The sequence below is a fragment of the Ovis aries genome, chromosome 5 (assembly GCF_016772045.2).
Source record: "Ovis aries strain OAR_USU_Benz2616 breed Rambouillet chromosome 5, ARS-UI_Ramb_v3.0, whole genome shotgun sequence".
Lineage (NCBI taxonomy): Eukaryota > Metazoa > Chordata > Mammalia > Artiodactyla > Bovidae > Ovis > Ovis aries.
This window is the reverse complement of record NC_056058.1, coordinates 38,177,431-38,249,519: the sequence shown is the minus strand read 5'-3', so window position 1 is coordinate 38,249,519 and position 72,089 is coordinate 38,177,431. Positions and strand designations below refer to the sequence as shown.

General features: G+C 42.1%; 1 protein-coding gene across 1 annotated transcript; it reads left to right on the top strand.

The window, feature by feature from the left end:
• Window positions 1-38,419: 38,419 nt before the first annotated feature.
• Window positions 38,420-62,680, top strand: LOC114114866 (interferon-gamma-inducible GTPase 10-like). The gene is given in 4 exon segments (XM_027970049.3): window positions 38,420-38,527; window positions 50,500-51,048; window positions 51,051-51,597; window positions 51,600-62,680. Coding segments are annotated over 3 exon segments (1,257 nt in total). The 5' UTR covers window positions 38,420-38,527; window positions 50,500-50,517; the 3' UTR covers window positions 51,779-62,680.
• Window positions 62,681-72,089: the final 9,409 nt, after the last annotated feature.

Genomic DNA, 72,089 nt, shown 5'->3' with positions numbered 1-72,089 from the left:
AAATGAGCCAAAGAACTAAATAGACATTTCTCCAAAGAAGACATACGGATGGCTAACAGACACATGAAAAGATGCTCAACATCACTCATTATTAGAGAAATGCAAATCAAAACCACAGTGAGGTACCACTTCACACCAGTCAGAATGGCTGTGATCCAAAAATCTGCAAACAATAAATGCTGGAGAGGGTGTGGAGAAAAGGGAACCCTCTTACACTGTTGGTGGGAATGCAAACTAGTACAACCACTATGGAAAACAATGTGGAGATTCCTTAAGAAATTGCAAATAGAACTGCCATATGACCCAGCAATCCCACTTCTGGGCATACACACCGAGGAAATAAGAATTGAAAGAGACACATGTACCCCAATGTTCATTGCAGCACTGTTTATAATAGCCAGGACATGGAAACAACCTAGATGTCCATCAGCAGATGAATGGATAAGAAAGCTGTGGTACATATACACAATGGAGTATTACTCATCCGTTAAAAAGAATACATTTGAATCAGTTCTGATGAAATGGATGAAACTGGAGCCGATTATACAGAGTGAAGTAAGCCAGAAAGAAAAACACCAATACAGTATACTAACACATATATATGGAATTTAGAAAGATGGCAATGACGACCCTGTATGCAAGACAGGAAAAAAGACACAGATGTGTATAGCGGACTTTTGGACTCTGAGGGAGAGGGTGGGATGATTTGGGAGAATGGCATTGAGATATGTATACTATCATGTAAGAATCGAATCGCCAGTCATGTCCGATGCAGGATACAGCATGCTTGGGGCTGGTGCACGGGGATGACCCAGAGGGATGTTGTGGGGAGGGAGGTGGGAGGGGGGTTCATGTTTGGGATCGCATGTACACCCGTGGTGGATTCATGTCAATGTATGGCAAAACCAATACAGTATTGTAAAGTAAAATAAAGTAAAAATTAAAAAAAATTTTTTTAAAGAAGACTTATTCACGTTAGAACTTCACTATTGTAGTAGTGCAGTGACCAGTGTATACTATGATCAGTCATTCTGTGGATTCAATTCAATCTTAGTTAAAACTTCAGAAAGATGAAGGGATTAATGGATGGATGGATGGACTGAAGGAAGGATGGGTGGATGGATGGGCTTGTGTTTTTTTAATATCCCTTCCCTTTTGAACCTCCCTCCCATCTCCCTCTTCATCCCACCCCTGTAGGTTGATACAGAACCCCTGTTTGAGTTTCCTGAGGCATACAGCAAATTCCCACTGATTATCTATTTAACATATGGCAGTGTAAGTTTCCATGTTACTCTTCCCATACATCTCACCCTCTTCTTCCCTCTCCCCATGTCCATAAGTCTATTCTCTATGTCTGTTTCTCCATTGCTGCCCTGTAAATAAATTCTTCAATACTATTTTTCCAAATTCCATATATATGCATTAGAATATGATAGTTACCTTTCTCTTTCTGACTTACTTCACTCTGTATAATAGGTTCTAGGTTTACCCACCTTATTAGAACTGACTCAAATATGTTGCTTTTTATGGCTGAGTAATATTCCATTGTGTTTATGTACCACAACTTCTTTATCCATTCACCTGTCAATGGATATCTAGGTTGCTTCCATGTTCTAGCTATTGTAAATAGCACTTCAATGAACAATGGGATACATGTGTCTCTTTCAATTTTGGTTTCCTCAGGGTATATGCCTAGGAGTGGGATTCCTGGGTCATATGGTGCTTTTATTCTTAGTTTTTTAAGGAATCTCCATACTATCTTCCATAGTGGCTATATCAATTTACATTCCCACTAACAGTGCAATGGATGGGTTTACCAATTTAATATTCAAAACTAGAGACAAAGTCCACATAGCATAAAATTTACCATTCTAAATGACCAACTTCCTGGCTTCAACATTCACAATATTGCACAATATTCATGTAGTTCCAAATCTTTTTATTGGCAATGCAAATTTGGAATATTTTCCAGAACATCTTCAATACCTGAAAAAGAAACTCTCTACCCATTGAGCAGTTACTCTTATTTCCCCTCTTCTGATTCTGCTAGCACCTCTTTAAGTTTCTGATGACTGCTACAACAGAGTAAAACAACCTGGTCAGCATACAGAAATGGAAATGCATCTTCTCAAAGTCCTGAAGGCCAAAAGTCTGAAATCAATATGTTGGCAGAAGCATGATACTTCCAAGGTTCTGGGGGGAATTCCACTGTCTGATTTCTGAGTCTGAAAAAAATGCACAACCTAAAAGTTGAGGGTTGTTTTATTCAGTAGACAAAATTGAGGAAAGCCTGGAATGCAGGCTCTCAAATATCTCTAAGGGACTGCTCTGAAGAGGTAAGGGAGGAGACAGGATATATAGGACGTTCTGCAAAAATGACCAGGTTGTTGGATCAGCAAGAGATTACTGTTGACAGGGTGTCCACTCTCACCACTATCATTCAACATGGTTTTGGAAGTCCTAGCTACAGCAATCAGAGAAGAAAAAGAAATTAAAGGAATCCAGATTGAAAAAGAAGTAAAACTCTCACTGTTTGTAGATGACGTGATACTATACTTAGAAAATGCAAAAGAAACTAGCACAAAATTATTAGAGTTGATCAGCAAATTTAGCAAAGTCTCAGGATACAAGGTCAATACACAGAAATCACTTGCATTTCTATATACTAACAATGAAAAATCAGAAAGAGAAATTAAGAAATCAATCCCATCCACCATTGCAACAAAAAGAATAAAATATCTTGGAATAAGCCTACCTAAGGAGACAAAAGAACTGTATATGGAAAATTATAAGACACTGATGAAAGAAATCAAGGATGACATAAACAGATGGAGAAGTATTCCCTGTTCCTGGGTAAGAAAAATCAATATTGTGAAAATGACTATACTACCAAATGTGATCTACAGATTCAATGTAATCCCTATCAAATTACCAAAGGCATTTTTCACAGAACTAGAACAAAAAATTTCACGATTCATATGAAAGCACAAAAGACCCCAAATAGCCAAAGCAGTCTTGAGAAAGAAGAATGGAGCTGGAGGAATCAACCTTCTGACTTCAGACTATACTACAAAGCTACAGTCATCAAGATAGTAAGATATTGGCACAAAAACTATATATATATATATATATATATATATAATCCATAAAAGATAAATTCACAGAGAAAGAATGCCTCTAAGTTATTCTTTTGCACGTAATTGTCCAATTTTCCCAGAACCACTTATTGAAGAGGCTATCTTTGCCCCATTGTATTTTCTTGCCTCCTTTGTCAAAAGTAAGGTACCCAAGCGTGTGTGGGCTTATCTCTGGGCTCTCTAGCTTGTTCTATTGGTCCATATTTGTTTTTTTTAGTGTAGATTGTCATCCTGATTCTAAAATTCATGTAGATGTGCCAAGGGCCAAGAATTAGCAAGACAGCTCTTGGGTTCCAAGACTGGTTCTCTGGAAACCTTTTAGGGACCAAGAACCTGCTCCCTTTTGCCAGCTCCATATAGGTGGGAAAGACATCTTAGGAGAGGAGAAGTGCAAGGAAGTCACAACCCAGGGAATTTGTTCAAGGTCCAGGGAGGCTGACACTGTCTATCTTCCTGAGGCAGATGGTTTCAGACCTGGGAGACAGCATAGGAACTGAGATTATGTGAAGAGCTGCAGAGGCATGACTAAGAGCAGATTTCAAAGCAGTGGAATGGGAGGAGGCTTGTGAGTGCTAAGTCACTTCAGTCATGTCCTCCTCTTTGCGACCCTATGAACTGTTGCCTGCTAGGCTCCTCTGTCCATGGGATTCTCCAGGCAAGAACACTGGAGTGGACTGCCATTTCCTTCTCCAGGGGATCTTCCTGAACTAGGGAATGAATCTGGGTCTCCTGCATTGCAGGCAGATTCTTTACTATGTGAGCTACTAGGGGAGCCCTATCAGTCTGTTATTACTCGCTGCACTGTTCGTCATCTGATGTTCCTGTTTCCAGAGCAATGAGGACTTTGCTGTTTGCCAGGATAATTCTGCCTGGTCTTACTCTTCCTTCTCCCTCCTTCCTTTCCTCCTTCTGTAAAGCAATCAGCTGGATTGCAGGGGATTGGTGGTCACTTGCGGGAGGCAGGAACAGAAAGATTTGGAACAATCACTTGTTCACTTTCTTTCTGAGCAAATTCAGAGTCAGGGTGCCAGAACTCCACTCTGGGGAGACTGACTCTTGCGCCTCAAGATCCAGTTATCAAGAGATTTAATAGACTGTCCAAGTCCTGTGAATAGAGTACCTATATAGTATCAGATCAAATTAATGGGCACATCAGAAGTAAGCATGTTTTCTTTTTATTGTCTACATGCATCTAATGTTTTGCCTTAAATAAGTTTAAAAACAAAGTAGAAGCATAAATATAAGGTAAACAGAAGGTGCTTAAAAAAAACACAGCTATGTTTATGAATTTTTCACTCTGAGAGTAGACGTGGGCAAGCACTGTGTTAGACAGTTCCTTCACTTTGCATGTTGAATTGTGTCTTAGTCCAGTTTTCAAGGAAAACAGAGCCTGAGAAAAATATGTGCTGACTCTTTAACACATCCCTTCAGTGAGGGCTTCATCTACTTGTCTTATTTCAATGAATGATTAGAAACACTCCTCATGTGTACCACCACTACAAGGGTGGTCTCAAACTTGAGCATATAGGGGAGTCCTGCAGAGGAGAAGAGGTCCTAAAAACTGATTCTGGGCCCACCATTGCCTCTCTAATTGAGAAAGTTTTCAGTGGGGCCTAGAATCTGAATTCTTAACAAGACCTCAGGGCACAGTGATACTGAAGATATGGGATTATTCTCTGAGAACCACAAATCATCATCATGTCACTCCTAAATTTTACTTCAGTACATGTCACCTCCTCTGCAAAGCTCTGGGCCCTTCAGCTTTAGGCCCTAGCACCCTGCCAGCATTTTGTATAAATAGTGTTTCCTTTGTCATCTTGATAATTTTATTTTAGAAATGAAGGTGTAAAGAGTCCATGCTGAAATATTGTCTACTGATTGCGCCTGTGGGCAGCTGCTCATCACAGCACAAACCTGATTCTGAAGAAGTTGATCTCCTCCCTCAATACCCACTAGTTCCATGTGTGTAGAGATAACATTTCTGAAGATCTTGTGTTAAATCTGGGGAATTTCAGAGGAAGAAGCTATGAGTAAGAGATAAAGGAAAAATCAGAGAGAGGAAGAGCTGAGGATGTAGAATACCAGATGTGAAATCAGAGTATTTTATAGCCCAAACCTGCCCTTGCCCTGGAAGGAGTCTAGGGTAATAGAGGAGGTGATCAGCACAAAACACATGCCCAAACGAGTCTGTACCTTTGTGGAGTACCCTAGAACCTGAATCTGAAGAGCTTACATCCCCATAACCTGGGAAGTACATGAAACCCAGTGCCCACTTTGGACAGTTCCCCTGCAGAACAACCTGGAGCCTCAGCAGTATAGACCAGTAAAGCATACACGCTGTGAGCTGGGGCAACCCCAGAGTGGTCTATACACTGCGAACACTCTTCACACACGCCGGTGATATTTGTTTGCAGTATTCCTCCCTCCCCAGAGCACAACTGAACAAGTGAGCCTAAATAAGTGACCACCTTCGCCCCCTTGTGTCACGGCAGAAATTAGACACTGAAGAGACTTGCAAAGAGAGGAAACCAAAATAAACAAAGAAGAGGGAACTGCTCTGGAAGTGACAGAAGCAACAGATTAAAACCCTGTCGTTACCACTGACTAAGCATTGGAAGAGCCTATAGACCTTGAGAAGAAGTATAAGCTGGAGCAAGGAACTATCTGAAATTGAACTGACCCCACACTGCCCTCAACAGCTCCAGAGAAATTCCTAGATATATCTTGCTATTATCATTTTTTATTTTTTTATTTTTAAGTTCTTTATTACTCCTTTAATTTTCATTTTTATAACTTACTATTACCTTGAAAAAAAACTCCTATTTTTAAAGGAAATTTCATATGTATTTTTTAAATAATTTTTGTGATTTTGTTTTATATTTTTAATATTGTATTTTTGAGAGTTTAACCTCTACTCTAGATTTTTCATCTTTGCTTTTTGGTATTTGTTATCAGTTTTGTACCTTTAAGAATCTAATCTTCAGTACCCATTTTTACCTAGTGGTGTGATTACTGGTTTGATTGCTCTCTCCCCTTTGACTCTCCTTTTTCTTCCCCACATCACCTCTATCTCCTCCCTCCCCCTTCTCTTCTATACTTAACTCTGTGAATCTCTTTGCTTGTTCTGGGCTGTGGAGAACACTTAGGGAGCTGATTACTGGCTAGACTGGTCTCTCTCCTTTTGACTCCCCCTCTTCTCCTCCTGGTCACCTCTATCTCCTTCCTCCCTCTTCTCTTCTCTATGTAACTCCGTGAACGTCTCTGAGTGTTCCAAACTGTGAAGAGAACATAAGGAATTGATTACTGGCTAGATTGCTCTCTCCCCTTTTGATCCCCCTCTTCTCCTCGTGGTCACCTCTATCTCCCTCCTCCCTCTTCTCTTCTCCATGTAACTCTGTGAACCTCTCTGGGTGTCCCTCGCTGTGGAGAATCTTTTCACCATTAACCTAGATGTTTTATCATCAAAGCTGGATGGATGGAGAAGTACTGAGGCTACTGTAAGAATAAGACTAAAAGCCAGAGGCAGGAGGCTTAAATCCAAAACTTAAGAACACCAGAAAACTCCTGACTCCAGGGAACATTAATCAACAAGAGCTCATCCAAAAGCCTCCTTACCTACCCTGAAACCAAGCTCCATCCAAGAACCAACAAGTTTCAGAGCAAGACATACCATGCTAATTCTGCAGCAACACGGGAACATAACCTTGAGCATTAAAATACAGGTGCCAAAAGTCACACCAAAACAATAGACACCTCAAAACTCACTACTCGACACTTCATTGCACTCCAGAGAGAAGAGATCCAGCTCCACCCAGCAGAACACTGACACAAGCTTCCTTAACCAGGAAACCTTGACAAGCCACTCATCCAACCCCACCCACAGGCAGGAACCTCCACAATAAAGAAGAACCACAGACTTCCAGCATACAGAAAGGCCGCACCAAACATAGCAACTTAAACAAAATGAAAAGAAAGAGGAATATTCAGCAGGTAAAGGGACAGGACAAATGCCCACCAAACCAAACTGAAGAGGAGGATATAGGGAGTCTACCTGAAAAAGAATCTAGAATAATGATAGTAAAGATGATCCAAAATCTTGAAAACAAAATGGAGTTACAGATAAATAGCCTGGAGACAAGGATTGAGAAGATGCAAGAAATGTTTAACAAGGATCTAGAAGAAATAAAAAAGAGTAAATCAATAATGAATAATGCAATAACTGAGATCAAAAGCACTCTGCAGGGAACAAACAGTAGAATAACTGAGGCAGAAGATAGAATGGCAGAAATAAATGAAGCAGAGAGACAAAAAGAAAAAAGAATTTTAAAAAATGAGGACAACCTCAGAGACCTCCGGGACAATGTTAAATGCCCCAACATTCGAATCATAGGCGTCCCAGAAGAAGAAGACAAAAAGAAAGACCATGAGACAATACTTGAGGAGATAATAGTTGAAAACTTCCCTAAAATGGGGAAGGAAATAGCCACCCAAGTCCAAGAAACCCAGAGTCCCAAACAAGATAAACCCAAGGCAAAACACCCTGAGACATATATTAATCAAATTATTGAAGATCAAACACAAAGAGCAAATATTAAAAGCAGCAAGGGAAAAGAAACAAATAACACACAAGGGGATCCCCATAAGGATAACAGCTGATCTTTCAATAGAAACTCTTTGGGACAGAAGGGAATGGCAAGACATACTTAAAGTGATGAAAGAGAAAAACCTACAACCCAGATTACTGTACCCAGCAAGGATCTCATTCAAATATGAAGGAGAAATCAAAAGCTTTACAGACAAGCAAAAGCTGAGAAAATTCAGCACCACCAAACCAGCTCTTCATCAAATGCTGAAGAATCTTCTCTAGAAAGGAAATACAGAAAAGGTTTATAAAGTTGAACCCAAAACAACAAAGTAAATGGAAACAGGATCATACTTATCAATAATTACCTTAAATGTAAATGGGTTGAATGTCCCAACCAAAAGACAAAGACTGGCTGAATGGATACAAAAACAAGACCCCTATATATGCTGTCTACAAGAGACCCACCTCAAAGCAAGGGACACTTACAGACTGAAAGTGAAGGGCTGGAAAAAGATAGTTCATGCAAATGGAGACCAAAAGAAAACAGGAGTAGCGATACTTATATCATAAAATAGACTTTGAAATAAAGGCCATGAAAAAAGACAAAGAAGGACACTACATAATGATCAAAGGGTCAATCCAAGAAGAAGATATAACAATTATAAATATATATGCACCCAACATAGAAGCACTTCAATATGTAAGGCAAGTGCTAACAAGTGTGAAAGGGGAAATTAACAATAACACAATAATAGTGGGAGACTTTAATACCCCACTCACACTTATGGATAGATCAATTAAACAGAAAATTAGCAAGGAAACACAATCTTTAAATGATGCAATGGACCAGTTAGACCTAACTGATATCTAAAGGACATTTCACGCCAAAATAATGAATTTCACCTTTTTCTCAAGTGCACACAAAACATTCTCCAGGATAGATCATATCCTGGGCCATAAATCTACCTTGGTGAATTAAAAAAAAATTGAAATCATTTCAAGCATCTTTTCTGATCACAATGCAGTAAGATTAGTTGTCAACTACAGGAAAAAAAATACTGTTAAAAATACAAACATATGGAGGGTAAACAACACCCTTCTGAATAACCAACAAATCACAGAAGAAATTTTTAAAAATCAAAATATGCATAGAAACAAATGAAAATGAAAACACGACAACACAAAACCTATGGGATTCAGGAAAACCTGTGGGGAAGGTTCATAGCAATACAAGCTTACCTCAAGAAACAAGAGAAAAATCAAAAAAACAACCGAACTTTACACCTAAAACAACTAGAAAAAGAATAAATGAAGAACTCCAGGGTTAGTAGAAGGAAAGAAATCACAAAAATTATGGCAGAAATAAATGAAAAAGAAACAAAGATTATAGCAAAAATCAACAAAACTGAAAGCTGGTTCTTTGAGAAGATAAATAAAATAGACAAACCATCAGCCAGACTCATCAAGAAACAAAGGGAGGAGAATCAAATCAACAAAATTAGAAATGAAAATGGAGAAATCACAACAGACAACACAGAAATACAAAGGATCATAAGAGACTACTATCAGCAACCATATGCCAATAAAATTGACAACTTGCAAGAAATGGAAAAATTCTTAGAAAAATATAACCTTCCAAAACTGAACCAGGAAAAAATAGAAAATCTTAACAGACCCATCACAATCAAGCAAATCAAAACTAATCAAAAATCTTCCAACAAACAAAATCCCAGGATCAGATGGCTTCACAGCTGAATTCTACCAAAAATTTAGAGAAGAATTAACACCTATCCTACTCAAACTCTTCTAGAAAATTGCAGAGGAGGGTAAACTTCCAAACTCATTCTATGAGGCCACAATCACCCTAATACCAAAACCAAACAAAGATGCCACAACAAAAGAAAACTACAGGCCAATATCACTGATGAACATAGATGCAAAAATCCTTAACAAAATTCTCACAAACAGAATTCAACAACAAATTTAAAAGATCATACATCATGACCAAGTGGGCTTTATCCCAGGGATGCAAGGATTCTTCAGTACTCACAAATCAACGAATGTGATACACCACATTAACAAATTGAAAGATAAAAACTATATGATTCTCTCAATAGATGCAGAGAAAGCCTTTGACAAAATTCAACACGCAGTATTGATTAAAAAAAAAAAAAGACCCTCCAGAAAGCAGGCATAGAAGGAACATACCTGAACATAATAAAAGCCATATATGATAAACCCACAGCAAACATTTTCCTCAATGGTGAAAAATTGAAAGCATATCCTCTAAAGTCAGAAACAAGACCAGGATGCCCACTCTCACCACTACTATTCAACATAGTTTTGGAAGCTTTAGCCACAGCAATAAGAGAAGAAAAAGAAATAAAAGGAATCCAGATTGAAAAAGAACTAAAACTCTCACTGTGTGCCGAAGACATGATTCTCTACATAGAAAACCCTTAAGACTCCACCAGAAAATTACTAGAGCTAATCAATGAATATAGTAGAGTTGCAGGATATAAAATCAACACGCAAAAATCCTTTGCATTCTTATACACTAACAATGAGAAAACAGAAAAAGAAATTAAAGAAACAATTTCATTCACCATTGCAACAAAAAGAGTAAAATACTTAGAAATCGTCTCCAAGGCAAACCATTCAATATCACAGTTATCCAAGTCTATGCCCCAACCAGTAAAGCTGAAGAAACTGAAGTTGAACGGTTTTATGAAGACCTACAAGACCTTTTAGAACTAACACCCAAAAAAGATGTCCTTTTCATTATAGGGGACTGGAATGCAAAAGTAGGAAGTCAAGAAACACCTGGAGTAACAGCCAAATTTGGCCTTGGAATGTGGAATGAAGCAGGGCAAAGACTAATAGAGTTTTGCCAAGAAAATGCTCTGGTCATAGCAAACACCTCTTCCAACAACACAAGAGAAGACTCTATACATGGACATCACCAGATGGTCAACACCGAAATCAGATTGACTATATTCTTTGCAGCCAAAGATGGAGAAGCTCTATACAGTCAACAAAAACAAGACCAGGAGCTGACTGTGGCTCAGATCATGAACTTCTTATTACCAAATTCAAACTCAAATTGAAGAAAGTAGGGAAAACCACTAAACCATTCAGGGAAGACCTAAATCAAATCCCTTATGATTATACAGTGGAAGTGAGAAATCGATTTAAGGGCTTAGATCTGATAGAGTGCCTAATGAACTATGGAATGAGGTTCGTGACATTGTACAGGAGACAGGGATCAAGACCATCCCCATGGAAAAGAAATGCAAAAAAGCAAAATGGCTGTCTGGGGAGGCCTTACAAATAGCTGTGAAAAGAAGAGAGGTGAAAAGCAAGGAGAAAAGGAAAGATATAAGCATCTGAATGCAGAGTTCCAAAGAATAGCAAGGAGAGATAAGAAAGCCTTCTTCAGCCATCAATGCAAAGAAATAGAAGAAAACAACAGAATGGGAAAGACTAGAGATCTCTTCAAGAAAATTAGAGATACCAAGGGAACATTCCATGCAAAGATGGGCTCGATAAAGGACAGAAATGGTCTGGACCTAACAGAAGCAGAAGATACTAAGAAGAGGTGGCAAGAATACACAGAAGAACTGTACAAAAAAGATCTTCACGACCCAGATAATCATGATGATGTGATCACTCATCTAGAGCCAGACATCTTGGAATGTGAAGTCAAGTGAGCCTTAGAAAGCATCACTATGAACAAAGCTAGTGGAGATGATGAGATTCCAGTGGAGCTGTTTCAAATCCTGAAAGATGATGCTGTGAAAGTGCTGCACTCAATATGCCAGCAAATTTGGAAAACTCAGCAGTGGCCACAGGACTGGAAAAGGTCAGTTTTCATTCCAATCCCAAAGAAAGGCAGTGCAAAAGAATGCTCAAACTACCGCACGATTGCACTCATCTCACATGCTAGTAAAGTAACGCTCAAAATTCTCCAAGCCAGGCTTCAGCAATACATGAACTGTGAACTTCCTGATGTTCAAGCTGGTTTTAGAAAAGGCAGAGGAACCAGAGATCAAATTGCCAAAATCTGCTGGATCATGGAGAAAGCAAGAGAGTTCCAGAAAAACATCTATTTCTGCTTGATTGACTATGCCAAAGCCTTTGACTATGTGGATCACAATAAACTGTGGAAAATTCTGAAAGAGATGGGAATACCAGACCACCTGACCTGCCTCTTGAGAAATCTGTATGCAGGTCAGGAAGCAACAGTTAGAACTGGACATGGAACAACAGACTAGTTCCAAATAGGAAACGGAGTGCGTCAAGGCTGTATATTGTCACCCTGCTTATTTAACTTATATGAACAGTACATCATGAGAAACGCTGGACTGGAAGAAACACAAGCTGGAATCAAGATGGCCAGGAGCAATATCAATAACCTCAGATATACAGATGACACCACCCTTATGGCAGAAAGTGAAGAGGAGCTAAAAAGCCTCTTGATGAAAGTGAAAGAGGAGAGTGAAAAAGTTGGCTTAAAGCTCAACATTCAGAAAATGAAGATCATGGCATCTGGTCCCATCACTTCATGGGAAATAGATGGGAAACAGGGGAAACAGTGTCAGACTTTATTCTTTTGGGCTCCAAAATCACTGCAAATGGTGATTGCAGCCATGAAATTAAAGGACGCTTACTCCTTGGAAGAAAAGTTATGACCAACCTAGACAGTATATTCAAAAGCAGAGACATTACTTTGCTGACTAAGGTCCGTCTAGTCAAGGCTATGGTTTTTCCTGTGGTCATGTATGGATGTGAGAGTTGGACTGTGAAGAAGGTTGAGTGCCGAAGAATTGATGCTTTTGAACTGTTGTGTTGGAGAAGACTCTTGAGAGTCCCTTGGGCTGCAAGGAGATCTAACCAGTCCATTCTGAAGAAGATCAGCCCTGGGATTTCTTTTGGAAGGAATGATGCTAAAGCTGAAACTCCAGTACTTTGGACACCTCATGTGAAGAGTTGACTCATTGGAAAAGACTCTGATGCTGGGAGGGATTGGGGGCAGAAGGAGAAGGGGACGACGGAGGATGAGATGGCTGGATGGCATCACTGACTCGATGGATGTGAGTCTGAGTGAACTCTGGGTGATGGTGATGGACAGGGAGGCCTGGCGTGCTGCGATTCATGGGGTCGCAAAGAGTCAGACAGGACTGAGTGACTGAACTGAACTGAAAGAAACAAAAGACCTATAGATGGAAAACTATAAAACATTGGGGAAAGAAATCAAAGATGACACAAATAGATGGAGAAATATACCATGTTCATGGATCAGAAGAATCAGTATAGTGAAAATGAGTATAGTACCCAAAGCAATCTATAGATTCAATACAATCCCTATCCAGCTACCAAAGGTATTTTTCTGAGAACCAGAATAAATAATTTCACAATTTGTACAGAAATACAAGAAACCTCGAATAGCCAAAGCAATCTTGCAAAAGAAGAATGGCACTGAGGAATCAACCTGCCTCACTTTAGACTATACTACAAAGCTACGTCATCAAGAGAGTATGGTACTGGCACAAAGACAGAAATAAAGATCAATGGAACAAAATAGAGAGCCAGAGATAAATCCATGCACCTATGGGTACCTTATTTTTGACAAAGGAGGCAAGAATATACAATGGAGAAAAGACAATCTCTTTAACAAGTGGTGCTGGGAAAATTGGTCAACCACTTGTAAAAGGATGAAGCTAGAACACTTTCTAACACCATACACAAAAAATAAACTCAAAATGGATTAAAGACCTAAGTGTAAGACCAGAAACTATAAAACTCCTAGGGGAAAACATAGGCAAAACACTCTCTGACATTAGTTGCAGCAGGATCCTCTATGATCCACCTCCAAGAGTAATGGAAATAAAAGCAAAAATAAACAAATGGGATCTAATTATACTTAAAAACTTTTGCACAACGAAGGAAACCATAAGCAAGGTGAAAAGACAGCCTTCAAAATGGAAGAATATAATAGCAAATGAAGCAACTGACAAAAAATTCATCTCAAAAACACACAAGCCACTCATGCAGAAAAATAAAAGGCCCAATCAAAAAATGGGCCAAAGAACTAAACATACATTTCCCCAAAGAAGACATACAGATGGCTAACAAACACATGAAAAGATGCTCAACATCACTCATTATCAGAGAAATGCAAATCAAAACCACAATGAGGTACCATCTCATGCTGGCCAAAATGACTGCTATCAAAAAGTCTACAAACAATAAATGCTGGAGATGGTGTGGAGAAAAGGGAGCCCTCTTACACTGTTGGTGGGAATGCAGACTAGTACAGCCACTATGGAGAACAGTGCGGAGATTCCTTAAAAAACTGGAAATAGAACTGCCATACAACTCAGCAATCCCACTGCTGGGCAAACATTCCGAGTAAACCAGGATTGAAAGAGACACGTGTACCCCAATGTTCATTGCAGCACTGTTTACAAAATCTAGGACATGAAAGCAACATAGATGTCCATTGGCAGACAAATGGATAAGAAAGTTGTGGTACATATACACAATGGAATATTACTCAGCTATTAGAAAGAACACATTTGAATCAGCTCTAATGAGGTGGTTGAAACTGGAGCCTATTATACAGAGTGAAGTAAGTCAGAAAGAAAAACACCAATACAGTATATTAACACATATATATGGAATTTAGAAAGATGGTAACAATGACCCTATACATGAGACAGCAAAAGAGACACAGAGGTAAAGGTGGGATGATTTGAGAGAATAGCACTGAAAACATGTTATTGCCATATGTAAAACAGATCACCAGTCCAGGTTCGATGCATGAGACAGGGTGCTCAGGGCCAGTTAGTGGGATGGCCCTGTAGGATGGAATGGGGAGGGAGATAGGAAAGGGGTTCAGGATGAGGAATACATGTACACCCATGGCTAGTTCATGTCAATATATGGCAAAAAAAAAAAAAAAAACACACTATAATATTGGAAAGTAATTAGCCTCCAATTAAAATAAATAAATTAATTAAAAGAATTTAAAAAAAAAAAAAAAGATCAGCAGGAATGTTCCCTCTGAGAATGCTGAAGCTTGTACCCAGGTTCTTGGTTTCATGTCTGGTTGGCATGACAATTGAGAATCTCACATTGAAGTCCTACCACCTCATGGCAGAGGTTTAGATGCAGACTCTACTGGGCATCACAGCCCCAGAGAATCTTTGCTCTCTAACTTTTAAGCTGATTTTTTTCCTTTCTTTTACAACTGTTACCAAATTAAACATATGGTCCCTCTACTTGGATCATAGATTGGGCAAAGCCTTCTGTCTTAGCCAAGAGCTTATTCTTCCCATGTGAATACAGACAAAAATGAAACCAAATTTTGGATTGTAGCAGTGCAAGCTTTATTCAATGACCAGAGAATGGAGAATCGGGGACTTAGTTCACAAACCAACTTCTTGCCTTAGTGCCAAGTGGGATTTGCTTTTAAGAGATAAGGACAATGACAAGTGAGGTTATGATGGGAAGACATAGGCATTTTTTTTTTTTTTTGGAAAAAATATGGCTTTTCTGGAACTGGGTTGCTATCCCTTTTTGGTTTTTTTAGTAAGTGACTTCTGGTCATGGTGGTAGGAATTGTGCCATTTAGCATGTTAATGCAGTAAAATCAATGTATGATGAGACAGGGTCTGTTGGAGGTCAGATTTGTCACCATCTTGGATTCAGAGCTGGTTCTATCTGTTTTGTTTGTTTGTTTGTTTGTTTTCCTTTTTCTTCCTATGACTTCTTTGTCTGTGTCCAGACTATGATGTAAAGACATATGTTGCTTCTTGTTCAAGAGTAGTGTTGGTGGGTTTTTAGCAAGGGTCTGTAATAACTCTGATAACAAACTCGATCAACTTTTTTGGGCCTGCAGTCCAGATCATGGCAAATTATTGTGTTTGTATTGTGCACAGCACACTTTTTGTTTTTAATATTGGTTCATTAGGGAATCAAGTCCCATTCCTGTCCCATTCCCTCATCTTACTCCTCTTCCACAAGATGCATTTGTTTCTTTTGATACAAATCATTGAATTCAATTTTATCTTTAAAATTTCTGTGCAGTATTTTTTAATTTATTTAATTTTAATCAAAGGGTAATTGCTTTACAATATTGTGTTGATCAATATGAATCAGCCATGGGTACACACATGTCCTCTCCCACCTGAAGTTCCCTCCCATCTCCCATCCCATTTCACCCTTCTAGGTTGAGCTGAGCACCAGATTTGAATTCTCTGTATCATATAGCAAATATCTGCCAAGTATCTAATTTTGCATATGGTAATGTATATGTTTCAATGCTACTCTGTCAATTCATCCCACCCTCCTTCCCGCTCTGTGTCCACAAGTCTGTTTTCTTAGTCTGCATCTCCATTGCTGCCCTGCAGATAAGTTCATCAATACCATCTTTCTAGATTCCATATATATATATGTTAATATATGATATTTGCCTTTCTCTTTATGACTTACTTCACTCTGCATAATAGGCTCTAGGTTCATCCAACTCGTTAGAACTGACTCAAATATGTTCCTTTTTATGGCTGAGTAATATTCCATTGTGTATGTGTACCACAACTTCTTTCTCCATTCATCTGCCAATGGACATCTAGTTGGCTTCTGTGTCCTAGCTATTGTAAATAGTACTGCAATGACCAATGGGGTACATGTGTCTTTTTAGATTATGGTTTCCTCAGGGTGTGTGGAATTGTTGGGTCGCATAGTAGTTTTATTCCTAGTTTGTCTTTCTTTCTTTCTGTTTTTGCTTTTTAAAAAATTATTTATTTTTAATTGAAGGTAATTGCTTTACATACTGTGTTGGTTTCTGTTAAGCATCAACATGACTCAGCCATAGGTACACCTACGTCTCCTGCTGAATCTCTAAGTCTGATAGCCCAAATGAAGTTGCTGGGCACTCACTCACCACTTTTCTTTTCCCACACAGGAGTAGTCACCTCCACCAGATAAATCAGTCCCATGCAGTGTTTTCTTAGGGAGACAAGCAAAGGAAATATTGCTGTGACCAACTCTATTGCAGCAAGACTTGCATTTTTCTTATTATTTCCCTCCAATGATGTAACTGGATTCTCCTTTCAGGAACGCCATACTTCTACATATTCTTCCGTGGATGAATACCTACACAGCTTAGAATTAACCTCACTTTTTGCCTAATAGACTGAGGATTCTAGGTAGGTTCTCTGGCTCTGCTAGTTCTGCAGCCATATAGAGATTTGTTTGTTTGTACCAGCTTTGCTCATGGGTGAAACTTACGCCAAGTCCTTGGGAATAGTTGCTGTGTTCCAGGGCCCTGATGCCCAGGAGCCCGGAGCCAAAATGCAGGAGAGGCAGCAATTCTCTGGTCCACATAAGAACCCTTTTTTCCACTGGGCCTTCCTGGACCTCAATAATATCTTCCAGATGGTAGTGTAAATGAGGCCAAGACAGAAAATGCAGCAACCTCTTTTTTGTGTTGCTAAAAGTCTGCAGACCATTAGTTTCTGCTTTGAGCTATAGGTGCAACAAGGGTATCAGCTGGTGCAGAGAATGTGGGAAAATGTAAGCAAGTGATATCTAAGTGTTCAGTTCAGTTCAGTTCAGTTCAATTCAGTTACTCAGTCATGTCCAACTCTTTGCGATCCCATGGACTGCAACATGCCAGGCCTCCCTGTCCATCACCAACTCCCAGAGTTTACTCAAACTGATATCCATTGACTTGGTGATACCATCCAACCATCTCATCCTCTGTCATCCCCTTCTCCTCCCGCCTTCAACCTTTCCCAGCATGAGTGTTATTTCCGGTGAGTCTGTTCTTTGCATCATGTGGCCAAAGTATTGGAGTTTCAGCTTCAGCATCAACCCTTCCAATGAATATTCAGGACTGATTTCCTTTAGGATCGACTGTTTGGATCTCCTTGCTGTCCAAGGGACTCTCAAGAGTCTTCTCCAATACCACAGTTCAAAAGCATCAGTTCTTCAGCGCTCAGCTTTCTTTATAGTCCAGCTCTCACATACACACATGACTACTGGAAAAACTATAGCTTGGACTAGACGGACCTTTGTTGGCAAAGTAATGCCTCTGGCTTTTAATATGCTAAGTTGCTCATAGCTTTTCTTCCAAGGAGCAAGTGTCTCTTAATTTCATGGCAGCAGTCACCATCTGCAGTGAAATTTGGAGCCCAAAAAAATAAAAGTCTGACACTGTTTCCACTGTTTCCTCATCTATTTCCCATGAAGTGATGGGACCAGATGCCATGATCTTAGTTTTCTAAATGTTGAGTATTAAGCCAACATTTTCACTCTCCACTTTCACTTTCATCAAAAGGCTCTTTAGTTCCTCTTCACTTTCTGCCATAAGGGTGGTGTCATCTGCGTATCTGAGGTTAATGATACTTCTCCCAGCAATCCTGATTCCAGCTTGTGCTTACTCCAGCCCAGGTTTCTCATGATGTACTCTGCATATAAGTTAAACAAGCAGGGTGACAATGTACAGCCTTGACATACTCTTTTTCCTTTTTGGAACCAGTCTGTTGTTCCATGTCCAGTTCTAAATGTTGCTTCCTAACCTGCATACAATTTTCTCAAGAGGCAGGTCAGGTGGTTTGATATTTCCATCTTTTTCAGAATTTCCTACAGTTTATTGTGATCCACAAAGTCAAAGGCTTTGCCATAGTCAATGAAGCAGAAATAGATAGTTTTCTGAAATTCTCTTGCTTTTTTGATGATCCAGCAGATGTTGGCAATTTGATCTCTGGTTCCTTTGCCTTCTCTAAAACCAGCTTGAACGTCTGGAAGTTCACGATTCACATATTGCTGAAGCCTGGCTTGGATAATTTTGAGCATTACTTTGCTAGCATGGGAGATGAGTGCAATTGTGCGGTCGTCGTTGTGTCCTCCTGAAGTTGCTCAGTTGTGTCTGACTCTTTGCGACCGCATGGACTGTAGCCTACCAGGCTCCTCCCTCCATGGGATTCTCCAAGCAGGAGTACTGGAGTGGGTTGCCATTTCCTTCACCAGTGAAGCATCCCAACCCAGGGATCAAACCCAGGTCTCCTGCATTCCAGGCAGACGCTTTAACCTTTGAGCCACCAATTGTGCAGTAGTTTGAGCATTCTTTGGCATAGCCTCTTTGGGATTGGAATGAAAACTGACATGGTCCTGTGGCCACTGTTGAGTTTTCCAAATTTGCTGTCATATTGAGTCCAACACTTTCACAGCATCATCTTTTAGGATTTGAAATAGCTCGACTGGGATTCCATCACCACCACTAGCTTTGTTCGTAGTGATGCTTCCTAAGGCCCCCTTAACTTCGCATTCCAGGATGTCTGGCTCTACGTGAGTAATCACACCATCGTGATTATCTGGGTCATGAGGATCTTTTTTGTATAGCTCTTCTGTGTATTCTTGCCACCTCTTCTTAATATCTTCTGCTTCTGTTAGGTCCATACCATTTCTGTCTATTGTGCCCATCTTTGCATGAAAAGTTTCCTTGATAGCTCTAATTTTCTTGAAGAGATCTCTAGTCTTCCCCATTCTATTGCTTTCCTCTATTTATTTGCACTGATCACTGAGGAAGACTTTGCTTAATGTCTAGTGCATAATTAAATTTCCAATGAACATGAATATATCTTTTTAGAGATAGCTTTTAGATTAAGAATCTAAATTAGACCCCCTCAGTCCCTCTTTCCTTTGTACATCCCCACGCCAGGGACTCATTCTTGTGGTACTTCCTTCCTGTAGAATGAACTCGAGTCCACTTTTGTTTTCTGTTTCCTAATAATCACTGTAGTTGAAGTACATTGTATTTGCTTCTTATTTACTCAGATGCTGTTTATAACTTGCAAATGACAACATTCTTGTCTCTGGAAATTTTGTGGATACAATTTGGAATGTTTCCCTTGTTGACTGGATAAAAATTGCAGAGTCCCAAAGTTGAGAATTATGTTTTATTTGGTGGCCTTACTGAGGATTAGTAACCAGGAAACAGTCTCTCAGATAACTTTGAGGAACAGTTCCAAAGCATTAAGGGAGGAGCCAGGGTATACTGGATATTTTCCTAAAACACAAAAACCAAAAACTTATAGTTGAACATTAAAAATTACTGCCAATCACACAAAAAAAACCTAAAATATATAAAGTTAATAGTTTTAGTTATTTTTTATGTAAGGGCAGATGCAAGAGTCTGAGCTTATTGAAATCATTCTTCTGATATGCATCTTAACATCTAGGGCCAGTATCCTGTTTTTCTCCATACTGAATTTCAGTCAGGATGCAGCTGCCCTGGCTGATGGCTTTAAGATCCCAGCATGTTTTGTTTACTGAAATGACAGGCGACATTCTTTGTCCACACCCTCATATGAGAAAAAGAGACAATGAGCTCACAGAAGGTCTCCTGGGTTCTATGGCTCAAGCAGATTTGAAAAGCTAAAGTGAAGTCACTCAGTCACGTCTGCCTCTTTGAAACCCCATGGACTGTAGCCTACCAGGCTCCTCTGTCCATGGGGTTTTCCAGGCAAGAGTACTGGAGTGGGTTGCCATTTCCTTCTCCAGGGGATCTTCCTGACCCAGGGATTGAACCCAGGTCTCCCGTATTGCAGGCAGACATTTTACCATCTGAGCCACCAGGGAAGCCCAAGCAGACTTAGGAACCCTCTAAGATTTTGTGTGAATTCTTGAGTGTGGCTTTTTATAGGGGTAGGGGGACAACAGAGGGCATGGTGGTGGTGGTGGTGGTGGATATTAATTAGAGATTTAATGAAAATCTCAAAGTCCCTTCGACCAAGGAAAGCTGTGACACCTGACTTAAAAGGGCACTCCCCTAAATCCTTTCAAGTGAATCAATCCTGGGATCTCACTGCCATAGGAGAGAAGAAAAATGAGAGGGCAGAAGTAGGAGAAGAAGGCAGTTAAGGATAGAGTCAAAGACTGAGCAGAGAGAGAAAGTTATGAGAAAGGCAGTTTCTGTGACAGAGCCCCTCAAGATGGACAGAGATAAAATCTTGGTCTTAATATCAAGCCCTTTGCGGCTTGCCTGTGTTTTTAATTCAATGCATGTGTAGACCTCAGTAGATAAAAACCAGGCCCAGGACCAAGGTCTGGGCAAGCTCATTCATTATTGGCCCAGTTGAACCACACTGTCCATTGAAAGTGAAAACCAAACTGATCATGCATTATCAGTTAGGCAGATTATTCCTGTTGCTATGCATTAGTGAAATATAAACACCTCACCAGTTTTCAGGTTGGAATGTTCCTAACAGTTTAGGAAAAAAAGAGACTGTAATTCAAGTTTGTTAACTTACTCACTTATGTAAATGCTGGTTTAGTCAGTTGGCCAAAGTAAATGAACAAGTAAGTGAACAAGAAAGAACATTACACATTTTAAGCCATTACATATTTTGGCTCTGATACAGCTGTTTGACACATGAACACTCAAAGAGTTTAACATCTTCTCCTGACTACACTTGGTTCTAGATTATTTATTTTTATCCTTTACGTGAGAAAAATATCTATAATACTAGAAAGAAAATGGGAATGGAGAAGTGGTGGGGGCCGGTATCCAGCCATATAGGCATGTGCGAGGAAGCATGACCACCTTCTCCTTGTTCCGTATTCACCTCTTCATTCCTTCCATCATTTCTTCCTCCACCCACAGCTCTAATCACCTCTGGTTTGAGAAGGACAGCATTGTAGTGCCAGGAACAGCCTAGATAGGAAGGTAGGTATTGGTTCGGGAGATGGAAGGGACAGTGAGCCTGGTCTCCCCAGGTGCTTGCTGGCCCTGTGCTACAATCCCAGATGCCCCCTCTTCTCCTTTCTTCCCTTGCCCTTCCTCTCACTCTTCACCCCAGGCTGCAGAGAGATTCCCACAGGCTGGGTCTGTCACTAGGCGGGTGTATCTTGACTCCTCCCCAGGGATGGCCTTCACTCCTGTTCACTTCTGTAAGAGAGTCTCTTGTCTTGAGGCTCCTCCCAGGTGAGGAGGCTCCCAGTTGAGTTCAGTGTGCTCTGCATCTTGGGTCAGCTCTTCCTCATCAGCAGCTATCCAAGCACCTATTTCTTGAGGGAAATTTACATTAAAAAAATCACCTGGCATTTCAGTAAACAAAGGGTGCTGCAGCTACCAAGTCATCAGCCTCCACAGATAATCAGGATGGTGCACACTGAGAGGAAATAAGGATGGAGATAAACAGGATACTGGCCCTAGATGGCTAAGATGCATATGAAGGAAATAATTCAAAAAGCCCAGACTCTTGCATCTTCCTGTGAAGTGATAGACACTCACTCATGTCTGACTCTTTTTGACCCTATGGACTGTAGCCCACCAGGCTCCTCTGTCCATTGAATTCTCCAGGAAAGAATACTGGAGTGGGTCGCCATTTCCTTCTCCAGGGGATCTTCTCAACCCAGGGATTGAACGCAGGTCTCCTGCATTGCAAGTGGAGTCTTTACCATCTATGCCACCAGGGAAGCCCCCTCACATCTTCCTATACATAGAAAAGTATTAGATTGAGGACCAAGATGGCAGAGGAATATTTAGATATGGAGTGCATATCTCTTTATGGATGCATCAGGAATACATCCACAGATGCAGCATTTCCCACAAAATACCAGCTACATGCTAGTAGGAGTCCTTGACCACCAGAGATTTTATGGATACGTGCCTGGCCGAGTAAGATGAAAGAAAGTAAAGGGAAGGAAAAGAGCACACAGGACTGGATCTGTTCCTGGGAGTGGGGTAACTGAAGCAGGGGAGAGACTCCCACATCCAGGGAGATTTATTGAGACAGAAACAAAGCATTTGAGGCTGTCAGAGAAGGGTGAAGCAACTGATACATGACAGTCTGAATAGAATAAGAACCACAAAGACAATCCATGATGCAGCCTCACATACCTGGGACTGGGATGTGGATCCGCTGGTACACATGGGAGCTGGAAGTGAGAGTGTGCAGACTGGAGAGCAATCCTGGGGTGAGGACTGCTGTTGAATGCAGGGAGATGGCCTGATGGAACAGGAGGGAAAAAGTCCACAATGGAGAATGCCTTTGGTGGGAAGCCAGATGGACATGGAGTCACATGCAGGGGGCTTAGCCACCACTGTTGCCTCTCTTTCCCCACACCCTGGCACCAGCAGCTGCACAATAGAGAAGAACCCCAGCCAGGGCTGTTCTTTGAGAGCTAGCTTCTGAAGCTAGAAAAGGCACCTAATAGAGTAATATCTGTTGCACCCATGGCCACCAGCTTCCCTGTGCACCTGTCACATTTGGGGCCCTCATGATCCAAGCAGCCACAACACCTCCATCCCTGTCCTCACTGGGGCAGACCTAAGTCCTCAAAGGCAGCCTTGGGAGCAGACTTCTGTGGATGATCCACAAACAGAGGTGGAGATAAACCCACAGTTGAGCTCCAGGAGCAAAGCAACTAAGGAAGAGGATCAAAAACCTTTCCATCAGTTGCACAAATGCAGATAACATCCAAGTCTACAATCAACTAGGTAGACTCTGTCTGTGGAATATATGAAACCACAGTGAGTATTTTTAACAAAAGAGAGCACTGTAGCTCTGATAGCCATGGACATTGGAGGCATCTGATTATGTCCAACAAAATAAAACTGGAAGTCCCTTACTTTTTACTTCTGCTGAAGAAGGAATTCATAGGGCCTGGACTCCATCTTAGGCGTGTTCATGCTGATCATGCTCGGCCACCTTTCCAATGGACTCTGAACTCTGTGTTTAGTGCCTGTGAAAACAACAACAGAAGGATAAGACCCCCTCCAGACAGGGGAACCTTGAAGATCATATCTAGGTTACTCATCACCTAAGAGAAAACATACACTATCACCCCTTCCTCCAGACAGGCCATAAATTTTTCTGTATCAATCGGAGTATAACCTCGGGCTTATTGATTATTGGCTAATTGTTTGACTGTTTGAGCACATGAGCACATAGTACATGAATGATGGGGTTATTGGGATTGTATTTTCCTTGGTTTATGTAAGTCTCAAGGAATTTGGGGTGGTGGATTCAGACACGTACACATGGGGTATAAAAGATTTTCACAAATGCTGGTTGGAGTCCTTGGGTAAGAGGAGACTCTGCCTTGGGCCCGCCAGTGTAATAAACTGCGCTCCACTATCTGCATTGTCCTTCTGAGTGAGTTTGCTTCCCAGAATGCATGGCTACAACACTGTTCCTATGTAGGACTCAGAAGAAGCACCAGAGTAATATTGACTTAGACGCTTAACATTCTTAATATTTTAAAGATCTTAGTTCACTACTAGTATTAATAAAAGAATGCTGTCATGGGTTAAGTACTAATATAGTCACAATTATTTATTAACTGCATATATGAATAATTTTATTGGTATACAACAGGTCTCATAACCATAAACTAAAAAAAGAAAATGAAAATACTTAGAAAAATAACATACATAAGAATTTTAGTATTTTCTATTCTTGCCACATGAGATATCCAGCTCACCTCTTTAACCGATGCCCCTCATTCAATGAATGACTATCATATCTTAAAAAGGAGTTGGTTTTCTTGATCATTAAACGTCATGTTTCTTCAATGAGGCTCTTGAAGAGAAAGGTGGACAGCCTGGACAGAAAACCAACATAGTTCCCATGGATTCTGGTTGACTACTAAAAGAATAATTAATTTTAATTAATATCTTGAAAGTTTATCTCAACTGTAAGAACCGAACAACTGACTGATAGCTACTAGCAACATACTTCTGTAACCAAAAATATATATATTTGTTATTTCTCTGAATTTTAAAATTAACTATGTTTTTCTTTTTAAGATTTGGATCATTTTTAAAGTCTTTATTGAAATTTGTTACAATATTGCTTCTGTTTTATTTGTAACTGTTGGGGGAGCCTGTTTACTTTTTAATTTTATTTTATTTTATTTTTAACTGGACAAAAATCACAAATATCACTCTGTTTTATGTTCTGGCTTTTTGGCCATGAGGCATGTGGATCTTAGCACCCAATCAGGAATTGAACATGCACCACCTGCATTGGAAGGTGAAGTCCTAGCCACAGGATGGCCACGGAATTCTGGAAGTTCCAACATGCAAAAATTGGAGATTTTGCAAAAAATACAATAGAATGGACAGGAAAAAAGACTGACCACAAATTTTGTCTTAGATCAAATGCCTGAATGAAAGAGAAAGAGGGTAATGAAAAGAACACTTTTATAAGAACCCCTCTGCTATTTTGCACAACATGAATATATTCTTTTAGAAAAGTGAAGTTTAATAAAAAATTTTACTCATCTTCATGATAATGTGGAATTGCTAGAATGTGTTATTTAATGAATAATATTTATATAGAGATTTTTGCACTCAGGTTGGTAGATAATTATTAGGTATATATTCTATATGACAAATAATATTGTGTGCAGTGTTTTATTATTATATTAATGAAAAAGTTATTTCCCTCATCAGATTTACTGTATTCTATGAATATCTTTATAAGATCTATGAGTGGACTTCCTGAGCGTAAAGTGATAATGGGAATTGAAGGAAGCAAGGAGAGAAAGGTTCTGTTCTGTGAACAGCTCTGAGCTTACTAAAAAGTCCTGTATCCATGGCTAATGTTGAGATTGATCACAGACAGAACATAGACATTAATTTGAGACTCTGCGTGGCCTCAACTTCACTGCTTAAACAGATAGTAACTGTATTTAATTATATTTGTATTTCGTCTTACTCTACTGCCTAAAACCAAACCTTCCCTCCCCTCTGATGTAAAAGCTCTGGAACTTGCTACAGTATTAGCAATACTGAGTTTATATCTTCAAAAACTATCACTTGCTTCCAAACGAGGTATCAATAAGCTGAAAGTAATCACAGTTTGGGGAATGAAAACGGCATGTGAACTGTCATAAGTTAGTCCTTCCTTCCTTTATATTGTCAAGTAAAAAATTAGTCCTAACCTGAAAGTGAGAGTTACTTTATTTGGCAGGAAAGTTAAGAACTCTGAGCCTAGGAGAGAGCATCTCAGTAATCTCGAGAGACTGCTCTGAGGAGGTGGAAGACGGAGTCGGGTTGTATACAAGTTTGTAACAAAGGGGGCAAGCAGTCTGAACATCAAAGATTAAATTAAGTAAGAAAAACTGGATATCCAGTTAGGGAATTTAGCACTCTTCTATGTAAGGGAAGATGCAAGAGCCTGGATTATGGAAGTCATTCCTTTCATATGCATCTCAGTTATCTGGGGCCAGGATCTTGCATTTTTACAGAGGTAGTTTTCTCTTTCTTGAATTTCCTTAGGGTTCACCAGTTTACACTGGAGGGCTATCATCAATGATGACTGTGATCTTTAAGTTCCTTGTGTAGGCAGTGGTGCAAAACCACAATGAAGTTTCCCAAACAAGTTTTTCTCATTCTAAACAAAAGAAGTTTTTATAATAAGTTTGATTTTTATTACATAGGAAATAACAAAACAGTTGTTTACAATGAAAGCACTTTGATTCAGTAATTTGTTAGTTTCTTTCGGCTTCCCTTGTAGCTCAGTCAGTAAAGAATCTGCCTGCAGTGCGCTTTATCACTTTCTGCCCACTGGGTCCCTTTATCAGTTGGCCAAAACTGTCGACTGAAAAATTAGTCAGCCTGAAAGCAGAGTTATTCTCTTGCAGCTCAGTCGGTAAAATCCCTGGGTTGGGAAGATCCCCTGGAGAAGGAAATGGGAATCCATTCCAGTATCCTTGCCTGGAACATCTCATGGACAGAGGAACCTGGTGAGCTCCATGGGGTCACAAAGAGTTGGGCACAACTGAGCGACTAATACTTACTTACTTAATTTTAAAAGAATCCATCATTTGACCACCAATAAATTGTATCTCAACAGAGAGTCAAACCACAAAGATATAAAAAGACCTCTTATAGTCCTTTTGCTGTTGTTCAGTCCCAAAGTCATGTCTTTGTGACCCCATGGACTACAGCATGCCAGGCTTCCCTGTCCTTCACTATCTCCTGGAGTTGGCTCAAATTGGTGTCCATTTAGTCAATGATGCTATCTAACCATCTAATCCTTTGCTGCTCTCTTCTCCTTTTGCCCTCAGGCTTTCCCAGCATTAGTATGTTTTCCAATAAGTTAGCTCTTCACATCAGGTGGCCAACGTGTTGGATCTTCAGCTTTAACATCAGTCCTTCCAATGAATATTCAGGGTTGATTTCCTTTAAGAGTGACTGGTTTGATCTCCTTGCTGTCCATGGGACTCTCAAGAGTCTTCTCCAGCACCACAATTCAAAAGCATCAATTTTGGGGGATTCATCCTTCTTCATGGTCCAACTCCCGCATTCATACCCAACTAGAAAAACCTAGCTTTGACTATATGGACCTTTGTTGGCAAAGTGATATCTCTGCTTTTGAATATACTATCTTGGTTTGTCATAGCTTTTCTTCCAAGGAGCAAGTGTCTTTTAATTTCATGTCTGAAGTCACCATCTACAGTGATTTTGGAGCCCAAGAAAATAAAATCTGTTACTGTCTCCACTTTTTCCCCTTCTATTTGCCATGGAGTGATGGGACCAGATGCCATGATCTTTTTGAATGTTGAGTTTTAAGACAGCTATTTCACTCTCGTCTTTCACCCTCATCAAAAGGCTCTTTAGCTCCTCTTCACTTCTTGCCATGAGAGCGGTATCATCTACATAGCTGCGGTTGTTGATATTTCTCCCGGGAATCATGATTCCAGTGTGTGATTCATCCAGCCTGGCATTTCTCATGTTGTACCTTACATATAAGTTAAATAAGCAGGGTGACAATACACAGCCTTGACATACTCCTTACCCAATTTTGAATCTGTCTGTGTTCCATTCTGGTTCCAACTGTTGCTTCTAATTCTGAACACAGGTTTCTCAGGAAACAAGTAAGGTGGTCTGGTATTCCCATCTCTTTAAGAATTCTCCACAGATTGTGTGATCCACACAACGGCTTTAGCATAGTTGGTGAAGTAGAAGTAGATGTTTTCCTGGAATTCCTTTGCTTTCTTTATGATCCAACAAATGCTAACAATTTGATCTCTGGTTCCTCTGCCTTTTCTAAACCCAGCTTGTAAATCTGGAAGTTCTTGAGTGACATACTGCTGAAGCCTAGCTTGAAGGATTTGGAGCATAACCTTACTAGCATGCCAAATGAGCATAACCGTATGGTAGTTTGAACATTCTTTGGCATTGCCCTTCTTTGGGATTGGAATGAAAACTGGCCTTTTCCAGCCTAGTGACCATTGCTGAGTTTCCAAATTTACTGACATGTTGAATGTCAGCAGTTGAGTGCTGACATGTTGAGCACAGTGTCATCTTTTAGGATTTGAAATAGCTCAGCTAGAATTCCATCACTTCCACTAACTTTGTTTATAATAATGCTTCCTAAGGCCCACTTGACTTCACACTCCAGGATGTCTGGCTCTAGGAGAGCGATCACATCTTCATGGCTCTCTGGATCATTGAGATCTTTTGTTACAGTTCTTCTGGGTATTCTTGCCATCTTTTCTTAATCTCTTCTGCTTCTGTTAGGTCCTTACTGTTTCCTTTATCGTGCCCATCCTTGCATGAAGTGTTCCCTTGATATCTCCAACTTTCTTGAAGAGATCGCCAGCCTTTCCCATTTTATAGGCCTAACACAAACAAATAAACAGACAATAGAACAGCCTAGGAAGATCAGATAAAACATTTACATCTCAAGTACACAGAACAATATGAGTTTCCCTTAAGATTTTACCACACTGGCTTTTGATCTTTAACTGTGTGTATATTAAAGTGTCCCCTCAATATTTAGGGTGTGATTTAATTTCTCCAGTTAACTAGATACTTGCAAGCATAAGCTCCATACATCCTACGACAGAGCACCTCAGTGTCTTTTGACTGATCTGCAGGTATTCCTCAGTAACTTCGAACAGAGCCCCCCTCCCCAGTGCCTTCCACTGGGTGGTATTTCCTTGGTACCTTTCAAGCAGCCCCCCTCAGTATCTTTCAATTGGGCAGGTATTCCTCAATATCTTTCAACCAAGTTCCACTCAGTATCTAGTCCATGGGGTGGATATGTTCCAGTGTCTTTCAACACTCCCCACCCCACCATATCTTTCAACTGAGAGGGGACAATACCTGCTATATCCCACCAAATAAAAATTCAGGCTCTTCAACCAATACAGGAGATCTGAGAACCAGGAGAGATTTACTCAAATGTATTCTGAACTCCGAGGAAGTAGGTGGGGGCGAGTGTGCCTCTGCTGGTACCAAGGCTCCAGTTTCTCGTGGAGTTCAGGCAGAGGAGAGGAATCTGCTCTGGGTCCCTTTATCAGTTGGCCAAAACTGTCGACTGAAAAATTAGTCACAGCCTGAAAGAAGAGAGTTATTTTATTTGATGAGAATGTAAAGACCTTTGATCCTGGAAGACAGCATCTCAGTAACCCTGAGAGACTGCTCCAAGGAGGCAGAAGAGTGAGTCAGGCTATATACAAGTTTGTAACAAATGGGGCAGGCAGTCTGAACCTCAAAGATTATTGTTAAATGACAAAGAATATGAGCTAGGTGTGATAGACTTGGGAAAACTTAGCAAGGCCTATTTGATCAAATTCTTCTCTGTTTCCCAATGTTCCTGCCTGGCATGGCAAACATTTGTTTACCAAACATTTGGTTATCGATCACCCTGTAAATTGATTTTTCCCCTTTGAAGTTCCGTCTCTTACTTCTGCTGCTGCTAAGTCGCTTCAGTCGTGTCCGACTCTGCTACCCCATAGACGGCAGCCCACCAGGCTCCTCTGTCCATGGGATTTTCCAGGCAAGAGTACTGGAGTGGGTTGCCATTGCCTTCTCCCTTAACCTCTTCTACTAATCCCAAATGGCATATAAGCATCAGTTGCCTGAATGCCTGTGTGCTTCATATTATGGAGGCCCCATACATACAAAATTAAATTTTATTTTTGCTCCTAATAAGCTATCTCATGTCATTTCAATTCAGAGGCCAGCCATAAACATCTACAAGGGTAGAGGAAAGTTATTTTCTAGCCTACAACAGGCTCAATCCTGACCTTGTAACCGGGAAGGGTCAATTTTGACTCTTCCATCTTAGATTTGTTTCTTTGACTTTAATGTTTGTTTTGTGCTGCTTTTGTTATTATGATCATACATAATGTCCTATCTCAGAGAACCCTGACCCCTCTGCCAGATCCTTAAACTAAAGTGCCTTCATTTATTTCCCAGAGAGATAATCTGACCCTGCTCACTTGTGAATGACTGTAAAAAAGAAAAGAATCAACACATCCCCCTGCTTGAGGCTTGCCATTCTAGGAGATATTTGGAAGAATTAAATAGTCTTTTCACTTGGTTTCCTTACCTCTCCCCCATGTCTGATCCATAAAAGAACCTGGTATCCAGACCCAGACAAGAGGGTTATTTTGAGACATTAGATTGCCATCTTCTGTATCAGCTGGCTTTCAGAATAAAATCATATTCCTTACCTCAACACCTCATCTCTCTGATTCATTGCCCTCTCCTGTGGCAAGCATGGCAAGCTTGGATTGGACTTGGAAACAAATTGATCACTGGTATTTTTCTCCTTCCTGGTTGCCCTGGAGAGCTGGAATCACTGATGACTGTGACATCCTCGTTTATTGATAAGGCAGGATATACTCCATATCTCATTTTCCAGCATCACCTATGTGCTGGAGGTACTGAGATCTCCCCTGACTGCAGGTATAAATATCTCATTTTTTATACAGCAAGCCCCTATTCCTGTCCTCCCAGTCTTCCCTCTTCCAGGTAATGTCAACACTACCCCTCATTTGCACATGGGGCAATCCACATAATTTTCTTTCCCTCGTACTTTTCACCCACAATCTTGTGACCTGACCAACTCTATCCAGGGTCTAGTTACTCCTCCCATTTCCACCACTCTTGTCCTAGCCCTGCGTGGTTCTCAGCTCCCTCACTGTCCTAACCATCTGAAAAGGATCACCAGATCTTCTGCACCAAACCATAGCTCTCTACCAGCCAAGCCTACCCTTCAGGCCTCCAAATGAAAAGCCAGCATCTCACCACTGCAAATACAAAGAGTTTGTAAAGTAATATGTTTGCTTTGGGAAAATAGTGTGGTTTAATTGTACACAATTGCATGTTCATAAACCTTGGGCCCCTGCATTTGCACTCCTAAGATGGCACCTGTAGGTCACTATGAAAAAATGTACAAGGGACATATAAAGTGTTCCTAAAAGCAGTCTTCATAACTGTGAGGAAGGAGAGGATAGCCATTGACAATAAAGGGCTAAAGAGAGCTTTGCGGAACTGAAAAGAATACATAGATAAATAAATATTACTAGTATAATGTTGAGTTTAAATTAAGAACCAGTCTGAAAAAAAAAAAAATGAAAGTTAGTTGCTCAGTCATATCTGACCCTTTGCCATCCCTATAGTCTGCCAGGCTCCTCTGTCCATGGAATTCTCCAGGCAAGAGTACTGTAGTAGGTTGCCAATTAAAAAGATCTCAGTTCTTTCTATATTGATTCTGTGCATAGTCTTTTATATGTATTCAATCATGAATCTTTCCCATCTTCCATAGTTTGGGGACATAACAGAAATACTCTGTCTGTCATATAGAGACAACCAGTGCTATGATGGAAGAAAGACTGAGAAATCACTGAAAGAGGAGATGGAGACAAGAGAGACTGGCATTCCAGGCAGGAAGAAATGCAAGGCAAACACACAGACTCACAAATGAACTTGACAGCTGCCTGTGGATGCAGATGAACACACAAAGACACCCACTGAAAACCCTTCGTAGTAAAATAAGAAAACCAAGTTCATGCCTTCCCCTTCTCTGGTCTGAACTGTCCAAAGGCTGGGACCTAATGCCCTGAATGCACATCTCACAGTCCATAGTCGGAACTTCTGCTCCTAAATGCCCTGTGATCACATGAACCTTCCTCAGGACAAGGGGCCACACACACCTGTCATGGTCACTAATGGGCACCTGCCGAGAGGAATTATTCACTGGACACTAACACAACTGCTGCCTCTGTAGGAGGTCTGGCCCCATCAGAGGTCTGTGAGCCTCTACAAAATTGCCTTCTCCCTGCACAGAGTAGGGAAACAAAGTAGAATCTGGACAGAATCCACAAGAGATATACTAAATTTTCCTATTGCACTTTAGAGCCACACTTTGAAAAACTTTACCAAGTCTGAGTTTCTGCTTTCAGGCTAATCTATTAGATGCCTGAAATGGTTTGGAATTGGATTCAAAAGAATTCGCAAGGTCCAGGAAAGCAGTCAAATTCAATCGTTTTTTGGTTGTGTCACTTCCTCTCACATTTCCCCACCTTCTGGCAAACCCTCAACCCATGTGATGCATGCACGGTCATCCCTTCACCATCAAACACTAAGCAGGCTGGAGTATTGACCAAGAGGCTGAGTGTGAGGCCTCCATTTGAGACCAGACTAGGCCTCAGGAACCTATTCTGACCTCAAATGGTAAGCAAAGCAGGAAACAGGAGAAAAAGGGAAGGAGTACAGGCATAAAATGCCTTGCCTGGAGCTCTTGGCCTGGGGTGTGGGCCAGAAGCTTTCAGCCTGGGTTCATTAAGAAAACCCTCTGCAACTTGTTTAACTATACAAGGAGTTTCTCAAGTAGAAAATAAGTGTTGTCTTTCCATTACCCTGCAAAGGGTTCACTAAGCTTTTCCGTGGCAATGGGCACTGTTCTGTAGTGACTGACATGACTACACCTCTAATATCTTGGTCTCCTTAGGACACGACATATTCAGGATGAGGCAGGTATATCTGGACATCCATGTGGTCTCTGAAACGCACAGAGGCAAAGCACACACCTCCTGGTTTGCAGGGGAAAGGAAAGGATCAGGAAATTATCTGTCTCCTGGTCCCAGTAAGGTAAGCAAAGTCTAACTGGTCTAATAAGCAATCTCCAGATTCTTATAGAATTGAAATCTCACCTGCCCAGGCTCAGTCCCTCCTCCAACTGAGACAGCAGCATCAGGGATAGGAAAAGAGTCCCATTACTCCCCCTTTCTGTCTCCCACTGACCATAAAATGAAGGTGGGAGCTGGCTGCAGGGAAGACTTAGTCATGAGGAACAGTTGCAGTTTTGCTGATGGCCTCTGCTGTGGTGCATGTCTCTCATGCAGGAGACCTGGGTTTGACCCTGGGAACAGGAAGATCTTTTGGAGAAGGAAATGGCAACCCACTTCGGTATTCTTGCCTGGGAAATCCCATGAACAGAGGAGCCTGGTTGGCTATAGTCCATGGGGTGGCAAAGACTCAGGGACTCTTTGTTGTTTAGCGACTAAACAACACCAAACACTGGTTCTAAATCTAGAAACTCAACATTATGTTACTAATACTTATTTATCTATGTTTAAGCTATGACTCTGTCCTTTCAGTGCTGCAGAGCTCTATTTATTTTTCCATTCTCCGTCAATGGCTATCCTCTTTTCCCACAATTATGAAGTCCACTGTTAGGAACACACTGCTACACATTCCCTGTACATTTGAGCATAGTGACTCTTAGGTGCCATCTTAGGAGTGGAAATGCTGTGTTCCAAGGTGTATAAATGTACAACTTTTATAAAATTAAGTCATATTTTTTTTCAAAGTGATTGTAACCTTTTAAATTTTATTATTTTTTAATTGATCAAAGTGATTATTCTGATTTATATTCTCAGCAACTATTTTTCAGAGATCCTACTGATCCACATTCTCACTAATACTCTATATTATCCAACTTCTACTTTTCCAGTTGAATTGATGTAGAGTATCATCTCATTTTGCACAGATTTACATTTTTCTAATTACTAAGAAGGCTGCTAAGCTATCTGTGTGTTTATTGGCCAGACATGTTTTGTTTTGTTTTTGTTCTTTTTTCAGAGAATGGTCTGTTAATGTCTTTTGCCCACTTCTACAACAGATTGTTTCTCATGCTCTTAGTGGTTTCTGAAATTTAAAATATACTTTTTTTCTGTTGATCCTTAGTTGATATCATGTATACAAATATCTTCTCCAGGTTTTTGGAGATTCTTTAATTTTTACTGTCCTTAAACATTTCTTTTCATGAACAGAATTTTTTCTTATTAATGTAGTCAAAGGCACCTCATTTGTCACTCTTTACTATATAGCTATCACTTGGGTGTCTGGTACCTGGGTCTCTGGTTTAAGAAAAATGGTATCTATACCCTAAGATCAACTATATTTTCTTCTAGGATTTTCCACTTGAAATTTAGGCCTTTCCATCTTCCAGAGTTGATTATCAAAAGTGATGTAAAGGTGGGGCAGTACCTTTTTCCACATGGATAACCAGTTTGTCAAACTCCATTTGTTAGTGCTTTTTTACCTACTAAAATGCCATGCACTTCTTCCATTCCTGAGAATTCCATACATGCCTGAGTCTGATACAAGGCTCAGTACTGTGTTTTATAGGTCTGTTAGTTCATTCTTGTGCTGTTCCCAAGTATAGCATTAATATATACTTTGTTTAATTTTACAGTGTATAAAATATACATGAATATATGGCAGAAATGGTATGGCAAACTTTTTCTTAAAAAATTTTGGTATTTTCCCCTTAATCTTCCACATGAGTTTAAGAACTCCAAGACTGCCAGAGTGATCCACGTCCAGGTTTGACCATGTGGCAGTCAGGTATAGGGCTCCTAATGACAAAAGAACATAAAAGGACATGAGGGAGAATGGGTACGTGTATATGTATGGTTGAGGCCCTTTGCTGTGTACCTGAAACTACCACAACATTGTTAATTGGGTACCAGTTCAGTTCAGTCACTCAGCCGTGTCCAATTCTTTGCGACCCCATGAATCACAGCACTCCAGGCCTCCCTGTCCATCACCAACTCCCAGAGTTTACTCTAACTCATGTCCATTGACTCGGTGATGCCATCCAGCCATCTCACCCTCTGTTGTCCCTTTCTCCTCCTGCCACCAGTCCCTCCCAGCATCAGGGTCTTTTTCAATGAGTCAACTCTTCTCATGAGGTGGCCAAAGTACTGGAGTTTCAGCTTTAGAATCAGTCCATCCAATGAACACCCAGGACTCATGTCTTTTAGGATGGACTGGTTGGATCTCCTTGCAGCCCAAGGGACTCTCAAGAGTCTTCTCCAACACCACAGTTCAAAAGCATCAATTCTTCGGCGCTCAGCTTTCTTCACAGTCCGACTCTCCCATCCATAAATGACAGCTGGAAAAACCATAGCCTTGACTAGATGGACCTTTGTTGGCAAAGTAACGTCTCTGCTTTTGAATATGCTATCTAGGTTGGTCATAACTTTTCTTCCAAGGAGTAAGCGTCTTTTAATTTCATGGCTGCAATCACCATCTGCAGTGATTTTGGAGCCCCCCAAAATAAAGTCTGACACTGTTTCCACTGTTTCCCCATCTATTTCCCATGAAGTGATGGGACCAGATGCCATGATCTTAGTTTTCTGAATGTTGAGCTTTAAGCCAACTTTTTCGCTCTCCTCTTTCACTTTCATCAAGAGGCTTTTTAGTTCCTCTTCACTTTCTGCCATAAGGGTGGTGTCATCTGCATATATGAGGTTATTGATATTTCTCCCGGCAATCTTGATTCCAGCTTGTGTTTCTTCCAGCCCAGCGTTTCTCATGATGTACTCTGCATGGAAGTTAGATAAGCAGGGTGACAATATACAGCCTTGACCTACTCCTTTTCCTGTTTGGAACCAGTCTGTTGTTCCATGTCCATTTCTAACTGTTGCTTCCTGACCTGCATATAGGTTTCTCAAGAGGCACGTCAGGTGGTCTGGTATTCCCATCTCTTGAAGAATTTTCCATAGTTTATTGAGATACACACAATCAAAGGCTTTGGCATAGTCAATAAAGCAGAAATAGATGTTTTTCTGGAACTCTCTTGCTTTTTCCATGATCCAGCGGATGTTGGCAATTTGATTTCTGGTTCCTCTGCCTTTTCTAAAACCAGCTTGAACATCAGGGAGTTCACGGTTCATGTATTGCTGAAGCCTGGCTTGGAGAATTTTGAGCATTACTTTACTAGCGTGTGAAATGTGTGCAATTGTGTGGTAGTTTGAGCATTCTTTGGCATTGCCTTTCTTTGGTATTGGAATGAAAACTAACCTTTTCCAGTCCTGTGGCCACTGCTGAGTTTTCCAAATTTGCTGGCATATTGAGTGCAGCACTTATACAGCATCATCTTTCAGGATTTGAAATAGCTCTACTGGGGTTCCATCACCTCCACTAGCTTTGTTTGCAGTGATGCTTCCTAAGGCCCACTTGACTTCGCATTCCAGGATGTCTGGCTCTAGGTGAGTGATCACACCGTCATGATTATCTGGGTTGTGAAGATCATTTTTGTACAGTTTCTTGCCACTGTGCAAAAACAAGGTGTATTCTTGCCAACTCTTCTTAATATTTTCTGCTTCTGTTAGGTCCAGACCATTTCTGTCCTTTATCGAGCCCATCTTTGCATGAAATGTTCCCTTGGTATCTCAAATTTTCTTGAAGAGATCTCTAGTCTTTTCCATTCTGTTGTTTTCCTCTATTTCTTTGCATTGATTGCTGAGGAGGGCTTTCTTATCTCCTTGCTATTCTTTGGAACTCTGCATTCAAATGCTTATATCTTTCCTTTTCTCCTTTGCTTTTTGCTTCTCTTCTTTCCACAGCTATTTGTATGGCCTCCTCAGACAGCCATTTTGCTTTTTTGCATTTCTTTTCCATGGGGATGGTCTTGATCCGTATCTTCTGTACAATGTCATGAACCTCATTCCATAGTTCATCAGTCACTCTGTCTATCAGATCTAGTCCCTTAAATCTATTTCTCACTTCCACTGTATAGTCATAAGGAATTTGATTTAGGTCATACCTGAATGGTCTAGTGGTTTTCCCTACTTTCTTCAATTTAAGTCTGAATTTGGCAATAAGGAGTTCATGATCTGAGCCACAGTCAGCTCCTGGTCTGGTTTTTGCTGACTGTATAGAGCTTCTCCATCTTTGGCTGCAAAGAATATAATCAATCTGATTTTGGTGTTGACCATCTGGTGACGTCCATGTGTAGAGTCTTGTTGTGTTGTTGGAAGACGGTGTTTTCTATGACCAGTGAGTTCTCTTGGCAAAACTCTATTAGCCTTTGCCCTGCTTCATTCCTTATTCCAAGGCCAAATTTGCCTGTTACTCCAGGTGTTTCTTGACTTCCTCATTTGCATTATAGTCCCCTATAATGAAAAGGACATCTTTTTTTGGGTGTTAGTTCTAAAAGGTCTTGTAGGTCTTCATAGAACCATTCAACTTCAGCTTCTTCAGCGTTACTGCTTGGGGCATAGGCTTGGATTACCATGATATTGAATGGTTTGCCTTGGAAAAGAACAGATATCATTCTGTCGTTTTTGAGATTGCATCCAAGAACTGCATTTCAGACTCTTTTGTTGACCATGATGGCTACTCCATTTGTTCTAAGGGATTCCTGCCCACAGTAGTAGACATATTGGTTACCTGAGTTAAATTTACCCATCCAGTCCATTTTAGTTCGCTGATGCCTAGAATGTCGACGTTCATTCTTGCCATCTTCTGTTTGACCGCTTCCACTTTGCCTTGATTCGTGGACCTAACATTCCAGGTTCCTATGCAATATTGCTCTTTACAGCATCAGACCTTGCTTCTATCACCAGTCACATCCACAACTGGGTACTGTTTTTGCTTTGGTTCTATCCCTTCATTCTTTCTGGAGTTATTTCTCCACTGATCTCCAGTAGCATATTGGGCACTTACTGGCCTGGGGATTTCCTCTTTCAGATTCCTGTCATTTTGCCTTTTCATACTATTCATGGGGTTCTCAAGGCAAGAATACTGAAGTGATTTGCCATCCCCTTCTGCAGTGGACCACATTCTGTCAGACCTCTCCACCATGACCTGTCTGTCTTGGGTGGCCCCACATGGCATGGCTTAGTTTCATTGAGTTAGACATGGCTGTGGTCCATGCGATCAGATTGGCTAGTTTTCTGTGATTATGAATATAAAATTTAAAATTAAGAAAAAAAACCATAAAGACAGAGAAAGGTTAGAGAAATGTTTCTCCCTCACTCACTGGAAGCTTTGAAAAGTTGCTCACAGCCTTCCTCCTTCCCTGTCCCTTGTGCTCCCCTGGGTGTCTTCATTAGGTGACCTCCCAGGGGTCCTTGGAAACCTGCCTTTCCTCGCCCCTAGTACCTCTGTGCCCTCTCCTTACTCACCGAGCTTTCTAAAGTTACACTCTTGTATTTTTCTTTTCTGGGAAATATTTCTGCTATAGAGAAAGATGTGAACATGATTGCCATGGTTTCATTTTCATTTCCTAGAAACGTGGGTTATCAACTATCATTCCCCCCCCCCCCCCTCACCCCCACACACTGCCCTCACCACCACCACCCCCCACCCCCACAAGGAAGGTCTCAAGCCACAGGCTATTATATTCTCTACTGCCTCACATCCTGGGCGTCATTTCCCAGGCAGGCTAGAGGTTTACCTGTCCTTGCTCTCTACTCTGTCTGCATTTGCCTAGACAAGAACAGTTCTCTGGAGTGTTCCTGTGCTGGGGGTTGCAGGGAGCAATTCACCAGACTGCATTTTCTGCTCGTTTAGTGGAAACTTTCAGATCCTCTTTTGACGGGTAAGTGGGCAAATTCTTTGTACTTGAAGTGATGGGATGCTGGCCTTTTCCTTGGAGGCCTGAAGGGCAGAGCTGGCTGGTGGAGAGCTGAGAGTTGGTGCAGAAGACCTGGTCATCCTTCTCAGGTGGTCAAGAGAGTGAGTGACAAGGTGAGAACTGCCCAAGGTTAGGGCAATGATGATAGAAACAAGCAGAGTAACTGGATTCCAGATAGACTTGGGGAGGTCACAGGATTGTAGATGTGTAGATAAGAGAGAAAGATATTATGTGGATGACCCCATGTGCAAACAAAGGGTGGCACTGACATTACCTGGAAGGGAGAAGACTATAGACGGAAAAGGATGGGGACTTGAGTTAGGTTTGGCCTTGTTCAGTTCTTAAAGATCATCCTAGACACACAAGTGGGAGATGTTGTGTAAACAGTGGGATATATGTGAGTGAGGTTAGGGAAGACTTCAGCACCTTCAGCACAGTGGTGGTGCTGGACAACATGGGACAGGGTGAGAAAACCTAAATGGTGAATGTATGTGGAGCAGCATCAGGACTGAGCCTGTTTTAGGGGAGGCAACAATTTTTTTCTACACTTGTGAGTGTGTTGGGCTCGTCTCACAACTAAAATGACATGAGACAGATTAATATGAGGAAAAAACAAATTTAATTTTCTATATTCGGGGACTCCATAATATATAGCACACAGACATTCAGGCAATTGATGCTTATATGCCATTTGGATTTCAGGAGAAAGGTAGGCGCCTAGGACTTCAAAGGGGAAAATCAATTTTAGAAAGATGGAAAAACAAATGTTTGGTAAATGTTGGCCATGCCAGGCAGAAAGCAATGGGAAACAGAGAATACTTTGATCAAATAGGCTTTGCTAAGTTTTCCCAAGTCTACTCTACCTAGCACATACTCTGTAGGTATCTCTGGTGATAGCTCTTCTTCCTAGCTGCTGCTGCTGCTAAGTCACTTCAGTCGAATCCGACTCTGTGTGACCCCATAGACGGCAGCCCTAGAATAGGCCCTTTATCTAAATTCTTTAAGGCAGTTAAGGGGAAGGTAAAAGCTCTTCTTGAGTCTTTGGTTTCTTAACATTAGTTATTCTAGATAACCCTAATGCCAAGGAGACACAAATAGGGCAGCATATTTTGTTCCATTACAACCTAGACACACCCAATCTCAGATCTCAGCTTGTGGTGGGGAGGTGCAAACAAAACAAGTTTGGTCAGCCACAGTTTTTAAACTGCTTTAGTTTAAAAAAAATGATTTGGGGGCAAAAAAGTTTTTCCTACCCTTCTATGTTCTTGTAGCTGGTCTAAGAATTAAATTGACATGAGATAGATCAATTGAGGAGGGGGGGAAGAATGCAAATACAATTACTATACGTAGGTAAGGGGGTGGCTCTAGAAGAATATGAGACTCAGAGGCAATCAGGCAATCAGAATGTATTCATTCTGAGCAAAGTTGGTGGGTTTAGGGGTCTAGTACGTCAAAGGTGAGGAAGACAATGCACATAGCAATGGGAAGAGCAAAAGTTTGGTAAACAAGTAGTTGTCTTGCCATATAGAGAAGTGGGACACAGAGCAGAATGGGAGCAAATAGGCCTTGGTCAATTTCCCAGCCTACTATGCCCAGCTCCTATTGGTTTTACTTACCTCTGGCGATAGCTCCTTTCTTGGAGGAAGCCCCCTATCTAACTGCTTGTAAGCAGTTAAGGGGGAGGGAAAAAAGAAAGCTTCCTGAGTGCTCTGTTTCTGAAAAATAAACAACCTAAAATAATCCTCATACCAGAGAAACATTTTGAGGTGGTTTAATTTTGCTCCCCTACGCTGGTCATTCATCTTATTTTTCTTTCACTTTGAAACAGAATGTCTTCTCATTGCTCAAAGTTCCTTCCTTTGTATCCCTTAAAAGTCACATGTCTTTAAAACATTTAAATGCCCTGCTTCCAGGCTAAGATCCCTGCTGCTGGTGTCATCCTCTCAGTCAGCTCCTATTCTTATAATGGGGTTAGTGGGAGAAAGAAAGAAAGGAAAAGAGGCAGCTTTTCCTCTTTCCAGGAAAGAAGCTGCCTCTTTTCCTCTCCCTGAAGCAATTGCCTCAGTTGGAGGAGGGACTGAACCAGGGCAGGTGAGATTTCACCTCTATAACTGTCTGGAGATTATTTGTTAGACTGTTTGGAATTTTGTCTACCTGATTGGGACCAGGAGACAGGATATTTTCTGAGCCATTCCTTGCCTCTGCAAACCAGGGGCAGTGTACTTTGCCTCTGAATTTCAGAGACCATATTGATGTGTGTCCCATTGTCTCCCTCGTCTGTCAGGAGGTTAGCCCACTGTGCTCACAACACCCACATTACCTCTCTTGTTCCTTTTTTATTCTTTTAATAAGAAAACAACTGAAATCCTCCACTCCTATTCCCCATCCTCAGCCTTCCCCAGACATTCAAAATCATCCCTTTGCTGGTGATTCCTGGCCCTCCCCTGCTGCCGGACCATAGCTGAAATGCACAGCTGAAAATCCCAGACAAGAAATGGTAGTCCCGTGGTTGCTGAATTTGTGGTCTGAATCAGAAGATTTAATTCTAAATAAAAGATACTTCTATGCCATTTGGAAGCAGGTGTCCAGAGTAACTTTCTTTTTAAAATTATTTCTTTTTAATTGGAGGGTAATTGCCTTACAATATTATATTGATTTCTGCCATACATCAATGTGGATCAACCATAGGTATAACGTATATACCCAGTCCCTTAAGCCACCCAATCTCACCCCTCTAGACTGTCACAGAGCACCAGGTTTGAACTCCCTGTATCATACATCTAATTCCCACTGGTCATCTTTCTCACATATGGTAAAGTATATGTTTCAGTGCTACTGTCTTGATTTGTCCCACCCTCTCCTTCCCCCATCATGTCCACAAGTCTGTTGTGCCTGCATCTCCACTACTGCCCTGCCAACAGGTTCATCAGTACTCTCTTGCCAGATTCCATATATACACATTAATATACAATGTTTGTTTTTCTCTCACTTACTTCACTGTGTATTGTTATACAGGCTCTAGGTTCATTCACACATTAGAACTGACTTCTAATGAGCTCCTTTTTATGGCTGATTCATTAACCATAAAATGAGTTCCCTTTTTAAAATGAGATCCTCTTTATGGCTGATTACTCAGCGGTAAAAATAGCTGGAGGGGGTATGGAGAAGAGGGAACGCTCTTGCACTGTTGATGAGAATGTAAATGGATACAAGCACTATGGAGAACAGCATGGAGATTCCTTAAAACAGTAGGAATAAAATTACCATGCATGCGTGTTGAGTTGCTTCGGTTATATTTGACTTTTTGCAACCCAATGACTGTAGCCTTCCAGGCTCCTCAGTTCATGGGAGGATCCTGGAGTGGACTGCCATGCCCTCCTCCAGGGGATCTTCCCGACCCAGGGACTGAACCTGCATCACTTATGTCTCTGCATTGGCAGGCAGTTTCTTTACCATTAGCACCACTTGAGAGGCCCCATAAACTACCATATGACCCAAAAATCCCACTACGGGGCCTATACTCTGAGAAAATCATAACTGAAAAAGACACATGTACCAATATTCATTGCAACACTATTTACAATACCTAGGACGTGGAGGCAACCTAAATGTCCAACAGATGAACGAATAAAGAATTTGTGGTACACATACGCAGTGCTCGTTGTGCTTAGTAAACTCACTTCCCTCTGCAATACTCTGTGTCTGGAAATTCTTTTCCAGCCCACCCTCTCAGACTGACACAACGTTCTTCCCTTTTCTCCTGTTCCCTGCTTTTCTTACCTGAATCTGAGAGCCTGGTCTGGTCTAAAATAGAAGCCTGGCACTCAGCCTCATGGTCCACACTCCAGCCTGCCCAGTTCTGGTTGTGAAGGGATGACATTTAAGCATCTTATGGGTTAAGTGTTTGTCAAAAGGTGCCGAAGCATGAAAGGAGGTGGTACAAGCAAAAGAAGGTGAATCTGGTCTCCTTCCCGGACCCTGTGAATTCCTTTGAACCCAGTCCCAAACCATGTCAGGCATTTAGTGGCCAGATTAGCCTTGAAAGTGGAGTCGAAACAGAAAAGCTTTTCAAAATGTGACTCTGAAATGCAGTCAGCAAGCAACCTTGGTGTGTCTCTTGTGGACTCTGCCTAGATTCTACTTTGGATTCCTACTCTGTGTGGGAAGAAGGCATCTTTGCAGAGGCTCACAGACCTCTGATAGGGCCTGCTAAGAGTTCCTCCTGAAAAGCAGAAGCAGTGCTTGTGTCCAAGGACCAGCTCGACTCTGTGGGTGCCCAGTAGTGACCCTGACAAGTTGTGTCATCTCTTGTCCTTAGGAAGATTTATGTGATCTTAGTCGACCTAGGACTACCAGTCTGATTGTGAGGTGTGCATTCAGGGGCATCATGCGCCAGCCCACTGAGAAATGGCCGCTCCACACCAGAGTCTATCAAATGGGGCATGAGACTTGGAGTGACCCTCAAAATAAGGACCGGACCAGCCCTGAGGAAACCTGAACAGTATTTTTAATACTGAGGTCTTTAATACGGTGTCTGTGTGTATTCATCTGAATCTATAGCTAGTTGTCAAGTTCTTTGTGAGTTTTCATCTTTGTCTTGCAGTGTTTTCTTCCTAGAATGCCAGTCTCTCTTGTCCCCACCACCTCCTTTAAGAATGTCTCAGTTTTCCTTTTTCCATCATAACATTGATTGTCTCTATATGTTAGACAGAACATTCCCAAACCAGCGAAGGAGGGAGAGATTCGTGACTACAGATGAAAGAATCTATGCAGCACCAATGTGCAAAGAACTGAGATCTTTTCTTTTATAAAATCCTTTATCACCTACACGCTGTACAACCATTCCCAGAAACAGAACACCTTCCGTAGCTACACCTACTTATATGTTCCTGTCTACTCCATGCCCTGTCACCAGCCCTTGGGTAACAACTTCATAAAGTTTGGGTTTGACAGCTTTGCTTCATTTGTTATGTTATCACTTAACATGCCTGCCTAAACAATATTTTGTTATGTTTTCGTGAACATATACTTAAGGGTATTCTACCTTTTGAAATTGTTTATTGATTTACAATGCTGTGTTAGTTTCAGGTGTAGAGCAAAGTTAATCTGTTAATACTTTTACACATATCCACTCTTTATTAGATTTCTTTTCCCGTATAGACCGTTGCAGGGTATTGAGTAGCATTCCCTGTGCTCTACAATAGATCCTTATTAGTTATTTAGTGAAGTAATTTTAATTTAGCTTTGATTGACATATACTTGATTTACAATGTTTCTCCAATCTCTGCTGTACAGAAAAATGACAGTTACATACATATGGACATTCTTTTTTATATATTCTTTCCTATTATGATTTATCATAGGATATTGAATATAGTTCCCTGTGCCATATAATAGGACCTTGTTGCTTATCCATCCTCTGTATAATAGTTTACATCTGCTCATCCCAAATTCCCAGTACTTCCTTCCCCTGCACCCTCCCCCTGGCAACCACAAGTCTGTTCCCTATGTTTGTGAATCTGTTTCTGTTTCATAGACAGGTTCATTTGCACCATACTTTAGGTCCCTGGAGAAGGAAATGGCAATCCACTCCAGAACTATTGCCTGGAAAATCCCAAGGACAGAGGAGCCTGGTAGGCTACAGTCCATGGGGTCGCAGAGTCGGACACAACTGAGAGACTTCACTTCACTTCACTTAGGTTCCACATGTAAGTGAAAGCTATGGTATTTGTCTCTTGTTTTCTGACTTTGCTTAGTACGGTCATCTCTATTTGCATTCGTGTTGCTGCAAAAGCATTATTTTTCTCTTTTATGGCAGAGTAATGGTCCATAGACTATATATACAACATCTTCTACTCCTCTGTTGAGGGACATTTAGGTTGCTTCCAAGTCCTGGCTATTGTAAATAGTGCTGCAACGAACACTGGGGTGCATGTATCTTTTTGAATTCTGGTTTTCTCCAGATATTTGCCCAGGAGTGGGGCTGCTAGAACATCAGTTCAGTTCAGTCGCTCGGTAATGTCCGACTCTCTGCGACCCCGTGGACTACAGCACGACAGGCTTCCCTGTCTATCACTGTCTCCCGGAGCTTACTCAAACTCATGTCCGTTGAGTCGGTGACGCCATCCAACCATGGCATCCTCTGTCATCCTCTTCTTCTCCTGCCTTCAATCTTTCACAGCATCAGAGTCTTTTCAAATGAGTCAACTCTTCGCATCAGGGGGCCCAAGTGTTGGAGTTTCAGTTTCAATGTCAGTCCTTCCAGTGAATAGTCAGGACTGATTTCCTTGAGGATGGACTGGTTGGATCTCCTTGCAGCCCAAGGGACTCTCAAGAGTCTTCTCCAACACCACAGTTCAAAAGCATCAGCTCTTCAGTGCTCAGCTTTCTTTATGGTCCAACTCTCACATCCATACATGACTACAGGAAAAATCATAGTTTTGACTGGACAGACCTTTGTCAGCAAAGTAATGTCTCTGCTTTTTAATATGTTGGTCATAGCTTTTCTTCCAACGAGCAAGTGTCTTTTATTTTCATGGCTGCAGTCACCATCCGCAGTGATTCTGGAGCCCAAGAAAATGAAGTCTCTCACTGTTTCCACTGTTTCCCCATCTGTTTGCCATGAAGTGACGGGACTGGATGCCATGATCTTAGTTTTTTGAATGTTTAGTTTTACGCCAGTTTTTCCACTCTCCTCTTTCACTTTCATCCAGAGGCACTTTAGTTCTTCTTCAATTTCTGCCATAAGGGTGCGGTCATCTGCATATGTGAGGTTATTGTTATTTCTCCCGGCATTCTTGATTCTAGTGTGTGCTTCATCTAGCCTGTTATTTTGCATGATGTACTCTGCATATAAGTGAAATAAGCAGGGTGATAATATACAGCCATGACGTACTCCTTTCCCAGGATCATATGGTAGCTCTGTTTTTAGTTTTTTAAGGAACCTCCATACCATTCATCTTAGAGGCTGTAACAACTTACACTCACACCAACAGTATAGGAGGGTTCTCTTTTCTCCATACGCTCTCCAGCATTTATTGTTTGTGGGTTTTTTGATGTGGACCATTCTGACTGGTGTGAGGTATCAACCTCATTGTAGTTTTGATCTATATTTCTCTTGTTTAGTGAAGCTGCGCATATTTTCATGTTCCTTTTACCCATCTGTATGCCTTTCTTGGAGAAATGTTTCTTTAGAAACCCTGCCAGATACTATCAAACTCTTCAAAGAAAATATAGGAAGAACACTCTTTGATATAAAAGGTATTCTACTTTTTTTTTCCTATTTTTTTACTAACTTCTGTTTATATATTTTAAACTCAACATCCTGTTACTAAAACATAGTGTTTATTAACCTATGTATAACAATGGCAGAGAAGGCAATGGCAACCCACTCCAGTACTCTTGTCTGGAAAATCCCATGGATGGAGGAGCCTGGTAGGCTGCAGTCCATGGGGTCGCTAAGAGTCGGGCACAGCTGAGCGACTTCCCTTTCACTTTTCACTTTCATGCATTGGAGCAGCAAATGCCAACCCAATCCAGTATTCTTGCCTAGAGAATCCCAGGGACAGAGGAGCCTGGGGGGCTGCCGTCTATGGGGTCGCACAGAGTCAGACACGACTGAAGCGACTTAGCAGCAGCAGCAGTAGCATAACAATAGATCATTCTTCTCAGTGCTGTAGAACTCAATTTATTTATCCATTCTCTGTCAACATGCAGACTGCTATTAGGAACACTTTTTACATGTCACCTGTACTTTTTTGCACACTGACTCCTCGGTACCATTTTAGGAGTGGAGATGCTGGGTCACAAAGTACATGAATGTACAATTTTGTAAAATTTATCCATACTGGCTTTTTAAAGTTTCAGAGACCCTGATACTCAGTGTTGTCAAACTTCTAAAATTTCCCAGTTGAATCGATATGCACTGTCATCTCATTGTGCACAGGTCTGCATCTGCCTCATTACTAAGGAGGCTGTGGAAGGTCCTGTGTGCTTACTGTTCACATGTGGGTTTTTTTTCTTTTCTTTTTTTGAGAAAGATCTGTTTATTTCTCTCTGCCACGTCCATACTAGATTGTCTTGCTTTTTAGTGTTTCTACCGTTTTAAAAAATATCATCTTTGCATTGATTTTCAGCCTAACACATTTGTGCAAATATCTTCTCCATGTGTCTAAAGAAATTTTTACCCCCCTTTAGCATTTCTTTTCATGAAAAGAAGCTTTTCATTTTAATGTAGTCTAAGGCACCTCATTTGGCAATCTTTTTTATATAGCTATCATCTGGGTATCTTGTTTAAGAAATTTTTTACTCTAAGATCAGTTATATTTTCTTTTAGAGTTTTCTGTTTGAAATGTCAGTCTTTACTCTCCTTCTAGAGTTGATTATCAGTAGTGATAGAAGCAGAGAATCAGTAACATTCTCCATATGGATAACCAGGATGACCAATTTTTCCAGCTCCATTACTACACAGGACTTTCTTTACTCACTGACGTGCCATATATATCTCCTATTAAACACAATTCCACACATGCTTGAGTCAAACATAAGGATCAGTGTTGTGTTCTGAGGGTCAGTTGGTTTATCTCTATGCTGGCACCGAAGTACAGAATAAAATATGCTTTGTTTATTTTCAAGATGTATAAAATATACTGAAAATGCACCATACATGGTATGGAGGTTCCTCCCTTTTTTTTTTTTTTTCAAAATGTGAGTTCTAAAATATCAACCACATCTTCCTGTTGTTGTTTACACACTGAGTCGTGTCTGATCCTTTGCAACCCCATGGACTGTAGCATGACAGACTCTCTGTCCTGCAGTATCTCCCAGAGTTTCCTCAAATTCTTCCTGAGAGAGACACTTAGGTTAGAGGCTTCTGGATGCCTCCCATTTGGGCCTTATTACCCAGGGACCACAGAGACTTGCTAACCCTTGTTCTTTACAGTGAGCACAGAAGCACACTCTGATCGCATTTCCTGGTAAAAAACAAAAGTTCTGGGAAGTGTTCCTGTGCAGCATCTGCTGTTTTCATGGAAACATTTGGATCTGCTCTCTGTCATAGGAAACCTGTTTTCTCTCTAGAGCTGGTGAGGAAGCATGCTGTATATCTGCAGTGGCCAGTTCTGGCTTTGTGCTTGAAGGACTGAGGGCAGGCGTGGCTGGTAGAGAGCTGCAATTCCATCCAGAAGTTCATGCCAGCCTCTTTGGAAAACAGATAACCTTGATGTTTAAAGATGCCTTTTCTCCTTCTTCCTTTTTTAAATTGAAAACGTTGTAAGAAAATTTGGAATAAGAGAATGTTTGCTGCTTTCACCAGTGGTAAATTATGTAGTGTTTGATGCACCCTGGCGTTTTCTGATTCTAGCCTTATTATCATAGAGCTATTTAAATCTCTCTGAGTTTTGATAATTAAGAGGAATGAAAAGTAATTCTTTTCTTTGCCATTTTCTTAATCCATGCAGGCTATGACAAAATAACAGACTGGGTTCCCTAGTGAAAATATATATGTATTTCTCTTATTTTTGGAGAATTGGAAACCAAGATCAAGGCAACTATAGATTAGGTGTCTGATGAGAGCACACTTCCTAGGTGGGTGCCTTTTCCTGTAAAGTCATGTGACAGAAGGGTTAAGCTAGATCTCTGAGGTCTCTTTTATGAGGGCAGTAATCCATTCATGATGGCTCCGCCTGCATGACCCAGGCAACGTGCAAGGGTCCTTTTACTCATACAATCACTTTGAGCATTAATTTCACCTGTGAAGGTATGAGACCAGCAGACATATATAAAATCTGTCTGTTGCAGTTCCATAGACTTCCCACCCTCTCTTTAGAAAACAGCATTCTTGTCTCACTTTGACATTCATTTCAATACTCTTGGACTATAATTGTATCTCTTCCTGAGTATTCATTTAACTAGCAGTAACATCTGCTCACTTCCTTCATAAGTCATTAGTTAATAAAATCCTTAACATGTATTTGGTTTATATTTGAGAATCAGGATTTTCCTTATTTTTCTAAGATTGTCCTTGCTCAATATGTAGGGTGGAGGTGGAGAGCATTCAGCACACCCCTAATGGACAGAGCGCACTGGTAATTCCTGAGAATTATAAACCTTAGGTGTATAAATATTTCTTCAATCACACTTCCTTGATATAACCATCCCCATCCTTGCTCATAGTACATGATAGGAGATTCCATCGATGTAATATTAATAACTTCTTTAAATTACCTCAGTTTCAGCAGATACCCATGTTTCAAAACTGTGTTGAACTGGGCAGGGAAAATTAGAGCTCTTATTTACTTCCTCTACAACTTCTTGTTACACATTTTATATTCTACCCAGATTGGCCCATGAAGTGAGGTAAACAGATATTAAGCTCCCACTGGGCAGCTATACCACAATGACTGTGTTTTGGGTTCTTCTCCAAGACATATGGGAAACAGCTTTTATAACACATGTTTGGAACATATGTCCTGGTGGTCACCACCTGGTGGACGTGTGTCTGCTTCTTGCCTCTCCCACAAGCTAGGTCCTGTCCTGATTTGCTGCAGCTTATTGGAAATGAGGTCCTTCTGGAAGCCTTCTGTGCTCACTAACGTCTTGGCCTAAGTGATTCTTCCTGTAGAATGGAAAGGTGCTGGTCTCTGTATTCACAGGTCATAACAATACAGACTGTCTGTATTAATTTCCCCTTGCTGTGTAACAAATTAATTCTATTATAGATTTGGAGGTGAGCAGTCAAAATGAATCTTAAGGAGCTACAATCAAAGTGTCAGCAGGGCCTGTTCTATCTGGAGGCTCCAGGGGATAATCCATTTTCCTGTCTACTTCAGCCTCTAGAAGTTGCCTGACATTCCTTGGCTCACTGCCTTTCCTCCATCTTCCTAGGTCTTCACTCCAACCTCTGCTCTATTATCCTATCTTCTTTTCAGCATTTGGCCCTGCCTCCATCTTGCCTGTGATTCCTGTGATTATATTTAGCCCACTTGGATAATAATAAAGCCAAGAAATCCTTTTCATCTGAGCATCATTAACTTAATTACCTTCAAAAACTGATGAATACACTAAGCCTTCATTCTTGTCCTCACATTTTTAGATGATATATTTTACCTGCAATAATCAAACACGGACAGGTTAAGCATTAGGCTTTGTCTAGCAGTGGAATTAAAAACTAAGGTCAACTAAAAAGTGCTTTTGCTATGTAAAATAGCACACTCCCAAGTTATGGACTTCACAATGTGGACAACTTAGGAACCATTATTCTGTCTTCCACAATGGCCTGACTCTTTGGACATATAAATTATCAGCATAGAAAACAGGCAGTGTCTTCTGCAATGGTGGAAACAAAAGCCATGAAGAGATACTACTCAGCCATAAAAGAAGAATGAACAAATGCAATTTGCAGCAACATAGATGGACCTAGATATTACCAGAAGAAGTGAACTAAGTCAGAAAGAGAAAGGTGAATATCATATGACATCACTTATACATGGAATCTAAAATATGATACAAATGAACTTATTTACAAAACAGTAACAAACTCACAGACAGAGAAAACAAAATTAGGCTTACCAAAGGGGGAAGAGGGGAGAGGCATAAATAGGAAGTTTGCGACTAGCTGACACAAACTGTTAATTTCTGTTGTTGTTCAGTCGCTAAGTTGTGTTCAACTCTTTGCAACCCCATGGACTGTAGCCCCCCAGGCTCCTCTGCCCATGGGATTTTCCTGGCAAGAATTCTGGAGTGGGTTGCCATTTACTCCTCTAGGAGTTCTTCCTGACTCAGGGATAGAACCCATGCCGCCTGTGTCTCCTGAATTGGCAGGCAGATTCTTCACAACTGAGCCACCTATAATTCCATATATGTGTAACTGGATCACTTTGCTGTACGCCAGAAACTAACACAATGTTATAAATCAACTATACTTCAATAAAATAAGCCATCAGAGAAAATAAGTTAACTGTAGACACAGGAGTCTGCCTGAGAGATGGGACTGGTCTGTTAAGACCAGCGTGTTTTCTCAGCTGACTCTGTGTCTGTTCTGTTGCTTCATTCACCTTATCTCCTCATTCTCTCTTCCTTTCCACAGATTATTCAGTTAACTGGCATGGATCCACTCCTCGTAAACATCATTAAGAAAAATGATTTTGAGCAACTGACCTCAGAGTTACCGTCTTTCTACAAAACATTAGTCAGTGAAGTTGGGGGGATCCTCCCTCAGGAAAGCCTTAAACGTATTCAAACAGACTTTGAGAAGGGGCAGCCAATAGAGGCGGCTGATGAAATTCAGAGAGCACTTCAGAGCGCTGAGAATGCTACCCTGAATGTGGCTGTGATTGGGCAATCTGGTTCTGGCAAGTCCAGTTTCATCAATGTCTTGCAAGGAATTGGTCATGAACAGGCTGGATCTGCTTCTGTTGGAGCTGTGCCAACCACCACAAAGAAAACTCCCTATCCACATCCGAAGCATCCCAACATGACCTTCTGGGACCTGCCTGGAACTGGGACCCCCGAATCCAATCCAGACCCTTATCAAGAAGTAGTGGGAGATGATAACTATGACTTTTTCATCATTATTTCTTCCTCACGGTTTAGCGCAAACGATGCTTTCCTGGCCCAGAAGATTCAGGAGAAGGGAAAAAAAAATTCTACTTTGTTAGAACCAAGGTGGATAGTGATTTATATAATGAAAGGAAAAGCAAACCCAGACCTTTCAAAAAGGAGACAGTCCTTCAGCAGATCCGAGACAACTGCCTGATCAAACTCAGCAAAATTGTATCTGAGCCGACTGTCTTCCTGGTGTCCAACTTTAAGCCAAAGAAGTTTGATTTCCCGAAACTGCAGGAGACACTGCTGAAGGATCTCCCTGCTGAAAAGCGCTACATCCCTCTCCTCTTGTGCCCAAATTTGTCTGAGTCTTTCATTGAGATGAAGAGAGCTATGATCAAGGAGAAGGTCTGGCTGAAAGCCGTCAGGGCAGCCATTTTGGCCTTCATCCCCTTGACGCCTTTCTTCTGTGGCTTTAATTTGTCTGAACAGAAGAGTCAGTTGAAACGTTATCAGAGCGATTTTGGTTTGGATGAGGAGTCGGTCAGTCAGATTGCCCAGAACCTGGGCATATCTGAACAAGAGATCTACAGCCTCATGAAGTCTGCAGATTTCAACTCACTTGTGAAGGATGACAGTATAATACCAATGTCAAGAAGTGTGCTGAGTTCATTTGCTCAGTTACTGGACTCCCCCAGTCTTCTATTTTCCAGTTTTACAAAGTCTACTTTCTACATCTGAAATTCATCGATACAGTGGCAGAAGATGCTAAAAGAGTCTTGGCTAAGATTGAGGAGATGAAGCCTGATAGGATGGAGTAGAGACGGGTGGAGTTGCCTATGTGAATAACAAGTGAACCTCACATGTTGTGTTCTCTGAGTGGGTCAGGATCTTCTACATACCACCAAGGCCAATGCTTCCCAATTTGAAAATATTTTCTCTCTGTTTGAGTAAGGTCATTGTCCACATTGATACTTTACTGCTCTACAAGGGAATTTGACCATAGCCTGTTTACTGCACTCTCTGAGCTGTTTTCCTCTAATCATGATAGAAATGTACCATGTACCTTTCATTAATCTTCCAGTGTTATGAAATAGTTTTCTTTTGCATGATTTATTCAGATAACAAAATGTTGGCAACAATGAGGATGACTCTTATCCATTGGATTTTTATGAATTATGATCCCCTGTTATCATTATCATCATTAGGACATTATCATCTCAATGTCTTCCGCATGAAAATGAGGGAAAATACACACATTTGGGACCATGGTCAAGTGAAGAGTTTAGAAAACTACAAGGAGAAATAGTTGAGAGAGGATTAGAGAAAGAGTATAGAATGTCATATTTTCAGATATTTCTGAGGAGAAAGGGGAAGGAAACCAACTCAGGGTTTATATTTTCAGAACTTTTCCAACACTGGGTTAACAAGATAATATGAGGGACAAGAGATATGAAAGAGTGAAAATGAATTAGGAAGGAAAGCAAAGAATAAGTGAACTGGCAGAAGAGAGAAAATGAGAGTATTTTTCACTCACCAAATTTTATATCAAACTTCTGAAATACGACCTAGCACACAGCAACATCACCTATCTCAGTCTTAGGGTTTCTCATTCCTGATGTTATAGTAATTAGAGTCACATATGTGACTTTTCTTCCTTCTTCCATCACTGGTATAGGATAGTGGATCAGGATCTGTACTGACTAAGGTATGTACATGGTGGAAGTCATCCCTCAAATTCCCATGTTCTGAAGGTCCTCTCAGAGGCTGGAGGGCACTGAGATGTGGAAGAGGGCATGCGTAGCCCACTGTCACTTTGCTCCTCCATCCTCCCCCACTGCTCAGGAGAGGATGCAGTCAGTGGGGGATGAAGGCGATCACTGTGTGTGCTGCCTCATATTTAATAGGTATGCAAGATGTTAAAAGGGAAGGAGCTTGGGACTTTCTGTTATGGATGCATTGATTTTAAAAATTCTTTTGTTCCTCAATTCTTAATGTACATCCCTGCGCAGTATTTACACTCTCAGAATACAGTCTGCATGTCAACTTGCCCCTAGGCCTCATCTGTCCTTATAAAGAGCATGGATATTGAGGAAATCCTCCTTCTACCTCTACCTCAGCTTGTCAATCAGATGTGGCCAACACAGGGACTCATACAATCTTCTCCTTCCCCAGAAGTCATGACTTTCCAAGGTCCCTGGACCTTTTTACTCCATTTCAGTGGCCTTCCAACAAGATTGCGAAGGACAACTCAAATGCATCTTGTGTGGGTCCCTGTGGAAACACCCTTGCTACAAAATGAGAGTCATCAAATATTTACATCTGTGCTTTCTATTTTCAAAGTTCCCTCTTCCCAGATGAGACAGGTAGGGCTAATAAATCTTTCCATCTGTGAAGAAGGAACTCAGGAGGAGGAAAATAGAGAGGCATTTCCAGTGCTTTGCTTTAACCAACATGGTCCAAGGGTGAAAGGGAAGTTTCTTATACCTAACATGGCATTCAGAAGGGACTGAATGATTTCACAGGCAGAGCAAAGTGGGGAATTGGGAGGTGGCTGAGAAGAAGAGGGAAAGTCTCAGAGTCTGGTGGGGGAGGACAGAACTTTGAGATGTCTCCAAACGGAGACCTGTGAGTCCACCTATCAATGTGTATAAGCATCAGGCTCTTATAAGGGCAGCATCTGAGATCCCTCCAGACTCTGTCAGAGGAGGCTTCTGTAGCTCCTTCAGGAGATTATATGATAGCTGACCACATTTTAAGCACTGGGTGAACCTGTCTCATTTGGTAGCCTTCAGCCCTTCGCCAGACATATCACTTCAGTGTACCATATATTCCCTTGGTCCCCATATGTCTTATTCTGTGAGTACAAAACTCCTTTCATGACAGCCAGAGGGCTGGTATTAGTGAGAAAGGAAAGAGGCCTTCTTCTAATCCCTGCACCTCAGTGTTACTGGCTGAGAAATTCTTTCAGTCATCTTAAAATCTGGTCAGTGGTAAAACAGTTCCCATGCTGTCTTCTGTCCCAAATCACTGACTGAAAGAAAGAAAGTGAAAGTGTCTGAGTCGTGTCCGACTCCTTGCGACCCCATGGACTGCCCATGGAATTCTCCAGGCCAGAATACTGGAGTGCGTAGCCTTTCCCTTCTCCAGGGGAATCTTTCCAACCTAGGGATTGAACAAAATTCTCCCACATTGCAGATCAATTCTCAACCAGCTGAGCCACAAGGGAAGCCCAAGAACACTGGAGTGGTAGCCTATCCTTTCTCCAAGGGATCTTCCCAACCCAGGAATCGAACCAGGGTCTCCCACATTGCGGGTGGATTCTTTACCAACTGAGCTATCAGGGAAGCCCAAATCACTCAGTAGTAGATGACAAATTTTCCTTGCCTTTTTATACACTTCATGGGATCCTCATGGTTAGTATACTGAAGTGTTTTGCCATTCCCTCCTAGAGTGGATTACGTTTTGTCAGAACTCTCCTCTATGACCCATGGCATGTTGGGTGGCCATACATGGCATGGCTCATCACTTCATTGAGTTATTCAAGCCCCTTCACCATGACAAGGCAGTGATCCATGAACAGGAAGCCTGGTGTGCTACAGTCCATGGTCCCAAACCAGCATTATCAGCATCCCCTGAGGCCTTGTTAGAAAGGCAGATTCTAGGCCCAGTGTAGACCTCCTGAATCAAGATACAGGCAGCCGGTGTTTAGGAGCCCTGGCCCTCTATGGGATTCCCATATAAACCCAAATTTGAGACCATCCTTGTAGTGGTGGTATACTCAAGGGGTGTTTCTGATTGTCTGTTGATAGAAGATAAATATGTGGACCCCTCCTTAAAGGGCTATGTTTAAGCATCAGCGCACTTGCCTTAGGCTCGGTTTCCTTTGGAAACTGGCCTAAGACACAACGTTCACATTCTGTTGCCAGGGGAAAGTGAAGGAACTATTACAGGTGTTTGCCCATGCATAACTGAGCTTTTTAAAAGTACTTTCACTATGTTTAAGGTATCTATGCTTCTACTTGTTTGAAGACGCTTGAGAGTCCCTTGGACAATAAGGAAATCAACGCAGTCAATCCTAGAGAAAATCAACCCTGAATATTCACTGGAAGAACTGATGTTGAAGCTGAAGTTTCAATAATCTGGCCATCTGCTGCAAAGAGCTGACTCATTGAAAAGACCCTGATGCTGGGAAAGATTGAAAGCAGGAGGAAAAGAGGGTGACAGAGGATGAGATGGTTGGATGGCATCACTGACTCAATGAATCTGAGTTTGAGTCAACTCCAGGAGATGTTGAAGGACAGGGAAGCCTGGCATGCTGCAGTCCATGGGGTCGCAAAGAGTCAGACACAGCTGAGAGACTGAACAACGGAAACAACTTGTTTGAAAATGTACTTCAGGCAAACCACAGAACAACATGAATTTAAAGTATGTGAACAATAAAAAGGAAACATTGATACTTCAGGACTGACTAGCGATTTGGTCTGATATGATGTAGGTACTTGATTCACAGGATTCTGAAGAGTCTCTCAGCTCTGTCAAAAGCTGAATCATGAGGACAAGAATCAGGCTCCTCCACCTGGGAGCTCTGGCACTCTGATGGTGAATTTGCTCAGTAAGGAAACCAACAAGTGCTAACTCCAAATTGCTCTGTACCTGCCTCCCCAGGTGACCTTCAGTTCAGTCACACAGTCGTGTCCAACTCTTTGTCAACCCATGGACTGCAGCACACCAGGCTTCCCTGTCCATCACCAATTCCTGGAGCTTGCTCAAACTCATATCCATTGAGTTGGTGATGCCTTTCAGGTGACCCCGCTGCTGCTGCTGCTGCTGCTGCTGCTGCTAAGTCGCTTCAGTCCTGGCCGAGTCTGTGCGACCCCATAGATGACAGCCTACCAGGCTCCACCGTCCCTGGGATTCTCCAGGCAAGAACACTGGAGTGGGTTGCCATTTCCTTCTCCAGTGCATGAAAGTGAAAAGTGAAAGTGAAGTCGCTCATTCGTTTCCGACTCTTAGCGACCCCATGGACTGCAGCCTACCAGGCTCCTCCGTCCATGGGATTTTCCAGGCAAGAGTACTGGAGTGGGGTGCCATTGCCTTCCTCTGCAATTCAGAGGATTCCTTTGTCGAAGGAGGAGCAGGAGGGAGAGAGAAGAGGCAGACCTGGCAGAATCATCTTGCCATGTCATAAGGGCCTCCTGGCTCTGGAAACAGAGACCCCAGGATGACAAATAGCACAGCGTATAACAGCAGACTTCTTCACTTTCTGCCATTAGGTGTCATCTGCATATCTGAGGTTATTGATATTTTTCCCGGAAATCTTTATTCCAGTTTGTGCTTCATCCAGCCCAGCATTTTGTATGATATACTCTGCATATAAGTTAAATAAGCAAGGTGACGACATACAGCCTTGACGTACTCCTTTCCTAATTTGGAACCAGTCTGTTGTTCCATGTCCAGTTCTAACTGTTGCTTCTTGACCAGCATACAGGTTTCTCAGGAGGCAGGTCAGGTGGTCTGGTATTCCCATCTCTTTAAGAATTTTCCATAGTTTTTTGTGATCTACACAGTCAAAGGCTTTGGTGTAGTCAATAAAGCAAAAGTAGATGTCTTTCTGGAAATTTAATGCTTTTTAACTGTGGTGTTGGAGAAGACTCTTGAAACTCCCTTGGACTGCGAGGAGATATAACCAGTCAATTATAAAGGAAATCAATCCTGAATATTCATTGGAGGGACTGATGCTGATGCTGAAACTCCAATACTTTGGCAACCTGATGCAAAGAACTGACTCATTGGAAAAGACCTTAATGCTGTGAAAGATTGAAGGTGGGAGGAGAAGAGGATGACATAGGATGAGATGGTTGGATGACATCACTGACTCAATGGACAGGAGTTTGAGTAAGCTCCAGGAGCTGGTGATGGACAGGGAAGCCTGGCATATTGCAGTCCATGGTGTTGCAAAGAATCGAACTGAGCAAGTTAATCTGAACTGAACTGCACCCATGAATATGATCTTATTTGGAGATACAGTCTTTGCTGTGTTGTGCTGTGCTTAGTCACTTCTTCATGTCCAACTCTTTGCGACCCCATGGACTGTAGCCTACCAGGCTCCTCATCAATGGTCAATGACTTAATCAACTGTGCCTCTGTGAAGTGAAGGTTACTCAGTTGTGTCTGACTTTCTGACCCCATGAACTCCAGGCCAGAATACTGGAGTGGGTAGCCATTACCTTCTCCAGGTTCTCAACCCAAGAATCAAACCCAGGTCTCCCTCATTGCAGGCAGATTCTTTACCATCTGAGCCACCAAAATGTATTCTTTACCACCAGATGGGCTCTTTACCATCTGCAAAACCTATGGTCTTTACAAATGTACTGAATTTGCTCTAATCCAATGACTGGTGTCTTTAGGAAGAAAAGAAGAGACACAAAGAAATGGAAGCCATGTGAGGAAGAAGGTATGCAGAGATGGGAGTGAGGCTGTCACCAATCAAGGAATCTCTGTGCCTACCAGCACCTGGAAGAGGCAAGAAAATATCAATAAAAAAATGTTGCCTGCCATATCACTAAACAAAGGATGTGGCAGCCATCAAGCCATCACACTGCAGCCACTTCCCAATGATGCAGCCTAAGGGGACTCAGAGACATTGCAAACAAAGGGCCATATAGTCAAGGCTATGGTTTTTCCAGTGGTCAAGTATGGATGTGAGAGTTGGACTGTGAAGAAAGCTGAGCGCCGAAGAATTGATGCGTTTGAACTGTGGTGAAGGAGAAGACTCTTGAGAGTCCCTTGGACTGCAAGGAGATCCAACCAGTCCATTCTGAAGGAGATCAGCCCTGGGATTTCTTTGGAAGGAATGATGCTAAAGCTGAAACTCCAGTACTTTGGCCACCTCATGCGAAGAGTTGACTCATTGGAAAAGACTGTGATGCTGGGAGGGATTGGGGGCAGGAGGAGAAGGGGACGACAGGGATGAGATGGCTGGATGGCATCACTAACTCGATGGATGCGAGTCTGTGAACTCCGGGAGTTGGTGATGGACAGGGAGGCCTGCTGCAATTCATGGGGTCGCAAAGAGTCGGACACAACTGAGTGAACTGAACTGAACTGAACTGAACAGCTACAATAGTGAAATTCTGACCTGTAAATGTATTCTTTACATCAGGCTTTTATGTTTTCTTTTAAAATTTTTGTTAATTTTTTACAGAAGTGTTCTTTGTATGCTTAATTTCTTGTAGAAATATTTTCTACCAAAAAAAAAGAAATATTTTCTACAGTTTCCTTATGCATATATAAGGAAATGATATGGATTCTTATTTTCTTCTGGAAGAAGTAGTATAATAGATTCCCATTTTCACTAAATAATCTTTGGTTGAGATCTTTCCATAGTGATACATCATGATCTTCTCATTCTTTCATCCTGTATAATATTCTACATATACAGATGTACCATCACATACCTAGCCAATCCCTGTGGATGAACTTTGGGTATATTTCCATCTATGGTGAAGATGTAATGAATGATATTGGACCTATACCACTTTGCAAATGCACAAGTATATTTAAGTAGCCAACTCTGGCTCCCCACTATGCCTTTAACCTGGTGTGTATGGCCCCAGCTTAATAGGGGCCAAAAATCAGAAAATAGTGTCTATCTCTGAAAAAGGTTTCTCCTAATCAAGTCCCCCATTTTCCAGCTCATAGAAGTGGGGATAGGGCTCCAGCCCCTTCAGTCTCTGCCTCACTCTAACCCCATTTCCATAGCTTCGGACCCAGTTCCTTGTCACAAGAGGTAACCACAACCACACACACACACACACACACACACACACACACACACACATACATACGAGGTGCAACAGATGTATTTTCAGGAGCTGAACTCTTAGCTACTTCTGTCAACTAAAAGAAATGCAGAACCAAAAACCTGAGAATTGTGTTTTATTGGGAGCATTACTGAGGATTTCAGCCTGGGATACAGCCTCTCAGATAGTTCTGAGGGACTGTTATGAAGAGATAAGGGAGGAGCCAGGATATACAAGAGTTTTTAGGGAAAAAAAAAATTTTAAACTAGTAGTATGCATATCAAAAGATTACTGGTATTTAAGGAAAACTAGACATTGCAAGAAATGAATTTAGCACTTTTTTAAGTATAGGAAGATGCAAGAGTCTGGGCCTACTGAATTATCCCTTTGATGTGCACCTTTAGCCAGCTAGGCCAATATTCTGTTTATCTCTATCTTTAGTTCCCATAAGGATGCATTATCCAGAGTGGTTGTGGAGGTTGATGACTTGGTAACTGCCACACTCTTTGTTTACTGAAATGGCAAGTGGCATTCCTTGTCTAAAATTCCCTCAAGAAATGAATACTTGGGTGGCTACTGGATAAAAAAGCGCTGACCTGAGATGCAGAACACACTGAAATGTGGCCTAAGAGAAACCTCCAGACCTTAGGCTCACTTACAGAAGTGAACATGAGTGGAAGCCACCCCTGAGGAGGAACAGAGATATATCTTCCAGGTGACACACCAGGACTGTGGAACTCTCTCTGCAGCCTGGGCTGGAGACTGAGAGGAAGGCCCAGAGAAGAAGAGGGGAGGATCAGGGATTGTAACACATGGCCAGCAAACACCTAGGGACACCAGGCTCACTGTCTTCCCTCTCCAGCGCCACCATCAACCCTTCTGTCTAGGTTGTTCCTGCCACTGTGCTACTCTCCTTCTCAAACCAAGAGTTATCAGACCTGTGGTCAGAGGAAAAAAATGAGAGAAGGAGTGAAGAGGTCAAGATGAACTGGGGAGAATCCATGCTTCTCCGTGTTTCCCTGTATGGTTGAATACCTGCCCACCACTTCTCCATTCCCATTCCATTTCCAATATTATAGACATTTTCTTCTCATCTACAGGATAAATGCAACTACTCCAGAACTAAGAGCATGTCAGAAAAAGAAGTTCTACGACAGTTGAGGTGTCAGGCTGCTATATCAGAGCCAAAATGTATAATGACTCAAAATGTGTACTTGTTCATTTCTTGCTTACTTGCTTGGCATGCTAACTGGTCGTGTTGCTGTTCAGTCGCTCAGTCATGTCCGACTCTGCAACCTCATAGACTGCAGCATGCCAGACTTCCCTGTCCATATCTCTCAGTTTGCTCAAATTCCTGTACATTGGGTTAGTGATGCTATCTAACCTTCTCATCCTCTGTCACCCTCTTCTCCTTTTACTTTCAATCTTTCCCAGTATCAGGGTCTTTTCCAATGAGTGGGCTCTTCGCCTCTGGTGGCCAAAGTATTGGAGCTTCAGCTTCAGCATCAGTCTTTCCAATGAATATTCAGGACTGATTTCCTTTAGGATTGACTGGTTTGATCTCCTTGAAGTCCAAAGGACTCTCAAGAGTCTTCTCCAGCACCACAATTTGAAAAGCATCAGTTCTTCTGTCCTCAGCCTTCTTTATGGTCCAACTGTCACATCCATACATGACTTCTGGGAAAACCATAGCTTTGACTATATGGCCCTTTGTCTGCAAAGTAATGTCTCTGCTTTTTAATATGCAGTCTACCTTTGTCATAGCTTTATTCCAAGGAGTAAGTGTCTTTGAATTGCATGGCTGTCGTCACTGTCCACAGTGATTTTGGTGCCCAAGAGAAAAAAAATCTGTCACTGCTTCCACTTTTTCCCCTTCTATTTGCATAAAGAGATGGAACCAGATGTCATGATCTTAGCTGTTTGAATGTTGAATTTTAAGCCAGCTTTTTCACTCTCTTCTTTCACCCTCACCAAGAGGCTCTTTAATTACTCTTCATTTTCTGCCATTAAAGTGGTATCATCTGCATAGCTAAGATTGTTCATATTTCTCTCAGCAACCTTGATTTCAGCTTGGGATTCACCCAGCCTGGCATTTCACATGATGGAATCTGCATATAAGTTAAATAAGCAGAGTGACAATATTCACCCTTGCCGTACTCATTTCCCAGTTTTGAACCAGTCAGTTGTTCCATGTCTCGTTCTAACTGCTGCTTCTTGACCTGCATACAGGTTTCTCAGGAGACTGGTAAGGTGGTCTGATATTCTCGTCTCTTTAAGAACTTTCCACATTTTGTTGTGATCCACACAAAGGCTTTAGCATAGTCAAGGAAGCAGAAGTTGATGTTTTCCTAGAATTCCCTCGCTTTCTCTATGATCCAACAGATGTTGCCAATTTGATCTCTAGTTCCTCTGTCTTTTCCAAATCCAAACTTGGGACCAGGAAGTTCTCAGTTCACGTACTGCTAAAGCCTAGATTGAAGGATTTTGAGCATAACCTTGCTAGCATGTGAAATGAATGTAGTTGTACAATAGTTTGAACATTCTTTGTCACTGCCCTTTTTTGGGATTGGAATCAATATTGACCTTTTCCAGTCCTATGGCTGCTGCTGAGTTTTCCAAATTTGCTGGTATATTGAGTGCAGCACTTTAACAGCATCATCTTTTAGTATTTGAAATAGCTTAGCTGGAATTCCATCACCTCTACTAGCTTTATTTGCAGTCATGCTTCCTAAGACCCACTTGACTTCACACTCCAGAATGTTTGGCTCTGGGGCTGATTTTTATTCACTGAGGTCTCCACTTGGGTTCGGACTGAAAACACAGGCAGGGTGCAAGGGACTTGATATTAAAAGCAGGTTTTTAACCTCTGCCCTTCTTGAGGGGTCTCCGAAACCGCCTTCCATGTAACTCCTATCTCTCTGCTCAGTCTTTGTCTCTCTGTCCTTACCCACCTGCTTCGCCCACTTCTGTCCTCTTTTTTCTTCTCTCCTTTGTCAGTGGGATCCCAGAAATTTTTCCTTTGAAAGGATTCAGGAGAGTGCCCTTCTGAGTCAGTTGTCACTTTTCTTTTCTTTTCTTTGCCAAAGAGGCTCTTTAAAGAATTTTATTAAGTCTTTAAGCAACATCCCCCACCCACCCCTGCCACCCACCCAAAAAAGCACACACTCAACATTTCACACATCTCAGAGGGTTCCTCAGTCTACTGGATCCACAGAACCCAGGAGACCTGCTCTGGATCAATGTCCTTTTTTTCTCACATGACAGTGTGGATAAAGAATGTTACCTGCCATTTCAGTAAATGAAGGATGTTGGGGCCTTAAGCCACTGCAGCTGCATCTTGAGAGGAATTCAGGGTGGAGAAAAATAGGATATTGATCCTAGATAATTAAGATGTATATCAAAAGAAAGACTTCAATAAGGCCAGACTCTTGCATCTTCTCCTTCCAGTATAGAGTGGCAACTAAAAATTGGCCCTTGCCATCTGTAGAAGGAGTAAGTCAGTAGCCACTGAGCTGCTGGCACTCTGTGATCTGGGAAAAACTGTCAGAACAGGTCTTTAAACAGTTGGATATGTTCAGGAGAAGATATTTTTCTTTCCTTTTTTTTTTTTTTTTGGCCATGCTATGTGTCTTCTGGGATCTTAATTTCTTGACCAGGAAATTTCCAAGAGGAGATTTTATGAGTACAATCACTGTACTTCCTCATATCTAGAAAAGCATCAAAATCATTATGGTAATATCTGCTCCTCATGGCTAGCAGCAAGTCTCTGCCAAAATTTGTGTTGCCTGTATATATTCCCTTAATACTTAACCTCTCCCAATACTTCTTTGGAGAGTTTCTCAGAGTTATTTGAAATATTGTCTCCTGGGCTATACTTCTCATTTTGCCCCAAATAAAACTTAACTTGCAGTTCCCACATTGTGCTTTTTTTTTTTTCAGCAGACAATGGAAAAGCACTACACTCACTAACATGAAATGTCTGATTGTGATTAGCAGTAATCTAATATTTGACTATGCATTCTTTTCTTTTTTTTCAGCAAAAACTTCAATAAATCCTCCCTTACCTCTTTGGAAAAATTACTCCCTCAGAGCTATCTGAGAGACTTGTCTCCTGGCAATTGTCCTCAATAAGGTCACCATTTAAAAAATAATTCTCAACTTTTAGGGTGTTCAGTTTTTTCAGTCAACAAAGGAAATATCCCAAGATTCACCCTCAGCATTTCCAGGGACAAGAATATTGTCCCCTGTGAGTTATAAACAGCATCTGAGTAAATAATGTCAACTAAAAAATTAATCACAACCCGTAAATAGAGTTATTTTATTTGATTGGTATGTTAAGGACTCCAAGCCCAGCAGGCAGCATCTCAGTAGCCCTGAGAAAACTGCTCTGAGGAGGCAAGAGAGGGATTCAAGTTATATACAAGTTTGCAACAAAGTAGGCAGACAGTCTAACTATCAAAGATTATTATTAAGTAGTAAGGAAAACCAGATATTAAGCTAAGGAATTTAGAGTTTTCCTCTGTATGGGAGGATTTCCGTGGCAGCTTAGACGGTAAAGCAGGAGACCTGGGTTCGATCCCTGGGCTGGGAAGATCCCCTGGAAAAGGAAATGGCAACCCACTCCAGTCCTCTTGCCTAGAAAATTCAGGCCTGAATGAAGGAGCCTGGTAAGCTACAGTCCATGGGGTCGCAAAGAGTCGGACATGACTGAGCGACTTCAATGGTTCACTGGTTCTCTGGTTCTGTATGAGACTGGACGAGGAAATGGCAACCCACTCCAGTATTCTTGCCTACAGAATCCCACAGACAGAGGAGCCTGGCAGGCTACAGTCCATGGGGTCGCAAAAAGTCGGACATGACTGAGCAACTGACTAATACTTCCGTATGGGAAGATGCAAGCCTCTGGGCTCACTGAATTCATTCCTTTCATATGCACTTCAACAATCTTGGGGGTAAATCTTGTTTCCTGATTATCTACATCCTTAATTCCTTGTTCACCACAAGGAGTGGCAGATATGGTGGATGGCTGCTTCTTGCATTCCCCGAGGTCCTCAGCAAACACCATTCGGGGTTGTGGCACTTGCTGGATCACAGGCATTTGTTCCCTTTTGAGAGACCGCATTCACATTTGGAGGGTCAAAATTGCAGATAGCTGTGACTTTTTTTGGTCACTGATATGGCAAGAAATGTTTCATTTCACAATAGCAAGCAAATGCAGTCTCTTTCAAGTTTTCAGTACAATGATTGTTAGGAAACAGAAAATAAAACTGGACTCTAGTGCTCATTCCCATGAGAAGAAAATACTGGGAAAAGGAATTCCTGGTATTGTTACTGAACACAGATTCGTGTCGTAAATGCACAGGGAGGCCAAAACCTGAAATATCAGCGTTTGGAGCAGAGAAGGGTTAATTGCAGGGCCGTGCAAAAAACCGATGGCTTTTGCTCTGAAAACTTGGAACTCCCTGATGGTTTGAGGGCAGACGTTTTAATAGGTAAAATTTGGTGGCGCTCCAAGACTCTTGAGCTCAGCCTGAAGTTACCATTCTCCACCTGGCTAGAGTCCTTATTTCTTGCACAGGAACTCAAAGCTGCTGTTTGTATATTCCTTTAGGAGGAACCAGGATTCTGCTTTAATTGCTACATTATAGTTAAGCAATCCTCAACCTTTTTCACACCAGGTACTTGTTTTGTGGAAGATAATTTTTCCATGGATCAGGTAGGTTGGTTTAGGCAGTAATGTGAGCAGAGGGGAGCAGCAGATGAAACAAGGCTTGCTCACCGGCCAGTCACCTCCTGCTATTTGGCCCAGTTCCTAACAGGCCACAGCCCAGTACCAGTCCTCAGCTGGGTGTTAGGGACCCCTGCTATGGTTTCTTACTGTTCCTCCTTTGTTTCAGCATTCACTACTTCCATGGTTAGTAGTTGTTTGAATCTGCCCTTCAGAACTCAGGAAAGTCTAGGAGGCTGAAGTCTTTATCCTGCAAACAAGAAATAGGGGACCCAGAAAGGCTCTTGTACCCAGGAGGGCCCCATAGGACCCTGCTCAGTTTTAGTATGGGGGTACAGACAGAAGTAGTTTGAGTGGGCCTTATTTGCATCTTTATTCCAAAAACTAACTCTGAAAGATATATTTATTGGAGATATAAAACACTGGGTATAAGATGAGCTGCAAGGATGTATTGTACAACACAGGGAATATAGCCAATATTTTGTAATAATTGTAAATGGAGTAAGACTTTAAAATTGTATATTTTTAAAATAAATCTATAAATAAATAAATACTTTCATTTTTTAAAAAAAGACATATTTACACCCATTATGGAAATTTGATTATGCATCTGGCATTAAGGGATAGGAAGGATAAAATTGTTCATTTTGTTGAATGTGGCAAGGTTCTGAAACCAAGTGTTTCAGAAACCAGTAATCAAGAAACCAAGCACCACACTCGGAGAGTTGGAGAACGCAGGTTTATTATGCCAGGGGGCCCAGAGGAGTTACCACTGCAAGCTCTGGACCCTGAACAAAGGGGTTACAGAGTTTTAATAGACATAAGGGGCTTCATACATGCAGGAATATGGTTAAGACAGCAAGGGGGGTGCCTGACCTTTACACAGACAGGCGTGATTAAGCAGGATTGAAGGGGCTGGACAATTGCAAAGAGCAGGACAGGAGTGAGCGAGATAAGCTCCAGTTCATAATATTATTGTAACTCCCCACTTTCCAAGACTATGTGACCTATGTGATCCAGACTTTGCAAGGTGCAAGCTGAGTTACAGAGGCAGAACGAGCAGGAGGTTATGTAAAATTTTAACTTTTCCTCTTCATTCCCTTCTCTTGATGCTTCTATCACTTGTTGTAGAAAGCATTATCTCATGTTTTGGTAAGACATTCAGAGCTCCCCAACGTTTAGGGATTATGTTGAGCTATTACCATTTGCAACTTTATGGATTCAGTCTGAGAGGCTATGTACCGAGTAATTGCATTGAGAATACAAGGGCCAAACAAGAGTGCCAGAAAGAGCACGAAGAGAGATCAGTTAAAAGGAGAAGCCACGATGCTCATCTCCATATATTGTCCCAATTACCCCAGGAATTAGCTAGTTCTTCTCTCCTAGTTTCTCTCTCCAGCTAAGGTTCATTCCCTTAGCTGTTGGGCCATGTCCCTGACTATTCCTGATTGGTTTACATAAAAGCAGCATTCTTTCTTCAAGAAGAGGCAGAGCCCTCCCTTTGCAGCTGTCAGTAGGTCTAGCCCTCTCCTATTCTGTAAAACCACCTCAGCCAGGGAGCCTAGTTGGTCCTGTAAGACCACTAAAGATTTAGCTACTCTCTCAATGTCATCTGTGAAGTCCTTGGATAGTGTATGGTAAAAGGTGGTTGATGAAGCAATTCCTCCTATTCCCATACCTATTCCAGCTGTAATTCCCATACCTATTCCAGCTGTAATTCCCAGACCAATTAGTAGGGGTATGAACTGGATGGTTCTTCTTGACTGTGAGTGTGCTGCCAGAGGTACGATGAGAGTCTGCTTGTTAGGGACAATATTTATCTGGGGAGTGAGGAAAGCTAAGGTGCAGATATCCATCCATTGACTGGTAGACATAAGTAAGCATCTGTCCCACAAACAAAGAAAAGGCCTTGATAGAGGCAGCACCATATTGTGTTTGTCAGAGGATGAGTGAGCCACTCACTTTTTAAAGTTTGATTACATCAGCTCCTGGCTAAATTGCCTAAAGGTTCAGTTCTTAATCATCTGTAAAGCATTTCAGAGCCTTTTGAGTTAACTCAACTGCCCTTAAGACTGGTTCTTGCAGGGGTGGATCTATAGGAGTCCCCATGGTTATTGCATTATTCAACGGTACTGGTGTAGCTAAGTACCGTGGAACTCCAAGGATAAGCAAAGCCAGCAGTCTCTGGCCAGCTGGGGGTTGGTGTCATTAAAAACCTGGTGAGTTGCACTGAGAACCTGGTACACATGAGGATCTAAGGGGAAGTTAACTCTGTAACCTGGGTCATACTGCCAACAGGCAGAGCCTGATTTTTTAGGGCAAAGTTGGTCCATGATTTCATTTTGTCTGTATTATTGTCCCTGTCCAGTAGGTTTTTCCATTCATTTGGCAGATAGAAAACTGTTCTGGGTTGTAACATCTGTGTGGCATTTGGGGGTAGACAGAGGTATAGGGGCATGATGGCAATGCCATGGTGTCGGGATACCACCCGGGGATCCTCTGGCTGGGGAGAGGTAACGGCAGTGGAGAGCATAACTGGAAAACACTTTTGGCATCCAGGCTCCTGGATATACATCACATGGTTATGAAGGCAGTAGGTGATTGGCCTATAGGATTGGCTCTCTATACATTGTTCTAGCTGATGGTTAAGTAAGCAGTTTTCCAAGGGTTGACTGTGATGTTGACAGGTGCATGGTGGATAAGGAATGGCACCATCTGTTACAGCAAGGGACACCAAAAGGCTGCAAAGCAGCTTGCACACAACAGATAACTGAACACTAGTAAAAGTTTTCTCCCCATCTTTGGGTTGCCACAGCTATAGCAACTGGGCCTATCGTGAAGGGGGAGTGGTCAGCTATACCGTGTGTGGTTTAGTTAGTAGGGAGAATCGATCATAAGAGACATCAGATAAGAATGAGGCTTCCCACTACAGAGAGATAACAGGCAGCTAACAACAGCTTCTGACCCAAATTCCAGTCCTGGAGTATGGCTGAAGCTAGTCCTGTAGGGAGGAACATAGCAATAATACTGATTAGGGATAGAGGCCAGGGTTGACAATGAAAATCCATCGATATTTCGATAGTCAGATCCTCAAGCTTCCACTGTGCCTTGACCAGCCAGCTGCCGGATGTGGCTGGAGCAAGGCTGAAGAATCCTCAAGCTTCTGCCGTGCATTGACTAGTCAGCTTTCAGGGTGACGAGAGCAGAGCTCAGCATCCTTCTTGGGTGAGGGCCATTGTCTTTGGAACCGGTCCTTGAGAAGGTTTTCGGGGTCCCGAACTGCTTTCCAGGTGTCCTCATCACAGGAAGCCACTGCCTTCTTGACTCTGGTGTGGTGGATCCAAGGGATGACACCTGTAACTTTAGCAGTAGGGGTTTCCAGAACGACTGTGTGAGGGCCTGTCCAAATTGGCTAAAGTGGTTCCTTTCTGCATTCTTTAACCCACACCTCATCTCCTGGCTGATAGGGATGAACCCAATTGTCCAAAGGAATGGGTGTCCTTTCTAAGATTTCTCAGGCGATATGGTAGAACAGTTTTCCCAGGGCCTGGAGGTGTCAGGACATCTCCAGGTCAGCTAGTTGTTGGGGGTCTTCCTTGAGCTTTTCTATCACTGGGGTGTTCTCCCATATAAGATCTCAAAGGGGGCATAGCCTGAGGACCTCAGGGAGCACTGGGCTCAGAGCAAGGCTAGGGGTAACATGTCGACTCAAAATAACTGGGTCTCCTGACAGAGCTTAGCTAATGCAGTCTTGAAGGTCCAATTCATGTGTTCAACTTTCCCTGAGCTCTGTGGCCTGTAAGCAGTGTGAAGCTTCCGTTTGCTCCCCAGTGTCCTGGATAAAGTTCGGATTATCTCAGACACAAAGGCTGGCCTGTTGTCAGACCCTATGGAGAGAGGCAGCCCATGTCTTGGGATTATGTCTCTTAGCAGGGCCTTGGTCACTTCGCATGCCCTTTCAGTGTGTGTGGAGTAAGCTTTAGCCCATCAAGAGTAGGTGTAGACTACCACAGTAAATACTTAGAGCCCCTATAGGGCTTGACTTCAGTAAAGTCCACTTCTAGATCTTCAAAGGGCTGTGTCTCAGCTGTCTGCACCCCTGGGTTGGGTCTTGGTCCTTGGCTGGTGTTGTTCCATGCACAAGTCACATCTAGCACTGATCTGGGCACACGGGGTTGGGAGCTTAGGAAAGAAATAGTAGTGGCTCAGTAAACTCTCCAGCACAATTTTTCCTAAATGAGTTGTCTCATGGTGCTGTTTTACCAACTGGACTGCTATATTGCTGGGGACAAAGAGTCTTTGGTCAGGGAGCTTCCACCAGCCCTCCTTTTCTTTTTATTCCTCCCTCATTTAGAGCCCATTGATCTTCTTCCTTGGTATATCTCGGGGACAGAAGCATTCTGGTGCCAAAAAGACCTTAAAGGTTGACTCAGGGCCCACTGTGGGGTTTGGTTGGGTCACTGCCTCCTTGGCTGCCTGGTCAGCCAACCGATTTCCTTTGCTGACTGGATCAGTTCTTCGCTAACGGCCTTCACAATGGATGACTGCCACCTGGGTAGGCTTCCAAACTGCCTTTAACAGCGGAAGGATTTCTTCTGTTTTTGATCTCCTTTCCCCTCCACTGTCAATAGTCCCCTTTCTTTATAAATGGCTCCATGAACATGTTAAGTAGCAAAGGCGTACCTTGAGTCAGTATAGATGTTGACTCCTTTCCCTTCACCGTGGACAAGTGCCCATATCTCAGCCCATTGTGCTGGCCACGCTGTGTCAAGGCCTCAGCCTTCACTATCTTGTTAGTTGTTGCTATGGCATAGCCTGCTTTGTGCTGCCCGTCATGAATGAAACTGCTTCCATCAGTGAACAGTTCCACTTCTGGGTTCTGTAGGGGAATGTCCGTCAGGTCTGGCCTGCTCGAGTAGATTACATCTATGACCTCCTCACAGTTATAATCGGGGGTTCCTGCTTGAGTAGGTAAGAAGGTGGCAAGGTTCAGTGCCCACACAGTCTCTAGTCGGACCCGTGGGTTTTCGCAAAGCAGTCCTTGATAGTGAATCATCCTGGAATTGGTCAGCCACTTATGCCTCTGGCTGTTCATTAGGGCAGTAACAGCATGGGGAAACCTTACATTTATGTTTTGTCTTAGAGTAAGCTTATCTGGTTCTCTGACCAGGACCACAGTGGTAGCTAATGCCCGGAGACAAGGTGGCTATCCTGCAGCCCCTGGATCTAGTTGTTTGCACAGGTATGCAACCAGGTGCTGCCATGGCCCAACTATCTGTGTGAGGACCCCCAGTGCAGTGTGATTTTTCCCATGCACAAAAAGGTTAAAGTCCCGAGTCACATCTGGCAGCCCTAATGCTGGAGCACTGATCAAGAGTCTCTTTATCTCCTTGAAGGCTTTTTCCTGTTCAGGTCCCCACTCTAGGGGGTCCTTACCAGACCCTGCTGTGGCTTTATACAAAGGCTTGGCAATTTCAGAGAAACCCAGTACCCAGATCTGTCAGATTCTGGCAGCCCCGAGGATTGTGTGGACTTCTTTCTTGGTGTTTGGCTAAGGTATTGAACAGATGGCTTGCTTCCTCTGATGTCTGAGCACCCAATGCCCTTTCAAGATGCCAAACCCAAGGTACTTGACCTCCTGTCTGCAGATATGATCCTTTTTCCATGACACCTTGTACCCTGTGGTGGAGAGTAGAGCCAACAGGGCTTTGGTGCCTCTCCAGCAGTCCCCTTGGGTGGGACTGGCCAGCAACAGATCATCCATGTACTGGAGTAGGGTGCAGCTCAAAGTTTTTCCAGGAAAGGCAGCCACATCCACAACTAGGGCTTCACCAAACAGGGTAGGTGAGACTTTGAAGCCCCGTGGCAGTCAGGTCCAAGTAAGCTGTGTCTTTCTCCCCGTGTGTGGGTCTTCCCATTCAAAGACAAACAAGGGCTGGCTGGCTGGTGACAGCTGGAGGCAGAAGAAAGAGTCCTTGAGACTGAGGCAGGTGAACCAGCTTGCCTGAGCAGGTAAGAGACTCAGGAGAGTGTCGGGATTTGGGACCACTAGATGGATGGTGATCACTGCACTGTTGATGGCACAGAGGTCCTGGATGGGGCGGTAGTCATTCCCTCCAGACTTCTTGACCGGTAAGAGCAGAGTTCTGGGGAGACTGACACTCAATTAGGATCTCAGCATCTCGGAGACATTGGATGTGGTCCCAAATTCCCAGGCATGTCTCCCGTGGTACTGGGCATTGTCTCTGTCTGACAGGAGTGGCTCCTGGCCTCAGGTCCATTACAATGGGGGCGTGGTTTTTGGCCAAACTTGAGGGGCCCTTCTCTGCACAGACAGCAAGGAATTCTTTAAGCAGGCTGGGGGGATTTATTTGTTCCCTCCCTGAGGAATAGAGGCACCATTCATCTTCTCTGGGCACGGGCACAGCCATCATCAGAGCCAATTGTCTCCCCAGGGTGAGGCTTACAGGCTTTCTGGGGGCAAAGGTGATCTGCACCCCCAGCTTTGTCAGTAAGTCTCTATCCAGCAAGGGAATGGAGCATTCTGGTAAGTATAGAAATTTATGAGTCACTAGATGGCTCCCCCCAGCTGACACGAACGGGCCTTGCAAAATGAGCGGGCTGCCATATCCCCTGTGGCCCCAACAATAGTTGCTGTTCAGCCTGTGAAGGGAGCCACAGGTAACCACTCTGTGGTTACCATGGAGTGTTCAGCTCTGGTAAACACCATAAAAGTGATTGATTCTTGGCCCCCTACTTTCATTGTGACCGTGGGCTCCCAGGGGCCCAGGATCAGGGAGCCCAGTCCTCCCTAGTCTGATTTTGCTCCAGCCAGGCCGAAAAGGTTTTGGACAGCTGGCTCAGGCAGATACCTTCCTTTGTTGGATTGACTGAACTTCTTTGACCCTTCAGATGTCCCTCTGTGATGGGGGCACTCATTCTTCCAGTGTCTGGCCTCTTTGCAATAGGCTCACTGGTCACAGCATAGTGGTGGTCTCTTCTTAGTTTCCTTTTCCCATGAGGCAACAGTCTGTTTCACTAGATCTGAGCTCCTTGATGCCACTACTAGCAGGGCTACTTTCCGTTTCATTTTTCTATCCGCTTCTCGTTGAGCTTCATGGTCTCGGTTCACAGAGGCTTTATTTGCTACCTCCAGGAGCCATGTTGCATTCATCCCAGTGAAGCCTTCCAGCTTTTGGAGCTTTCGTTGGATGTCTGCACAGGATTGAGCCACAGAGGCATGATTAATCATCTGTTGATTCTCAGGTGTCTCAGGGTCCAACAGGGTGTAGGTCAGGAACACTTCCCACAGTCTTTCAAAGAAATTGGTGGGGGTCTCATCTGCTTTTTGGATTATTGGTATAGTTTTGGACATATTGATGGATTTTTTGGCTCCCAACCCAAATCCATGTAGAAGGGCATTATGGTAGCTGCTCAGGGTTTCTTGTCCTTCTCTGGTATTGAAATCCCAATTAGGTCTCATCTCTGGCATCACTTCTCATGCCCATCCTTCCACATCTAAGACCTCTGCAGGGACTTGTCCTTGGATCCATTTTTGGGCTTTTGTTGAGATGTATCACCTTTCCTTGGTGGTGAAAA